Source organism: Bufo bufo, chromosome 1 (assembly GCF_905171765.1).
Source record: "Bufo bufo chromosome 1, aBufBuf1.1, whole genome shotgun sequence".
Lineage (NCBI taxonomy): Eukaryota > Metazoa > Chordata > Amphibia > Anura > Bufonidae > Bufo > Bufo bufo.
Genome location: NC_053389.1, coordinates 668,754,800 through 668,826,888, shown reverse-complemented (window position 1 = coordinate 668,826,888; position 72,089 = coordinate 668,754,800). Strand labels below are relative to the sequence as shown.

At 43.4% G+C, this 72,089-nt stretch overlaps 1 protein-coding gene across 1 annotated transcript; it reads left to right on the top strand.

The window, feature by feature from the left end:
• The first annotated feature begins 18,374 nt into the window (after positions 1–18,374).
• On the top strand, positions 18,375–70,649 carry LOC120986524. The gene is made up of 6 exons (XM_040415153.1): positions 18,375–18,783; positions 18,861–19,964; positions 20,591–20,844; positions 28,250–28,407; positions 69,606–69,725; positions 70,057–70,649. Exons 1-6 carry the CDS (start codon positions 18,727–18,729, stop codon positions 70,647–70,649), a joined length of 2,286 nt encoding a protein of 761 aa, XP_040271087.1. The 5' UTR covers positions 18,375–18,726.
• Positions 70,650–72,089: the final 1,440 nt, after the last annotated feature.

Here is a 72,089-nt window from a genome sequence, read left to right as displayed (position 1 = left end):
AAGACGGCTGGAGCATTCATCAAACCAAAAGGCATAACCAAATTCTCGAAGGCCGTCTTCCATTCGTCCCCTTCTCTGACCCTGACCAGGTTGTATGCCCCTCTTAAATCCAACTTGGAAAAAACTTTAGCCCCAACAATCTGGTTAAACAGGTCCGGGATCAGAGGAAGCGGATAAGGGTCACGAATTTTGATACTGTTCAACCCCCTGAAATCCAGACATGGTCTTAAAGAACCATCTTTTTTCTTAACAAAAAAGAAACCAGCGGCAACAGGTGACTTCGAGGGTTGTATGTGTCCCTTTCTCAGGCTCTCCGAGATATAAGAACGCATAGCGACCCTTTGAGGTTGGGAGAGATTGTATAAACGAGATTTAGGCAGCTTGGCACCTGGGATGAGATTAATAGGGCAATCGTACTCCCGGTGAGGGGGCAGCTCCTGAACACCACTCTCAGAAAACACATCCGAAAATTCAGAAAGAAAAGATGGTACAGTCTTAGTAGAAACCTCTGAAAGAGACGTCGAGAGGCAATTCTCTCTGCAAAAGTCACTCCAACCATTTATTTGCCTCGCTTGCCAAGTCTTTTTAATGATTTTTGAGAAAGTGGAGCGGAATCAATAGCAAAAATAGGTATGTCCTTTCCCAAAGTGCATACCTGAAAACCATGTGTTATAGCAAATTGATTATCAATGAGATTGACAGCTGCTCCACTATCTACAAAAATCTCACAATGTTCTTGCTCTCTAGCGCCACCCTGGCAGGTAGGACAAAACGGGAACTATAAGCAAACGGAAAACCTTCAATTTCCGCATCAACCTTGCAAATAGTAACGGAACATTTTTAGAGGACTTTTTTCTTTTTGTTTCTTTATTATTCTCTAAAAACTCCCTGAATCTCCTAGAGGGACAAACATTTGCCAAATGATTTATACCTCCAGAACAGAAACAAACCCTCCTCTGAGAGCTGAATCCTCTGTTGTTAGAGGCAAGCAAACCCAGCTGCATGGGCTCCTGCTCAAAGGGGATTGAGAGAGACTGAGACCCCTGCGCACTGAATGAGACCGCCCCACTGTCCTTGGACTGAGTATGACAGGAAGGAGTGATCTCTCCTCTCTCTCTAAGACGCCTGTCAATACGAACAGCCCGAGACATGGCAGACTCCAAGGAGGTAGGTCTCTCATGAAAGGCAAATGCATCCTTCAATCCCTCTGAAAGACCATGGCAAAATTGACTTCAGAGTGCAACATCATTCCAACCAGTATCAGCTGCCCATCTCCGAAATTCTGAACAGTATAACTCTGCGGATTGTTTACCCTGGCATAAAAGACGCATTTTAGATTCAGCCAGAGCAACACGATTCGGATCATCATATATCTGACCCAGGGCTACAAAAAATTCATCCACTGATAGGAGGGGCCGTGCCCCCACCGGCAGCGAAAAGGCCCAACAACTGAGCGTTATCCCTGAGCAGTGAGATGATAATCCCCACCCTCTGCTCCTTATCACCAGAGGAATGGGGAAGTAGGCGAAGCATCTCTAAAATGAACAAAATTCTCACTACCCCCAGAGAAGGTATCTGGAAGTGAGATCTTGGGTTCAGAACAATCTCCATGAACGCAAGCAGAACCGGTCACCTGAAACTGATACAGTTTTACGGAGCTCTGCGACCTCCAGTGAAAGACCCCGCAAGCGGTCTGTCAAGGCTAAAACCGGATCCATGCTTAAGACGGTTTTGGCGGTTTATAATGTCACGGATGGTGTTGCAGGAAACAATAAGTAACAAATAAAGATCCGACTGACTTGATCCAAAACTAAAAAACAAAAGGGTGAGCCCTATTAAAGCCCTAGAGCTCTCCCTCACTGCTCAGCCCATGCAAAGATCTCAATGATAGAAAGTTGCATGTTCACGTACCTTAGACTGAGTGACACCTGCAAACCCTATAATAGTGAGGGGACACGACCACCGGCTCCCTGCACTTAATACGGAGGGAGCCAGGGTCACCTAGAATCAAGTCAACAAGAAAACACAATACAGAAATACACTTATCTTGAGGAACCAGCAGTAGCAACTTCAAGCAGTGAAACCAATCCAGGAAGTAGTATAAACCGCAAAGTGAGGCATTATGGGAGGAGATATACATTCACCTAAAGAATTATTAGGAACACCATACTAATACGGTGTTGGACCCCCTTTTGCCTTCAGAACTACCTTAATTCTACGTGGCATTGATTCAACAAGGTGCTGATGGCATTCTTTAGAAATGTTGGCCCATATTGATAGGATAGCATCTTGCAGTTGATGGAGATTTGAGGGATGCACATCCAGGGCACGAAGCTCCCGTTCCACCACATCCCAAAGATGCACTATTCGGTTGAGATCTGGTGACTGTGGGAGCCATTTTAGTACAGTGAACTCATTGTCATGTTCAAGAAACCAATTTGAAATGTTTCGAGCTTTGTGACATGGTGCATTATCCTGCTGGAAGTAGCCATCAGAGGATGGGTACATGGTGGTCATGAAGGGATGGACATGGTCAGAAACAATGCTCAGGTAGCCCGTGGCATTTAAACGATGCCCAATTGGCACTAAGGGGGCTAAAGTGTGCCCAGAAAACATCCCCCACACCATTACACGACCACCACCAGCCTGCACAGTGGTAACAAGGCATGATGGATACATGTTCTCATTCAGTTTTACGCCAAATTCGGACTCTACCATTTGAATGTCTTAACAGAAATCGAGACTCATCAGACCAGGCAACATTTTTCCAGTCTTCAACAGTCCAATTTTGGTGAGCTTGTGCAAATTGTAGCCTCTTTTTCCTATTTGTAGTGGAGATGAGTGGTACCCAGTGGGGTCTTCTGCTGTTGTAGCCCATCCGCCTCAAGGTTGTGCGTGTTGTGGCTTCACAAATGCTTTGCTGCATACCTCGGTTGTAACGAGTGGTTATTTCAGTCAACGTTGCTCTTCTATCAGTTTGAATCAGTCGGACCATTCTCCTCTGACCTTTAGCATCCACAAGGCATTTTTGCCCACAGGACTGCCGCATACTGGATGTTTTTCCCTTTTCACACCATTCTTTGTAAACCCTAGAAATGGTTGTGCGTGAAAATCCCAGTAACTGAGCAGATTGTGAAATACTCAGACCGGCCCGTCTGGCACCAACAACCATGCCACGCTCAAAATAGCTTAAATCACCTTTCTTTCCCATTCTGACATTCAGTTTGGAGTTCAGGAGATTGTCTTGACCAGGACCACACCCCTAAATGCATTGAAGCAACTGCCATGTGATTGGTTGACTAGATAATTGCATTAATGAGAAATAGAACAGGTGTTCCTAATAATTCTTTAGGTGAGTGTATAGGGAGGCAATCACTGCTAATAGATGACAGCTGGGAGAGGGAGAAGAGATGTCAAAGCGAAAGCAAAACAAAAGAACATCATGCAGGAGGTACTGAAGAACGTCTGTCAGAACTTCTCAAAGATCTGGCGGTGACAATGTTATTATTTTCCCTTTAACATGGTTATAAGGCTGAGTTCACATCAGCGTTCAGCCTTTCCGTTCTCCTGCTCCGTTATAGGAGCAGGAGAACGGAAAGGACGGATTCGGCACATAACTGAGCCGAACGGAGCCTACAGACCCCATAGACTATAATGGGGTCCGTTAGGTTTCCGCTCAGAAGATGATTTTGGAGACAAAAGTCCTGCATGCACAACTTTTGTCTCTGCTCCAAAATCATCTTCTGAGCGGAAACCTAACGGACCCCATTATAGTCTATGGGGTCTGTAGGCTCCGTTCGGCTCAGTTATGTGCCGAATCCGTCCTTTCCATTCTCCTGCTCCAATAACTGAGCAGGAGAGCGGAAAGTCTGAACGCTGATGTGAACTAAGCCTTAGGGAAAATAATAGCATTCTTTAATACAGAATGCTTAGTAGATGGTCAATTGAGGGTTAAAAAATAATTAACTCCCCTTCTCCTCTTGATCGCGTAGCTGCCGGTCTCTTCTTACTACTTTAATCATGAGCTGCTAGCTAAAGAACCTGTGGTGACGTCAGATCACATGGTCCATCACCACGGTGATGGATCATGTGATTGGACCATGTGATATGACGTCACCACAGTTCCTTTAGCCGGCAGCTCATGATCATGATTAAAGTAGTAAGAAAAGACCGGCAGCTACGCGATCAAGAGGAGAAGGTGAGTTAATTATTTTTTATTTTTTTACCCTCAATTGACCACCTACTAAGCATTCTGTATTAAAGAATGCTATTATTTTCCCTTATAACCATGTTATAAGGGAAAATACAGTGAATAGACTGTCATCTTAGCAACCATGCGTCGAAAATCGCACCGCATCCGCACTTGATTGCAGATGCTTGCGATTTTCACTCAGCCCCATTCCCTTCTATGGGGCCTGTGTTGCGTGATAAATGCACAATATAGAGCATGCTGCGATTTTCACGCATAAGTGATGCGTGAAAATCACAGCTCATGTGCACAGCCCCATAGAAATGAATGGGTCCAGATTCAGTGCGGGTGCAATGCGTTCACCTCCCGCATTGCACCCGCGCGGAAATCTCGCCCATGTGAACTCAGCCTTAGGGGCTAGAACCTGGGATCTTTTAATCCCTTGTCCTATTCACCCTAATAGAGCTCTATTAGGGTGAATAGGACTTTACACTCTCCCTGCTGCCCTGGGTTTTGTGCACACAGCAGCAGGGAGCTTACCATGGCAGCAAGGGGTTACGTAGCGTCCTGACTGCCATGTTAACCGATCGGAGCCCCTCGATTACACTGCTGGAGCTCTGATCTGAACTGCCACTGCACCACCAATGAAGAGGCGGGGAGGGGACTCTGTGGCTACTGCCACTAATGAATATAACAATGAGGGGATGGGTGCGCCTGTGGCTACTGCACTACCAATGAATATAGAAACATAGAATGTGTCGGCAGATAAGAACCATTTGGTCCATCTAGTCTGCCCAATATACTGAATACTATGAATAGCCCCTGGCCCTATCTTATATGAAGGATGGCCTTATGCCTATCCCATGCATGCTTAAACTCCTTCACTGTATTTGCAGCTACCACTTCTGCAGGAAGGCTATTCCATGCATCCACTACTCTCTCAGTAAAGTAATACTTCCTGATATTACTTTTAAACCTTTGCCTCTAATTTAAAACTATGTCCTCTTGTAGCAGTTTTTCTTTTTTTAAATATTCTCTCCTCTTTTACCTAGTTGATTCCCTTTTATATATTTAAAAGTTTCTATCATATCCCCTCTGTCTCGTCTTTCTTCCAAGCTATACATGTTAAGGTCCTTTGATCTTTCCTGGTAAGTTTTGTCCTGCAATCCATGTACTAGTTTAGTAGCTCTTATAGAAACATATAATTAACACTTTAATTTAAGTGTAGGCAGCAGGTGCCCGCGGCAGTCACACATACCCAGGACCCGCCCTCTATGACAGGGCGCTGCGATCCTGGGCAATTAACCCCTTAGGTGCGGCACCTGAGGGGTTAAATGCCGGGGATCGCAGCACCCTGTCATAGAGGGCGGGTTCCGGGTATGTGATGCCGCTGCTGGCACCCGCTGCTTACACTTAATTTAAGGTGTTAATTATATTGATTGGTGGCACACTGGCCACAGTCCCTCCCCATCCTCCACAGTACTAAACTCCCATTGGTGGCAGCAGCAGCACAGGGGGGAGGGAGGGATTGCCTCCTTCTCCACTGTGCTGCTGAGTAGAACATGGCGTGCGCTGAGAGCGGCACATGCCATGTTCTCTAACAGATACTAGGCTGCACAGCCTAGTATCGTTAAATAGTAAGACCCGGTATCGTATTGATCCGGGTCTAAAAGTATTGATTGGGTATCGAAACTTCGATACCCGGTGCAACTCTAGACAGCACTTCAAACAAGGGTGACAGAGGTTAACTGTCAATGGCAGGACATGTAATTGGTGCTGTGTCACCAAACTTCCTTCTGCTAAGCGCCTGGATATGGGCTGGACAGAGACTGGGGTGTGTATTGAAGGTGCCACCTGTGTCTGGATGGTAAGCAATGAAACTGTGGGAGCTGCTCGTGCTTGTTGGTGTATCAAACAATCCTATCTACTGGTGGTCTGTCTAGTGCCTGTTCGCCATGTGTACGTTCCCTCATGTTACCACTGCTCTCAACACCTCCTAGTAGCTAGGTCAAAACAGCCTAGATCCTGCTTCTCTCAGTCAAATGATGCTTCCCTCTCAAAGGCTGTCAACTGGGCGAAATCTCTTCTAGTGCAGTGGTCCCCAACCTTTTTTGCACCAAGGACCAGAAATAGCCTGCTGGACTGAGTAAACACCAGTGTAAGGCCTATTGCAAACGAACGTGTGCGCTCCGTGGCCGTATTGCGGATCCGGAGATGTGGAACGGAATCGCGGAACGGAACCCTACGGAAGCACTACGGAGCGGCTGGATCGCGGACCCGTTAAAGTGAATGGTTCCGCAATCCGCTGCGGCTGCCCCACGGTAGGTCTTCGGCAATTTGTGGGCCGCAGCATGGCCAAGGGGCGCACGCGTTCATGTGCAAGAGGCCTAAAACAGGCCTTAGTCCATTGTGAATTATAAAGTGCATCACAAACAATGATTTTGTTTCTCGTGCTTTTGTGTCTTTTGGCTCAGTGGCACCAGATATAAATCTGTGTTTTCTTATAATCTACTTTATAGGACTTGAAAAAATGCATTATAAACCTAATGATTAGAAAAAAATGTCACCAAAAATGTTTGTTTAAAAAACTGCAATGAACTATACATATGATATAGAAGCTAAAATGGCAGAAAAAGTGTATGGAGGCATAATGGGGAAGATTCATCATGAGGGGAATTTTTTAAGTATATTTTGCATTCAGCCTGTGTTGGGTGTAGTTTGTGCTAAATGTATCAAATGTTGCAGTGTTTGAGAAGTTTGGTGCATCTTTAGAGGGAATCTGTCACCAGTTTTATGGTCTCCTAAGGCTACTTTCACACTAGCGTTCGGGTGTCCGCTCGTGCGCTCCGTTTGAAGGGGCTCACGAGCGGCCCCGAACGCATCCGTCTGGCCCCAATGCATTCTCAGTGGAGGCGGATCCACTGAGAATGCATCCGCCTGCCAGCGCTCAGCCTCCGCTCCGCTCAGTGAGCGGACACCTGAACGCTGCTTGCAGCGTTCGGGTGTCCGCCTGGCCGTGCGGAGGCGAGCGGATCCGTCCAGACTTACAATGTAAGTCAATGGGGACGGATCCGCTTGAAGATGACACCATATGGCTCAATCTTCAAGCGGATCCGTTCCCCATTGACTTACAATGTAAAGTCTGAACGGATCCGCTCAGGCTACTTTCATACTTAGAAAATTTTCTAAGTTTTAATGCAGACGGATCCGTTCTGAACGGATGCGAACGTCTGCATTATCGGAGCGGATCCGTCTGATGAAACATCAGACGGATCCGCTCCGAACGCTAGTGTGAAAGTAGCCTAACTTGCATAAACGAGTGACAGATCCCCTTAGCAAGATGGTAGGTCACTTTGTTTAATTGACTCCGCCATTTTGGTAAAATCTTGTGCTAAACATCTCCAGTGCATGCAGAACAAGTCGAATATTCATGAGCTCGCTGCTTTCCCCACTCACCTGCTGCTGATTTATATGGAAGAAAACTGGCATTTAGAGACAGGTGGGCGGGAAAAGCCGTGAGCTCATGAATATGGGGACTCATTGGCAGGCGCTGGAGCTGTTAGAACCTAGCAGGATAAAACTGCTGACAGATCCCCTTTAAAGAAAACACTCTTGTGTAGAGATGTTACCCTGGTTTTTGAATACCACCCCTTTATTGAAGATTGCCTCCTTTTTGCAAGTTTTTAAAAAGTCATTGTTGATTAAATCTGGACTGCATCTTATAAGTATAGCTAACCATGCCCCCATTCCCAACTACTTTTCAAAAGTGGCAGCATAAAATCACAAAAACTCGCAAAATTCTTGCACAAAACGGTAAGCTCCAAAATTTGTGATTTGATTTATGACAGAAAACCTGCCACAACTTTAAAGCATTATGCAGACGCGGTCCGTGAGATACCGGACTGGCATTGCAGGAGCACACGGCGTCATTGGTTGCAATGCCAGTCCGGTATCTCACGGACCGCGTTCCACGGATGTCTGCATGAGGCTTAATGGAGGTCGGGGGTAGCGGTTGTGATAGGACTTCAATATCTGATCATCGGGGGTCCGCATCTGTCTTTTTTGTGGAGAGGCGGTATAGTGTAATTACAAGTACTTGTATTACATTGCTCTTCTGAGATGATGTGCAGTGTAAGGGCTCATGCACACGACCGTGTGCTGGCCAGTTGCTGCGGGCACCGACCGTGGGGCCGCTGCATGCGGATCACTGACCCATTCACTTGAATGGGGTTCACAATTCGCATCCGACAGTCCGCACCGCAGAAAAGCAGTGCATGCACTACTTTTTTTTGCATTGGAGAGGCACGGACAGCACCCCGTAGTGGGCTTCTGATCCGTGCCTCTGTTCTGCACCGCATCTGGTGCATTGTGAACCCAAGTGAATGGGTCCGCATCCGTGTATTGCGGACCCGTTGTATATGGGCCGCAATACGGCCACAGCTCGGCTGTGAGCATGAGCCCTAATGAAGAGGAAGAGGTGCTCACATGGAGGATAGGTCATCAATATAAATCAACCCCTATAAGACTATTGTCCAGAACCTTAACCCTTTTGGTACTGCATGGCGTAGTATCTATTGAAATATTAATTTATTTTTTAATTGTTTTTTTTTTTCATTTAAAAAGAAATTGTACTTTTTTTTTTTTTTTTTTTTTTCCTGTCAGAAACAGAAATCTTGTTCTCATACTGTTGCAAGAATAGATGGCATCCAATAATTTATTTGGTCTCCTGTACTGTTTTGAATACCACAAGGCAGTGCTGCTACTATCAAATCTGCTTCTAGTTTCAGAATTATCTTAGACTAATCCTGACTACACTGGACCCCCCCCCCCCCTCCTATGGTGTCATGTAGCAGAGGGTTCCTCTGTTCCATTCTGGGGTTAAAGCAACCGACCTCATGAAGACATCTGGCAGAAGCTGTGGGTGTTGGCTGTGGCAGATCCTAGGTTCGTACCAGTCTCTACAAGGGAGCTGTCACGCCTGCTGATTTATCATTCCATAATGTCATGGGATATGGGATGTTGAAATTGTGGCTAGAATGTGAAATACCAAAAACATGAAGTTTATGATTTAGAGTCTGGGGAGGATCACTGCTGGCCCCTCTGTTCAGAAACCTCTACTACGTGTAGGTGTATCACTAAAAGAGCCTTATTAGTATTAAAATGTTCAATTGCACTTTGCATCTTCAATAAAATTTGTTATTTTGCTTTTACAATATCTAATATCTATTCTGTTGTTGTGTTGTACTGCTTACAAAATATTTCATTGTAATTTAAATAGGAAACACCTCAAGTGAATGGTGAGACTTGCAAGGTGTGATCCCGCATCAAAATCTGCATGTGGTATTTTACGGATTCTGGTGCAGATTTCCTCAGATCTGCACCAAAAATTGACATGCTGTGGACTTCAAAATCTGCACCGCACGTCAATTTTTGCACCATGTAGATGAAATTTTCATCTACTTAGCTGTTACTGTATTAGGCCGAATGCACACTACCGTGTTCCGCTGCCGAGAGCGGTCCGTGGTATGCCGGGCTGGATTCCTGTTCAGAGCAGGAGCGCGTATAGTGTATTACTGTAGTGCAGCAGCGACATGAAGCGCACAGCGTCATAGCAACCAATGACGCCGTGCGCTCCTGCTCTGAATAGGAATCCAGCCCGGCATACCACGGACCACTCTCTGCAGCGGAACACTACCGTGTGCATTCGGCCTTACACTGCAGATTTTCCTCATGAAAATCCACAAGGAAAATTTGTGAGTAATGCTAGGCTCACACTAACGTTAGGAGATCCAGTAGCCTGTTCTGACATAATGTCACGATCAGTGTTGGGGGGACGACGACTCCACACTGAACACAGGAGGGAAGGGGAACAGTAACTGGGCCTGGAAACTAGGGAAGAAACGGGTCACCTCCTAGACGACCCTAATCCGGGCCCTGACTACCTATCAATATGAATAGACCTTGAAGGAAGATATTCATAAGCAGGATACCTAGGCCCTGATTTCCCTAGAAGGCCCTGGAATAAGTGTAAGACCAGAAACAGCCCATTCCTCCAAAGATGGACGAATGGAAGTCTCTGTCTCAGGCCCAGATACAACAACAGGGAATATAACAAGTACAAACAAACGCAACACTTAACCTCTGTAGAGATGGAAGAACAGGAACACCAGAGAGGATCTCACACCAGCTCAGCCAAACCCAAATGAAGCTATCAACCGCATAGTCAGAAGGGTGGGGTGAGACTATAAAGGGTAGAAGTGATGACCACTGAGCAACAGCTGAGAAAAGGGAAGTGGTCATTAACCCTATCAACATTGAATCAAGAGAAATCAAGGAGGCTGTTAGATCCCTCCATGCTCAGCCAATCTCCTTGATTTCCTGACATCAGTCACCTGAGGGACTGTGACACATAAATGCAGACTGTCGACCAAACAAAAACTGCATGCAGCAGTATTTCTCTGGCTGGATCCCAAATATAGTCAATGGGGATCCGGCATCATCCGGCTATGCCGGATACGGTGAACTCAGTCAGGCTGTTCCTCTGGCGGAACAGCGGCCAAATTTTGAACACTGACATGAATTTGCCCTAATATGCACAGTGTGCATGATCTCTAATAGAGGTTAGTTTCTCATTCAGGAACCCAGCATTATAAGCTGCTATGTGTATGCATGAAGACTAACACTACTTGTGGCCATTATGTGATTGTATCCTGCATGGATCACCAGTTTTTCACCTCAACAGGCTCTATTTGTAGTAGTCAATTTTCCTTGAGCTCTGCAAGAAATGAGGACAAGAGTATATGGTTCTGGATGTGCCAGACAATCATTAGCAATATGATAAATGGTGATGTATAAGATTACTGCGAGAGACCTTAAAGAGGTTGTCCGGCTTTTTAATATTGATGACTTATCCTCAGGATAGGTCATCAATATCAGATCGGTGGGGGTCCGACACCCTCACTGATCAGCTGTATGGGGAGACGGCGCGCACTGTACACACGTTTCATCTCCTGTCTCTCTCTTGCTGTCCGCTGCTGCTGTATGTCTATGGGACAGCAGCAGCGGACAGGAAGAGAGACTGAAGAAGAGGAAGAACATCCCTTTATTGTCCCTGAGTGGGGAAATTTTGGTATAACAGCAGCAATCACATTCATAACCGGAGCAAAAATAAGAGTAATTAGAAATGAAAGAGTAAAATACAAGAAAAACATAACACAGAATTTACTTAAAAAATTCACTACTGGGTTTCTGGGAACAGTGGTGGTTATAAATCCTATCCGCTGCTGGGAGGAAGGACCTCTGATAACGTTCCTTCGTGCACCTAGGATGCAGCAGTCTGTCACTGAAGGTGCTCTCCAGCTCCACAACCGCTTCTTGCATGGGGTGGGAGACATTGTCTAACAGTGATGTTCATTTTGCTAGAGTTCTTCTGTCACCCACCTCCTGCACTGGATCAAGGGGACAACCTAGGACAGAGCTGGCCTTCTTAATGAGCTTATCTAATCTCTGTCTCTCAGCCACAGATAAGCTGCTCCCCCAACAAACCACACCATAGAATATGGCTGATGCCACCACTGAGTCAAAGAAGGTCTTTACTAGCGTCCCCTGCACTCCAAAGGACCTCAGTCTCCTCAGTCTGCTCTGACCCTTTTTGAAAAGCGCATCAGTGTTGTGGCTCCAGTCCAGTTTGTTGTTCTTACAAGAGTCCACCACCTCAATGTCCGTTCCCTGTATGTTCACCGGAACCAAAGCAGAGGGCCTGTGTCTGCGGAAATCCACCACCAGCTCCTTGGTTTTGCCCGCGTTGATCTGGAGCTGGTTCCGCTGACTCCAGTCCACAAAATCCTGCGTCCCCTGTCTGTACTCTGAGTCGTCCTCACCTGTGATAAGGCAGACTATGGCAGAGTCATCAGAGAACTTCTGTAGGTGGCAGCCTGGGGAGTTGATGGAGAAGTCTGCAGTGTAGAGGGTGAAGAAGAACGGTGCCAGCACAGTTCTCTGTGGTGCCCCCATACTGCAGATCAGCTTGTCAGAGACACAACCCTGAGATTTAACAAACTCTGGGCGTTCTGTGAGGTAGTCAAGTATCCAATGTGACATGTGGTGGTCAACTCCTGCCATCTCCATCTTGTCCCTCAGAAGTCCAGGTTGGATGGTGTTGAAAGCACTAGAGAAATCAAAAAACATGCTCCTCACAGTGCTTCCAGGCCTCTCCAGGTGAGTTAGAGCTCGGTGTAGGAGGTAGATGATAGCATCATCCACCCCCGATGCCAGGCTGGTAGGCAAACTGCAGTGGATCCAATGAAGACCTCACCAGGGGGGCGAAGATGGTTGCGAACCAGCTTCTCGAGGGTCTTCATCAAGTGTGAGGTCAATGATTCCGGCCTGTAGCTGCTGAGGTCTTTGGCACTGGTACCACACAGGAGGTCTTCCACAGCTGTGGAACCTTACCCAGGCTCAGGCTCATGTTGAACATATGACCCATGATGCCACATAGTTGGTCTGAGCAGCACTTCTTCAGTAGCCTGTAACTGATGCAGTCTAGTCCTGCAGCTTTACGCACCTTGATTTTCTGTAGTTCCTTCCTCACCTGGAGTGTGGTGAAGGACAAGGTGGGCATGTGGGAAGACATGGCACTAGGCACGCGTGCTCCATCTCCCTGTACAGCTGATCGGAGGGGGTGCTGGGTGTTGGACCCCCGATGATCTGATATTGATGACCTATCCTGAGGATAGGTAATCAATATTAAATGGCAGACAGCCTCTTTAATAAAATCAGATTCCAATTAAGGCTACTTTCACACTTGTGTTTTGTCTTTCCGTTTGTGAGATCCATTCAGGGCTCTCACAAGCGGTCCAAAACGGATCAGTCTTGCCCTAATACATTCTGAATGGATAAGGATCCGCTCAGAATGCATCAGTTTGCCTCCAATCATTCTCCATTCCGCTCTGGAGGTGGACCCCAAAATACTGCCTGCAGTGTTATGCTGTCCGCTTGACGAAACTGAGCCAAACGGATCCGTCCTGGCACACAATGTAAGTCAATGGGGACGGATCCGTTTTCTCTGGCACAATAGAAAACAGATCTGTCTCCCATTGACTTTTAATGGAGTTCATGAAAGATCCATCTTGGCTATGTTACAGATAATCCAAACGGATCTGTTCATAATGGATGCATGCGGTTGTATTATTGTAACGGATCAGTTTTTGCAGATCCATGACTGATCCGCCCAAAACGCGAGTGTGAAAGCAGCCTAATAGGGGGAAAGAAATCCAGTACATAGTCACAACGGAGCAGAATCGCACAGCTTTTTTTTTTTTTTTTTTTTTTTTTTTTTTTTTACAAACTGCCACTTGTGATCTTTCAGAGATTAAACATTCTGTAGAGTCCAAATCTGACATTATGCTTTAAGGTTTTCCAGGATTGAGTTTGAAATTGCTCTCTAAACCAAAGCTAATTGGATGTGGAGCATTGAATTTTGTTGTCTGGAAATTGTAGCATTAGTCAGAGTTCAACATTCTTCATTGTCGAGGTCAATGATACTAGATCGTCTGTAGTATATGAACTATTGCTGCTCGTTTCCACTACATTTTAATTATGGGTAGATTTGAGTCCAGATTTGACGTGGGGGAAGGATACTGTTGTATTTATTCCATGACTATTCTATGCGAATAAATTTGCTGACAAGTGGGATAAGGCCACATCATAAAGTACCTTTTGGACTGGAGTCAAGTGTGAAACAGTCGCAATCCACATGAGTTCTGGATTACACGATTTCATTATTGATGTTCTTTGTAAACGTTTTCTTACTGAGGAAGAGTCAAAAAGTTACATTGTTATTTTATCCTAACCAATACTATATGTCTATTGTACATTTCTTACAGATTTGCCCATTTTGTTTTTCACATTTCTCTTTTGATTTTTGGGAATTTCCTCTGTTTTACCACTCGCATCAATAACCGCCAGATATTATTTTTTTATTTTTTTTAGTACATCTGGCTCTTTAGTACATCTTAGTAAATCTGGCGATTAATCTGTTTTGTTTAGTAATTTTAGCTTTTTTTTTTTGATACATGGAACTTTATTTTTTGATGTTTTTTTAACATTTTATTAAAAAACACCATACCTGGGAAAATGTTAAAGGTACTTTTTTTTTTGTCTATTTTTTTTTATTTTTTTATGGCATGATGTCTGGTTGTATTTATATGGGGAATATAGTTTACAGTCACTGGAAGTGGGGCTATTTTTATTTTGTCTTTCTTTTTTCATATATTGTGCTTCCCATAAGGTCATACAAGACCTTTGGGATTGGGGGTGATTCTAACATTACACTACTTTATTAATAGATTTTTTTTCTGTAACTGGCCATGGAAGTATGGCACCGGAGTGGCACGGAAATGATGAGGTGACCATTACTCTTCACAAACTGCCATGCACATACAGTACTTTTTGCAGCACATTGTAAGTGACAGCTGCAGGACAAAACTACATACAAGTCAATTAACTACTTGTAGGAGTACAAAGTTCTTTTTATACTGTATCTACCTTTCATAATGCATTATACTTGAATAAATATATATATTTTTTTTTTAATCAAGATACTGGGCAACTCCCTGAAGGACAAGATGATCAAATACACTTCTTCAATAATGATGAATGAGGGAGAGTTTAAAGATATTCACACCAGATCCCTGTGCGCCTGATATGCAGCCATCGGCGTGCAGAATGTAGAGCAGGCTGCTGTTAACACGCTGTCCATCACGACTATTTACTCTTGTAATGACAGGTTAACACATCTGGACTACATAGAGCTTTTTGATCTGGACACGCAGATGCTGTCCACCAGTATTGATAACAAAATTGTGCTCAGGGTGAGGAGTTCAAATTGTAATATTGGAAGTTGTTTGTGTGCTGATGTCTCTGCATTGTAGTCACCACTTCTATAGGCGTGCATGGATGAATTTAAAATGATTGTGTGTGCATAGTAGTGAAGGTGTCTGTGGTTCCTGTACACTGGCCAATTATTAGATCCGGGGAAGGTTTTTAGCTCTCTGATCCATACTGGATGTTTTGAGGAACCAGAACAAAGTATTATAATTTGAAGCAAACCAGGCCCTAAGATACATTGGTTGCTGTCCAGTTTACTCCTGGAAATCTCCATGCACCAGATGAGTCCCAATCTGCTCTCGTAAATTGTCCTTGTAATCCTAGGCTGAGGGTTATCCGATTTCTTAACAATTTTCTTTAATTGCCTGTATATTTTGGAAATAAACTTAATTGCCATATTATGATGTCTAGGACAATTTACAGTGCTGTACTAATATATTCACATAGTCCCTCAGTCTAATTTCCCTACTTTTTTTAAAATTTCATAAATCCACTTTCATTGGAAGCCCAGTAATCATCATGGAATGTGGGAGGAAACTGTAGATTAGGGAAATCGCACATGTGCTACCGTCCTCAGATTTGTATATATGTTTCCAGGATACATACATATATCGCTATGGTCTTGGAAGACAAATCTAGGTCCCAGTCCTATCCTCACAGAACTTTACTTCTGTTACGGAATTTGTGTTCTTTCTTACTTTTGTCATTCATGATAGACTTTTTTATTTTCTGTCTTTTATTTGATGATCGTATATATATGTGCTAATTGATGTAGATTTGGCTGGAGTGGCCTTTTTGGCACAGGTGGAGCAGGTGTGTATGTGTCCTATACTGTAGCTGAGGCGCACTCTATCACTGCACAATGAGGTCATTGTTTAACGCCAGCATTCCTATAAAGACTAGATACTTTAAGCAGCGAGCATGACATCTGGGAAATGGATCACAGGTGAGAGATTGGAGCCATGTTGTTCAAAGACGAGGCTTTGCATCTGCTTGTCCTATTTATTTAGCGTGCATTGGCTCTTTTCGGTTCCTTCCTAAAAATGTGATGAAATGTATTGTCACTCAGTATTTTATGTACAAAGACTTAAAAAAAAAAAAACTTTTGGCAGTAAAGGGCAAGCATATTTAAAGGGGTTATCCAGGAAGAGATATTTATGACTTATCCTCAGAATAGTGTAACAATAGTAGTTAGGAGCAGCACTTGTGGGCCTTATAGACTTTTACCAGAATGCAATCGCCTGTCCACGACCGGATTAGGTCCAGATGTGTTCAGGGTGCGTTCAGTAAAACTTGCACAATTTTGCAAGCAAGTTCAGTCAGTTTTGTCTGCGATTGCGTTCAGTTCAGTTTTTTCCACGCGGGTGCAATGGGTTTTGAGGCTTTTTTCACGCACGTGATAAAAAACTGAAGGTTTTCAAACAACATCTCTTAGCAACCATCAGCGAAAAACGCTTCGCATCCGCACTTGCTTGCGGATGCAATGCATTTTTCACGCAGCGCCATTTATTTCTTTGGGGCCAGGGCTGCGTGAAAACGCAGACTATAGAACATTCTGCGATTTTCTCGCAACGTAGAACTGATGCGTGAAAAACAACGCTCATGTACACAGACCCATTGAAATTAATGGATAGGATTTAGTGCGGGTGCTATGCGTTCACATCACGCATTGCACCCGCGTGAAAAACTTGCTCGTGTGAAAGGGGCCATAATGGTGCATTCCGTCATAGATACGGTCCGTGATAACGGAACTGCCAGAAAACCCAAACTCGAACTAAGGGTCCATTCACACGTCCGTTTTTTCTTTCCTGATCTGTTCCGTTTTATGCGGAACAGATCTGGACCAGTTCTGTACCCATTCATTTTCAATTGGTCCTGGAAAAAATCGGACAGCACAATGTGTGCTGTTCGTTTCCGTTGTTCCGTTCCGCATGTCCGAAAAAATATAAAACTTGTCCTATTCTTTTCCGCAAAAATCGGATCCTGGAACAATACAAAGTCAATGGATTCGCAAAAAACGGAAGACATTCGGATCTCATTACGTATGTCATCCGTTTTATGCGGATTCCGTTCCTGGAAATTAAATGGCACCTGAGGTAACACATAACTAGACTTTTATTCACTTTTTTTTTTTTTTTCAATTTTTTTTCAAAGAAATCCAAACAACTTTATTTGCTTATTGAAATTTATACATGTTTCCGTTTTTTTGCGAAAGGGGAGGGGTTATGAAACCCCTCCCCTTTCACCCCTCTGGCCCACCCTAGGTTCTTCTGATTACGTCCCTTTAAAATAAATAGGACTCGGCCCTATTTCACCTTACGGACTTGGCCATTTTTTTGCAAATCTGACCAGTGTCACTTTAAGTGCTGATAACTTTAAAACGCTTTGACTTATCCAGGCCATTCTGAGATAGTTTTTTTTAGTCACATATTGTACTTCATGACACTGATAAAATGAAGTAAAAAAAAATCATTTTTATTTATAAAAATACCAAATTTACCAGAAATTTGTACAAAATAGCAGATTTCCAAGTTTCAATTTCTCTACTTCTATAATACATAGTAATACCTCCAAAAATAGTTATTAATTTACATTCCCCATATGTCTACTTCATGTTTGGATCATTTTGGGAATGATATTTTATTTTTTGGGGATGTTACAAGGCTTAGAAGTTTAGAAGCAAATCTTGAAATTTTTCAGAAATTTTTAAAAACCCAATTTTTAGGGACCAGTTCAGGTCTGAAGTCACTTTGCGAGGCTTACATAATAGAAACCACCCAAAAATTACCCCATTCTATAAACTACCCCCCTCAAGGTATTCAAAACTGATTTTACAAACTTTAACCCTTTTAGGTCTTCCACAAGAATTAATGGAAAATAGAGATACAATTTCAAAATTTCACTTTTTTGGCAGATTTTCCATTTTAATAATTTTTTTCCAGTTACAAAGCAAGGGTTAACAGCCAAACCAAACTCAATATTTATGGCCCTGATTCTGTAGTTTACAGAAACACCCCATATGTGGTCGTAAACTACTGTACGGGCACACGGCAGGTCGCAGAAGTAAAGGAATGTCATACGGTTTTTGGAAGGCAGATTTTGCTGGACTGTTTTTTTCCCCAGTCGTCTCCATGACACCAAGTCCTGAGATTGACTTCCTTCTGATTGGACAGGAAAAACACAGAGAGGTTAAAACCCCCACCCCCTCCTCACATCACCAGTGTTTTTCCTGTCCCATCAGGATAGGAAGCAGGAGAGGTGCACGGAGCTCGTTTGGGCTCACCTGGAGTTATTTTTTTCATCTGGGCCGAGGTCGGATCTGCAGTGCAGCTCTCCCTCCTCCGTTTGGTTAGGCCTGGGCTCGGGCACATAGGTAGTGCCCCTGCGAAGATTCCCTCTGCGGCGGTCCCGGAGGGCTTGATGCAGAGGGAAGGAGGAACACGGCGGATCGGCACTGTGTTGTGTCCCTTCCGGCCGGCAGGCGGATGACGTCAGACGCCGCGCTGACGTCATCAACATGCGCCACAGGTCCTGCAGCATGAGAAGCACATGGAGACACTATAAAAACGCTCAGGACCTGTGTAACGGCGCCCTGCATAGCGCGGCTCACATATTTTGGTGAAGCATCTCTGAAGCGGTCGGGAGTCAAGATGAGCACCCCCCTCACGCCGGGCTCTGGAACCGAGCCTGCATCAAACCCTGGGACAGTGAGTAACCTGTTCTCAGGTACATGCCTTGTATGGTGGGTTCAGTCTGCTCATCCTTTCCTCCCTTACCATTTCAGGGAGAAAAGGATTCGGCTTCTGCAGCCAAAAAAACTAGAAAATGTGGTATTTGCTGCAAAAGATTGTCTAACACTGGATCCAAGCCCCTGTGTAAAGAATGTACTGCCAGTGTCATCAAGTCTGAGTCTTCTAGTCTAATTGAAGACATTAGAAAAGTGGTAAAAGAAGAGGTTCAGCTAGCCTTAACTACCAGAGAACCTACTCCCCCCAAAGTTCCCCCCACTCAGGACGCCCGTAGTGTTAAATCACTTATCCTGGATTCCGACTCTGAGGGGCTGGCGGTCTCAGACTCCGAATCTGTCCAAAAACACCCGGCATCTTCAGATGAAGAGGGCGAATATAAGCGCTTCCTGTTCAATCCTGAAGATATTGATGAACTTATCAGGGCCATCAGGGCCACCATTCAGATGGAGATGCCTAAAACCCCTAGGTCTACCCAGCAAGAAATTTTTGGGGGTCTAGGTGAAAGTAAGAAGGCCGTTTTTCCAGTCCCTGATAGTGTCCAAAAATTAATTAGGTCTGAATGGGAAAAACCGGATAAAGGATCCTTTATCCCAAGAGGAATTAAGAGGCGCTACCCCTTTAGCCAAGAGGACTGTACGGATTGGGAGACCATTCCCAAAGTAGACGCGCCAGTGGCCAAGGTAGCAAAACATACGGCCCTACCGTTTGAAGACTCAGCACAATTGAAAGATCCTCTAGACAGGAAAGCGGAGAGTCTCTTGCGAAAGACCTGGGAGACTACGGCGGCCCTTCTCAAACCGGGCGTTGCCTCCACATGTGTGGCCAGAACACTGAACCTTTGGCTAGACCAGCTAGAGATACATCTGGTCAATAAGACACCACGGGATCAAATTCTAGAGAGCTTGCCTCTATTAAAGATGGCAACCTCCTTTCTAGCAGACGCAGCTGCTGAATCAGTTAAACTGTCCGCCCGTACAGCTGTTCTCTCAAATACAGCGAGAAGGGCACTATGGCTTAAAGCGTGGTCAGGAGATATCACATCTAAAAATAAATTAATCGCACTCCCCTTCCACGGTCAGTACGTTTTCGGAGAAGATCTAGATAAAATCCTAGACAACGCGACAAATAAAAAAAAGAGGGTTTCCAGAGGAAAGATATAAACAAAAAAGGCAGCCCTTTCGTGACCGATTTTTTTCAACCCGAAAATAAAAAAGATAAAGGGAAGACTGGGAGGTGGAGCTATGCGAAGGGAGGCAGGGGGAGAAGCTTCCTCTTCAACCCAAATCGGGCCGAAGCCTCCTCATCCAACAACAAACAATGACGCCATACCAGTGGGGGGAAGACTCAGCTCCTTTCTAAGATCTTGGGAGCATGTAACAAACAGCCGGTGGATCTTAAGTATTATACAAGAGGGTTATCTGATAGATCTTCTCTCTTCCCCTCCACAGAAATATGTGATCACTACCCTTCCCCCATCTCAAACTGCGACCTTAAAAAACTACATAAAAAACCTATTAACCTTGGACGCCATAGAGCCCGTCCCGAAAAATCAGACAGGACTGGGATTCTATTCCCGCCTCTTCATTATAAAGAAACCAAACGGGAAATCCAGGGTAATTATAAATCTGAAACATCTAAACAAATACGTAAGATATCAAAAATTCAAAATGGAGACCCTGAAGTCAGCAGTGAAACTCTTAAAAAAGGATGCAGTGATGGCCACAATAGATTTAAGCGACGCCTATTATCACGTCCCAATTCACAGGTCATCAAGGGAATTCCTAAGGTTCGCAATAGAATTGGAGGGAAACATTCAGCATTTCCAGTTCAGGTGTCTCCCCTTCGGGATCTCTTCTGCCCCAAGGGTTTTTACCAAAATAATGGCGGAAGCCTTGACAACCTTGAGAGAAAAGGCAATTTGTGTGATCCCCTATCTGGACGACCTACTGGTAGTGGCGGACAACATAGAGACCATGGGAATCCATCTTGCGTTAGTCCTGGATCATCTACAGAGCCTAGGTTGGCTCATCAATTGGAAAAAATCGGATTTAATCCCATCCAAACGGAAAGTTTTTCTGGGCATTACTCTAGACACAGTCTCCCAAAGATCCTTTCTACCACCTCAAAAGATAGTAAAACTTCAGACAGCTTTGAGGAAGTTCAAGAAGGAGAAATTCTGTTCAATAAGACAGGCCATGAAGGTACTAGGGAGTCTGTCCGCTTGCATTCCAGCAGTTGCCTGGGCACAGTTCCATCTAAGACCACTCCAGAAATTCATCTTAGACAAATGGAACAGATCGCAATTAACCCTAGAGAGGAAAATATTCTTAGATGCAGAGACCAAAAAATCACTAACTTGGTGGCTCAGCAATTCGAACCTAGAAAACGGGATTTTCTGGGCACAAGATCTCCCTCTAGTCATCACAACAGATGCCAGCCTCCACGGGTGGGGAGCGGTCGTCCAGGGGAACTCCTACCAGGGAACATGGGGGAATTACGTGAGCCAGCAATCCTCAAATTTCAAGGAGCTGAGGGCAGTGTGGGAAGCACTGAAACACACAAGTCAGCTGGCAAAGGGTCGTCACGTCCTAGTCTACTCGGACAACGCTACAGCCGTGGCCTTTATCCAACACCAGGGAGGCACAAGGCATCGCCTGCTACAGAACCTGGCAAACAAAATCTTTTCCTGGGCAGAAGGCAACATTCAATCTCTTTCAGCGGTTCATTTGAAGGGAGTTTTAAACATTCAGGCCGATTACCTAAGCCGGCACAGACTAGACCCAGGGGAATGGATGTTAGCTCCAGAAGCCTTCCATTTAATCACAAAGAAATGGGGCAGGCCGACGATAGACCTGTTTGCATCCAGGAGAAATTATCAGCTAAACCAGTTCTTCTCCCTCAACCCCAGGGATCATCCTCGGGCAGTAGACGCCCTCAACCAGAGTTGGACAACAAACTTAGTCTACGCCTTCCCCCCATTTCCGCTTATCCCCAGAGTGTTACAGAAGTTCCTAAAAGAAAAGTGTACACTAATCCTGATAACCCCCTTCTGGCCCAAGAGAAGTTGGTTCTCCCTCTTGAAAGCCCTCAGCGTGGAAGCTCCTCTCCTTCTACCTCAGAGGCCGGACCTTCTAAGTCAGGGGCCCATTTCTCACCCAGACCTGAAAATACTAAAGTTAACAGCCTGGATTCTGAAGAATCCAACTTATTAAACTTTGGTCTATCAAAAAAAGTAGTGAACACCTTACTCCTTAGCAGGAAACAGAGTACCAACGACAAGTACCAAAAAATATGGAAGAAATTTGCCGATTGGTCTGGGACCTCCTTCAACCAGTTTAGAGCCAACATCTCACTAATCCTGGATTTTCTTCAAGAAGGGCTAGATTTAGGTCTATCCCCCAATACCCTTAGGGTCCAGGTATCGGCTTTAGGAGCACTATATAATACCAAGCTAACGGAACATCCCTGGATATCCAGATTCCTTAAGGCGGCAGATAGGATCAGACCTACAATTAGAAACATGGTGCCACCATGGAACCTTAATACGGTACTAGGGGGTCTAACCTCCGATCCATTCGAACCTCTGGACTCTATCCACATCAGATGGCTTACCATTAAAACTATTTTTCTGGTGGCAATAACCTCAGCCAGAAGGGTCTGTGAGCTGCAGGCCTTGTCCATCCAAGAACCATTCCTTGCAATATTTGAGGACAAATTAATTTTCAAATTAGATCCGACTTTCCTCCCCAAGGTAGTCTCGACCTTCCATAGGTCTCAGGACATTGTTCTCCCCTCGTTCTGTGACGATCCGAAAAACGATCAAGAAATCACTTACCACACATTAGATGTCCGGAGAGCGGTCTTAAAGTACCTGGAAGCTACCAGCCTTTGGAGAAAAGACAAAAATCTGTTTGTCCAATTTTCAGGTCCTAACAAAGGGAAGAGAGCGGCAAAAAGTTCCATCTCCAGATGGATTAAGATGGCAATCTCCGAAGCATATAACGCTCAGGGAAAAGACGTCCCTGCTTCCCTAAAAGCACATTCTACGAGAGGCATGGCTGCCTCCTGGGCGGAAAAAGCCTCAGCCTCCTTACAACAGATTTGCAGGGCAGCAACATGGAAAAGAGTTCATACTTTCACTAAGCACTACAGACTAGATGTAGCTGCTAATGACGACCTAAGATTTGGACGTAAGGTCCTGTCGGCAGTTGTCCCCCCCTAATTGTATCTTTGATATTGTCTCAGGACTTGGTGTCATGGAGACGACTGGGGAAAAGAGTATTACACTCACCGGTAATCCGGTTTCCTGGAAGTCTCCATGACACCACATATATCCCACCCTTTTTTTCTGCTATTAGCTATTATCCTTTCATCCTGGGGTTCTTCGTTAAAATACACTGGTGATGTGAGGAGGGGGTGGGGGTTTTAACCTCTCTGTGTTTTTCCTGTCCAATCAGAAGGAAGTCAATCTCAGGACTTGGTGTCATGGAGACTTCCAGGAAACCGGATTACCGGTGAGTGTAATACTCTTTTTTGACACCATGTCCCATTTGAAGCCCCCCTGATGCACCCCTAGAATAGAAACTCCAAAAAAGTGGCCCCATTTTAGAAACTACTGGATAGGGTGGCAGTATTGTTGGTACTAGTTTAGGGTACATATGATTTCTGGTTGCTCTATATAACACTTTTTGTGAGGCAAGATGACAAGAAATAGCTGTTTTGGCACAGTTTTTATTTTTTGTAATTTACAACAGTCATCTGACAGGTTAGATCATGTGATATTTTTATAGACCAGGTTGTCACGGATGCGGCGATACATAATATGTATACATTTTTATTTTATTTATGTAAGTTTTACACAATAACAGCTTTTTTAAAACAAAAAAAATCTTTTAGTGTCTCCATATTCTGAGCTATAGTTTTTTTTTATTTTTTGGGCGATTGTCTTAAGTGGGGCTCATTTTTTGAGGGATGAAGTGATGGTTAGATTGGTACTATTTTGGTGGTCAAACGCCTTTTTGATCGCTTGCTGTTGTACTTTTTGTGATGTTAGGTGACAAAAATAGGGTTTATTTAGCACAGTTTTTTTTACAGTGTTTATCTGAGGGGTTAGGTCATGTGATATGTTTATAGAGCCGGTCGATACGGACGCGGCGATGCCTAATATGTATACTTTTTTAATATGTATACCAATTTTTTTTAACATTATTTGGGGAAAATGATGTTTTTGTTTATTTTTACTTGAAACTTTTAATTTTTGGGGGGAAAACTTTTAATTTTTAAACTTTTTTTTTTCACTTTATTTTTTGTCCCACTTTGGGACTTGAACTTTGGGACTTCTAATCCTTTACAATGCATTCCAATACTTCTGTATTGGAATGCATTGGCTGTATGAGTAATACTGTGTGTATTACTCATACAGCTTCCGGCCTGTGAGATCCAGGGGGCTGGATCTCACAGGCTCGTCTGAATTGACCTGCGGTTTGCGGTGATCGCCGATACGGGGAAGGGGGGGGGGAGGGATGCGTTGTGATTTCAGCAGGCATCCTGTCACAATTAACCCCCCCCCCCCCGCGCCGCAATCTACTTTTAAACTTAGGACGTACCGGTACGTCCTGAGTCCTTAGGGGGTTAAAAACATGGTTTGCTCATCAGTATCAGATCTGCAAGGGTGCGACACCCGGGACCCCCGCCTATCAGCTGTTAGATAAAGCCTTGAGCGCTGCAGTTTCTTCCTAGGCTAGTGACATCACTGTATATCGGTCACATGGCCTAATTGCAGCTCAGCCCCATTCAAGTCAGCGAGGCTGAGCTGCAATACCAAGCACTGCCACTATATGATGTACGACGCTGTCCTTGAAAAGCTGCTGGGAGCTTGCATTGTTGACTAGAGCTTCGGTGAGCGCACCAGCTCCCTGAAACAGCTGATCGGGGATGCAGGACTTGGACCCCCTGCGATGTCATAATGATGACCTATCCTAAGAATAAGCCGTAATTTTTTCCATGATAACCCCTTTGAGAACAATATGATTTTTTTTTCAGGTTACAATTCGTACACCAATAAGCCATAGCATTAAACCCAAATTTTGTTCAGGTGCTTCCAAAACACTTCTGACCCATCAAGGAATGGTTCCACAAGACCTGTGAAGTCTGGCTCCAATACATTCATAGCAGTTTTTATTCTGTAGGTCCTATAAGTTGCAAAGTGGTGCTTCCATGGATCGAATGTGGTTCACTGGCATATCAATTTGGCCCTTGTCAAAGTCGCTCAGATCAAGGGGTTGTTCATGTTAAAATATGCAAATGCCATTGAATTATTATTATTTATTATTAAAGCGCCATTCATTCCACAGCGCTGTACATATGAGAAGAGGTATACATACATAATACAGACAATTGCACTAATCATAAACAGGACAAGTTACAAACTGGTACAGAAGGAGATAGGGCCCTGCCCGTGAGGGCTTACAATCTATATGGTATGGAAGAAGGACATAGTAGGTGCGGGTGAAGTTGGTCATGGCAGTATAGAGGCAGCAGGGTCACTGGTTGTAGGCTTGTCTGAAGAGGTGGGTTTTCAGGTTTCTTTTGAAGGATTCCACTGTGGGTGAGAGTCTGATGTTGGGGTAGCGAGTTCCAGAGTATGGGGGATGCACGGGAGAAATCTTGGAGTCGATTGTGGGAAGAGGCGAGAAGGAGGTCTTGTGAGGATCGGAGAGTGCGTGTGGGGGTGTATCGGGAAAGTAGCTCAGAGATGTAGGGAGGGGAAAGGTTATGGACGGCCTTGTATGTATTTGTTAGTACTTTGAAGTGAATTCTCTGGGCAATGGGGAGAGGCAGAAGAGTAATAGGGTGAGAGGTGGATTAGTCGGGCAGCAGAGTTGAGGATAGATTGGAGGGGTGCGAGAGTGCTAAATGGAAGGCCACAGAGGAGAGTGTTACAGTAGTCTGCCTTAAATGCCTTAAAATAAAAATGTCATATACTCAACTGTTTCTACCGTGCCATTCTCGGTACTGCAGATCTGATCCTGATCAAGGTGTTTGTGAACAAGGCTGCAGCAGTGACGTAGAGGTATACGGTGCTGTGATGACCATGTGCATCATAGTAATCTATAATGCTGTTAATTTCAGCCTGACTAGGGGTCTACTCTCCCATGCTCGCAACATGATTTGAGTACAGTAGAGCAGACCCATGGTTGGGCTGGAACTTACAGCATCATAGATCACTATAATGCAGTGAGTTTGGGTCACCTGAGTCAATAAATTACCGTAAAAGTTGTTAAATTCGGTTCTTTCTGGAAAAAATCTGTGACAACAATTACAGCATTGGTAGGGGAGTATACAAAAATGTTTATAGTATGATGGCCTCAGTTTTGGCTTCTGTTTTAGAAATATTTTCTGCATGTAGAACTCTGTTCTTAATTCTGCATGTAAATTGGTTTGTACTTGGTTAGTACAGAGTTAGGTCTCCATGACCTGACACTGCAATGTGGAGTGAGCAGGGAGATGCCAGTGAATGACATCACCAGCCTCTGCCATCTGCTTCATAGACAAGCTGTGCTGGCATCTATGGGTATATCTATATGCAAGGGTTTACCTGGTTGGTTAAAACAGCGGCAATACTGCACGCGGATTTACCCTGAAATGTTTGGCGCGTGGCTTGTACATGTGAAGCACATGCTTTTAATGTGCTTTACTAGTAAAAGCTGTGCAGCCAAGAACTGGAGGGCTTTGACCATGCAGTCAGAAATGCCCTATAATGTAAATATACCCTAGCATTGGATGTTGGCACATACCCTGGAGGTGGTTTCAGACTACTTCTTCACCCTATTTCCTATTATGAAAAGCAGTAGTTTTAGGGTTCAGTGACATCACTCTCCATGACTACTGCCGTAATCCTGGATCAGCCATTTAGCCTAAAGCTTTCCATAAACATAAGATAATTAGGCCAACAACTGTCTCTCCCCTGACCTCTCCATATGCAGCCAGATACCTATGGCATGGCTTTTCTCCCAGTCCCAGGTAACACCATACACTAAAAAAATTGTCAGACGAAATTGGGGTTTTGTAGTCTTTTCTCTCATGTATGACCAGCTAATAATTTGTATTCAAACATAGTAGTCATCTAGATTCTTAGAGAACCCTTCTGTCTAAAATAAAATCCCTAAAAGGTGTACAGTATTACCTTTGATTTTTATGTTGTTAACAATTCAGTCCTTTCTTAGTTATATCTGTATCTTGGAAAGCTGGATGATGTCCATTGCAGCTTATATGTCCACCTAGCTTTCCTGGAATCCCGAAATGACGTCCCCTGTCATTTGACTTTGTTGGATAGGGTCATAAAGTACTGTGCAAAACTTTGACAAGTGTGGAAAGAATGCTGCAAAATAAGTGCTTTCAAACATGGACCTATTCATTTATTCTTATCAATTAACAAAATGCAAAGTGAACAAAAGAGAAATCTAAATCAAATTAATATTTGGTGTGAGCCCCTTAACCGTCAAAACAGCATACATTTTTCTAGGTACACTTGCACACAGATTGTGAAGGAACTCTGCAGGGAGGATGTTCCAACATCTTGGAGAACTAACCACAGATCTTCTGTGGATGTAGGCTTGCTCAAATCCTTCTGTCTCTTCATGAAATCCTAAACAGACTCTATGGCGATCATATCCTCACTTTCAGGACTCCTTGTTCTTTACGCTGAAGATACTGTAGCTTAACAAACGCAAGGTAGTTAGCCAGGTCTCTCACAAAGATTCCAAATCAGACTGGGGTTCAAGCTCTTTTGAAGAAGCACAAAGAAACTGGCAATGTTGAGGACCAAGATACCAACGTTGGATGGCCAAGAAATCAGTATAACAGATAAGACACAATGGCACAATATATTTGATTTAGATTTCGCTCTTCTTCATTCACTCTGCATTTTGTTAATTGATAAAAATAAACTATAAACACTTCAAATTATTTTTTTTTTATGTATTCTTACTTTTCATTATTTTTCCCTAAAACTTTTGCACAGTACTGTAGGTTGGTGAATGTTCATCTAAATGTTGGATTCCACCTAAAACAATAACTGGCTTTGGGGTTTAAACCCTGGATGGTCTGCTGTATAGCATAACATTAGGAAGTTCTAGCCCTATGATGACAACGCTAGTTACCTTTTTATTACAATCTCATGAGAACTTTGCAGCCCTCATTTCTGCAGTGATAATGGAGCAGCTAAACACTGAATTCCATCAAAATAAGTTAAGCAAGCAAAAGAAAAAAAAAAAACCTGAAGGAGTTGGAAAACTCGGCCAAGTCATGGTACTGACACTGTCAGCCCTCTGTGGGGAGTGAAGGAATGAATACCTTATGTAACCCAGCGATTATACCAAGTACATGGTGGTACTCCTTAAATAAACTTTTTTTCCTGTCTTAGGTATGTTTGGAGCTCTGCCTTCTGTTTAAGTGGACCAGAGACATTTATGGATGGTACAAGCAATGCAGTGCTCATTAACTCCTTGAAGGGAGGCTTACTCAAAACAGGCCAGTTTAAAGTGTACAGCACTGCATGTAATGAAGAAGCTACCTATGCTGGTAAATGCCATCACAGCACCTTCTGTGGGTTTACTTGCATACATATTTTCTTCCCCAGCTCAACAGAGACTTCTTGTCATCTGAATAATGTAAACCTATCACACCACTTCAATCTGGTAAGATGAGTGAATCACAAACGAGTAGATGCTTTATTCCTCAATGTTGTTAGTCTGGAATCCATGCACAAAATTCTCGAGGTTTATAATTTAACCCACAAACCAGGGGTGGACTGGGAACTTAAAGTGGCCCTGGAAAAAGTACTAAAAGTGCCCGTTTTGTGGTTGGGTCCAAATTGATAGATGGCAGGGCCAGCAATACCATATTGTGGCACAATTATACCACCCCAACAGAGCTAAAAACCACAGTCCATCACAAAATACTGCCAGCAGCACAAAATACATCCTCGAAAACTTCCACTGGGAGGAGGGCGCAGGTGGCCCCCTGGGCATCGGCCCACCGGCAAATTTCCCTGTAAGGTGTATGGCCAATCCGCCCCTGCCACAAACCATGAAGTGTAGGATGAACATGTGCAAACAAGTATTAACTGGCTGGTAGATACCAGCTGTTGGCAATGAATATAAGTATAAAAGTTGATTGGATCATGTAATTGAACTTAGGTATAAAATATCGTACTCCTAGAAGTATAAAATGGAGACAGTATAATAACAATGCATAAATAGTGGATAATAACAACAATGCATAAAAAGTAAATTGCCGGTATGAGCCAATAATGACTGGTCTATGTCAGCTGGACATAATGTAGATAATGGTATTAGGCCAGTTGGCGTAGACTTTGGAGGTAAATATTTAGACAATGCACAAATTATAGACAATGGGATACCAATGCATAGGAGGTAGATTTGCAATAAATAGAAGTCAGATAAAAATATATATATATATATATATATATATAAAGGTCAAGTAAACCTATTGGAGATAGGTGCAGGTATAATGTCCAATGAGGTAAGAAAGGGAACAGCTGTGGGTGAGAACTGGGGACATCCCTTTTGTGGGAAATGGTAGTTCAATCCGATCTAAGTTTGCCCCCTTTGTTCTGGATCAATAGGGTGTTTCACCTCCGATCGGTAGTTTTGTTTCCACAATTTGTCCAGCAGTAGTGTTATAATAAGGTGCTGCTGATTTAGCAGATACGTTACCCTCCTGTAGGTCAGAGGCAGGTTGGTGAGCGGCTCCTGGCGGGCGGGTGGCGTCCACGTGTGTTCTTCCCGCTCGAAATCTTTGTTTCTGCTTACGGAGTTGTGTGCTCAGCCTGTCTACTGCTGTGGCTGATCGTCACTTCCGGTGACGTCACTTGCGCTTGCTGACTCTCCCGCTCGATTCTCATCGGCGTTACACGTGGTGTCCGATGGCGGGAATGAGAGGCTGCGGCTTTTTCAAAAGTTTAAGGGAGCTCCGGAGCTTTTGAGGTTCTAGGATCCTTTTAGCTAGCTTGGTATGAGTATGGCTACCTCAAATTACCCCATACGCGTTTCGGAGCTTGCTGCTCCTTCATCAGTGGGAATGGGTAGCCTTTTTACTTTGTCCTATATATATGGTCCTGATTGGATCCAATTGAGGTTCTGGAGGCGTGGTTAAGGACTTTGATAATCAGTGTTTAGTAACAATTGTCCTGGACTTGCAGGTAGAATGGATGGGATTCAGACAGAACAATGTGATGAATATGAAAAAACAGACAAGATACGGCAATATTGTATCTCAATGTATAATATTTGTAATAATAATAAAGATAAAAATAAAAATAAAGATGAAAATAAGATAAGATAAAAACAGAATAAAATTCATAAAGTCAATATAGCTATGTGTGTATCAATACACATTCTTGTATATGTGGATATATATATACGTATCATCAGCTTATTAGAGGAGTCCTTACATTCTATTACGAAGGTAAATGTAGGAATGAGTATAGATCTGGGACCTCTAGATTGGGGATATTATCAACAATGTTGGATATGTTATATTGGAGGTGGATTCCTGAGTATTATGGTTCCCTAATTGTATAAATATATATGTATGTATATAGAGAGGGGGATTGGGGATCCAGGTGTTCTTTTAGTTGGATAATTATTGTTTTTATTGGGAAGACTTCTGCCTGTATTGTGGTGTATACATATATCTGAGTTGTTACTTCAGATTAGAAGAGGGTGTTGATAGAGGATGTGGAGAGTGGAATAGGGGGGAAGGGGCCCGCCCGGGAGGAGGGGTCGGAATGCTGGTAGACAGCCTGACTACGACTCCTGATCCCAAGGGGGGGCACCCCACCCATATATTCAATCTGTGATGTAGGTTCGTGTTCATAGAAATCCAAATATTTCCATCTCCGCGTTGAGTCCTTTTGGAATCATTGTGTTAAATTCGAATATTTTTCTAGACTCTGATCTGGACATTGCCGCTATGTGGTTACCACCCCTCCATTGGCGTGTAATTTTTATTAAAGCTGTATAGGTGAGTGATGATGGGTCACAATTATGTTTTTCTTTATAATGTCTAGAGACAGAGTGCAACTCGTAACCTTTTTTGATATTTGATACATGCTCTGCTATTCTTGTTTTGAGAAGTCTTTTTGTGCGTCCAATGTATTGTTTGGAGCAGGGACATTGCAGGAGATAGATCACATTACTGGAGTGGCATGAAAGATGTTCCCGTATCTGGTGTATATACGTGCTATTGGTTGCCTTTACTGTAGTCGTCTTTTTTGGAAAGTTTGTGATCTTACAGCTATAGCATTTTCCGCATCTGAAAAAACCTTGCAATGTTAACCAGCTTGGGTTAGGTTTAGTTGTAGTCTTTTTTATTGTTGGTGCTACTTTAAGACCGAGATTTGGGGCCCTAGTATATGTGATTTGTGGTTTGTCTGATAATAGTTGACCAATGACTTTATCTCTCAGAATATGGTGCCAATGTTTTTGGATGCTTGTTTCTAGTTTTTTGTAATGGGCATTATATGGTAGGATAATTCGCGGAGTTTCTTCTTTTACAGTCGTGTTTCTTGTGATTTGGTCAAAGAATGTTGTTCTATCCATTGCCCTTACTCTGTCTAGTGATCTATCTATTATTGTCTTTGGATAATTTTTGACTAGGAATTGCGTCTTCAAACTTTTTGCTTCCATTTCGAACTGGCTATCTAGTGTACAATTCCTCTTAAGTCTTCTAAATTGACTTGTCGGAATATTAAGTAGCCAGCTAGGAAGGTGACAACTTGAGTGTAATATGAAGTTGTTCTTCATCACTGGCTTTTGATAGGTACTGCAGTGGAGTTTGTTGTCTCTTGTTTGGATCAATAGATCGAGGAATTCTATTTGTGTCTCACTTATGTTCGTGGTCAGTGTTATATTCCTGTCGTTTGTGTTGATGTCCTCCAAAAATTCATTTAGTTTGTCCCTGGTGTCGCTCCAGATGAATATGATGTCATCTATATATCTCCGCCATAGTACCAGGCTCGACCCCAACAGTGGTGTGATGAAATCATGTTCCCACTGGGCCATAAAGATGTTAGCATAGCTGGGGGCGAACCTGGTACCCATGGCGGTGCCGCGTTGTTGTAAGTAGAACACTGAGTCAAACATAAAATGGTTATGAGTGAGAATAAAAAGTACACTCTCTACTAAGAAGTTTATCTGATCTATGTGTAGAGTTTGGTAGTGATTTAATTGTTCTCTCAGGGCAGAGTGCCATCCCTTTACTTTTTCCTATAACTACGCTCTGTTCGGATAGAGCACCTTTTCCATCTTTTGGGCTTTAGTGAGCCGCCCTCTATATATACTTCTATGTGCAAACAAGTGCTTAATTATGATATAGACCTGTGATGGGAAACCTCCAGCACTTCAGCTGTGGTAAAACTACAACTCCCAAGATGTACACTTGATAATGGAGCATGCTGGGAGTTGTAGTTTCAGCACAGTTGGAGTGCCGGAGATTAGCCATCACTGATATATATTATTAATAATAAATAATAATTTTATTTTTTGCATCCTTTCTTGTGGAAAACCAAAAAAAATATATGTGAAGGACTTCTTGCTTCACTTTCACTGATGGTTTTATAGCGATTTTTAGGTTAACCATATATTTATAACTAGGGATGAGCGACGCGAGCTTCGGATGCAAGATCTGAAGTCACTTCACTCCAGAATTTATTTTAATGCTGTACGGAGATCCATCTCCGTGCAGCATTAAAATGTATGCGCTCCGGCGAGGCAAAGTGAGTCATCAAGTTCAAAAATCAAATGCCAAAGTGATAACTCACTTCGCCTCGCCGGAGCGCATACTGTACATGTTATTGCCGTATGGAGACGGATCTCCGTACAGCATTAAAACGAATTTTGTAGCGAAGCGTCTTCGGATCTTGCATCCGACTCTTGCTTAGCTCATCCCTATTTATAATACATAAAATGTTGCCAGGGTTCAAAAATCCACAGCACCCATAAATTTTAATTCTAGGATATGAAGACCTATAGGCCCTGATTTATCATACCTTCACTTCAGAATTCTGGCTTTAAAAAGTTACTAAATGGGGCTTTTCCAACTTTTTAGACATATTTGCACAAAAAATGTGACTTTTTGTTTTTTGCATCTTTACACCACTCATTATAGTTTTTAAATATGAGTGGGGAAGTGAACGCAGTTGTTAATGAGTTTCCCTCCATGTGGCATAAAGTACACCAATGTAGACTCCAAATATTCCCCTTGTGATATATTTCCCCATTAGTGTTAGACTTTGTTCTTGCTTCCTTTATTTATTTGTTTGGTTATATTTTGTCAACATATTCACCTGGCAGAACTCGGGGCACACTCTTTTTGCAGTTTACTTTCTGTACTCACTCTGTAATGTGGGAACAAATTTGCTTTTACAGTGCAGTAGAGCCTAACTAATGGTTGGAGACCTTGACTACCACGGGAGGTCCTCCAGAGTTTATTCATGCCTAGGAATATGTCTATCCTTTCTAGTTTCTCGGTAGATCACAGAGGAGCCACTCGCTACTCATGCAGAATATGCAGAGCAATGACAATTGCCACATTGGTCACCAATGACTATGACAGATGGTTCACCATGTGCTTAGATGTCTAATCCCATCACAGGTTCTAGTGATGGCTATCCACTTTGTCTTGATTAACCCCTTCCCGACTGCGATCCGTTTCTATACGTGATATTTGCACATGCCCCGTGCAGCTACCACGTGTATAAACGTCAAGCCAGCTCTTTAATCCAAGCGCTGCAAAGCGCTTGGATTAAAGCTTCTGCCCCTGTCCTGCTGCTGTCACGGACAGCATACAGTTCAGTAATGCCGGCAAGGGACCAATCAGAGTGGCCCCTTGCCGGCAATCGATCCGATTGGTTAGTCTATGCAGACTAACCAATCGGATCACGACAGTGAAAAAATGCCGGTTTCAGGCTCTGATCTGCGCTCTGCAGATCAGAGCCTGAAATCAGGTAGTGTCCTTGTGCCCCCTTCCTGTGCGCCTCCAAGCCCCCCCTTGTCTCCGCCTGCCCCTGATGCAGTTTCCCCCGCTCAACTCCATATTCATGCAGCCTGCCCTGATGCGGTCCGCCCCTCCCCGCCCCATACATTCCTCCTGCCCCCATTTATGCTGCCTCCCTCAATGCTAGTCGTACCCCCCCTTTCCAGCGCTGCCTCCGATGCGGGCCCCCTGCTTTGTTTGATGGCGGCGGCTCCATTCCTGAGCCGCCGCCATCAGCAGCGATTGTCAGCTCTATGCTGACACTCTGCTGTAACCCCATAGATGCCGCGGCATCCATGGGGTTAATAGAGGGAGGGGGCTCCCTGTCTCCACCATCAGGGCTACTGCGCTGCGACGGCAGCGCCAGATGGTTGCCATGGCAACCGGACGCTTTGCAAAAGTGTCCAGTGTTGCCACCTACAGGGCATCTGATAATATTATACTTTGCAATGCAAGAGCATTGCAAAATATAGTACAGCCATCAGCCCCACTGGATCTTCAAGATCCAAGAGGGACTTGATAAAAAAAAAAAGTGAAAATAATAAATAAATAAATAAAAATTAAAATTAATTGCCTTTTCCTAATAATACACATATTAGGTATCACCGTGTCCGTAACGACCGTCTCTATAAATATATAAATATATCACATGATAGACCCCGTCCGATAAACACCATAAAAAAAATAAAAATAAAAACTGTGTAAAAAAAGCCATTTTTGTCACCTTACATCACAAAAAGTGCAACACCAAGCGATCAAAAAGGTGTATATCAAACAAAATGGTAACAATAAAACAGTCACCTCATCCCGCAAAAAATGAGACCATACATAAGAAAATCGCTCAAAAATAAAAAAAAACTATAGTTCTTAGAACATTGAGACACTAAAACATAATTTTTTTATTTCAAATATGCTATTATTGTGTTAAAGTAAAATAAATAAAAAAAAGTGTACATATTAGGTATCGCCGCATCCGTAATAACCTGCTGGATAAAAATATCACATGACCTAACCCCTCAGGTGAACACCGTAAAAAAAAAAATATGAAGAAAAAGTGTGCCAAAAATGCATTTTTGTCACCTTACATCACAAAAAGTGCAACAGCAAGCGATCAAAAAGGCTTATGACCCCCAAAATAGTACCAAACAAACAGTCACCTCATCCTGCAAAAAATGATACCCTATTTAAGATAATCACCCAAAAAATAAAAAAGCTATGGCTCTCAGACTATGGAGACCCTAAAACATAATTTTTTTGGTTTCAGAAATGCTATTATTGTGTAAAACTTAACCCCTTAAGGACCTAGGACGTACCGGTACGCCCTATTTCCCGAGTCCTTAAGGACCTAGGACGTACCGGTACGCCCTATTTCCCGAGTCCTTAAGGACCGAGGACGTACCGGTACGTCCTGACTTAAAATCGGAACTCCGGCGCCGCAGGGGTTAATCGGAACGGGATTTCGGCTGAAATCATTCAGCCGGCATCCCGTAACAATGCAGGGGGGGGTCATTTGACCCCCCCGTATCGGCGATCGCAGAAAACCGCAGGTCAATTCAGACCTGCGGTTTTCTGCGTTTCCGGTCCATTCGGGTGTCCTGTGACCCGATGAACCGGAAAAAGACTGCGATCGGTGGCGTAATTATACACCACCTATCGCAGTCCGAGGATTTGGAGAGGCGGTGCTGGCCCTGGTGCTGAACGCCGCTGTCCAAGGTGCTGATTGGTGCAGGGGAGAGAGGCGCGAGATTCAAACTTCCTGCGCTCCTCTCTCCCCTCCTCTTCCTGTCCAGCACCCTGACCGTGCAGCATCGTCCAGCACCAGCTCCTGTGTCCCCCTAATCGGAATCCATCACCCTCCTGCACCCATCGCCACCCAGGTAGGTTAGGGTCAGTGAGGGAGAGGCACCGTTAGGCAGGGAAAGAAGGGAAAAGTAAGTTAGAAAAAAAAAAAAAAAAGTACTTTTATTCCAAACTTCCATCTAACCCTAACCCAGACCCCTCCTGCCACTTGCCCCCCCCACCCACCCCCCACCAGCCACTTCCCCCCCCCCCCACCTGCCTCCCCCCCCACCCACCCCCCACCAGCACCCCCCACCCCCCACTCACCACCACTTTTTTTTTTCTGCGTGCGCTGACTGGCCGGCACTTTTTAGCGTCCGTCCACTGTTAGCGCATCGCCCGCCCCACCACCCCACCGACCGCTGATCAGCGTTGTACCGCTGATCAGCAAGTTTTAACTTTTTTTTTTTCTAACACTTGCCCATTTTTTTGCCTGGACTTTTTAGTACGCGAACACCCGTTGCCCCCACACACACGCACATATAATAAAGTTTGCCACACACGCACACCTACACGCACACACACCCATGGCCCACCGGATGTTCTCGGCCGAGGAGGCATACGCCCAGATTGCCTCCGACTCTGAGAGCCCCAGTGAGGATGAGGATGACCCCACATTCCTTTTGTCATCCGCATCCTCCTCATCATCATCTGATGACGATGAGCCACCAAGGCGGCGGAGACGCCGCCAGGCGGAGCCAGGGGCCCCACATGCTAGGGATCCTGTGGCCCACCCTAGTACGAGCCGCCCTGGGGTTCGTACTGGTTTCCCGGCCCACCAAATAAGTCCACCGGAGCCCCCTGCCGATGAACTTAGCTGGTGTCCCCCAGTGGACTTTGAGCCTGAGATTCCGGATTTTGCTGGCAATCCTGGAATCCAGATTCCCACAGTGGGGTTTACTGAAATAGACTATTTTAGTTTTTTTTTCAGTAACTCACTGGTGAATTTGATGGTGGAGCAGACGAATCTGTACGCCCAACAGTTCGTCGCTCAAAACCCAGGCTCAGTTTTGGCTAGACCCGGTGGCTGGACGCCGGTCAGTGCAGCCGAAATGAGGACATTTTGGGGCCTCGTGCTGCATATGGGTCTAGTCCAAAAACCCAGTGTCAGGCAATACTGGAGTGGGGACGTCCTATACCAGACCCCACTGTACAGTATGGTCATGATACGTCACCGGTTTGAGGCCATCCGGAAATGTCTGCATTATTCCGATAATGCAGCATGTCCCCCCCGAAGTGATCCTGCCTATGACCGGCTGTATAAGATACGGCCGGTCATCGATCACTTTGGGGCCACATTTCAGCAGGCCTACGTACCTGGAAGGGAGGTCGCGGTTGATGAGTCTCTCGTTGCGTTCAAGGGGAGACTCAGTTTCCGCCAATACATTCCCACAAAGCGGGCGAGGTATGGCGTGAAGCTATACAAAATTTGTGAGAGTGCCTCAGGGTACACTTACAAATTTCGTGTGTACGAGGGGCGAGATTCCCGTATTGAACCCCCAGAATGTCCCCCCACTCTGGGTGTTAGCGGGAAACTCGTGTGGGACCTTATGTACCCACTGCTGGATAATGGTTACCACTTGTACGTGGATAACTTTTATACCAGCATTCCCTTGTTCAGGTCCCTTGCCGCCAGATCCACGTTCGCTTGTGGGACCGTGCGGAAAAATCAACGCGGCCTCCCTGCCTACCCCCTCCAGGTACCTATCCCCAGGGGTGAGACCCGTGCCCTTACCAGTGGAAACCTGTTGCTGGTCAGGTATAAGGACAAGAGGGATGTCCTTATGCTGTCCACAATCCACGGTAACGGCACCACCCCTGTCCCTGTGCGAGGTACCGCGGCAACGGTCCTCAAGCCCGATTGTATCGTCGACTACAATCGGTATATGGGAGGAGTTGATCTCTCTGATCAAGTCCTCACGCCATATAACGCCATGCGCAAAACCCGGGCATGGTACAAAAAAGTTGCGGTCTACTTGGTACAGGTTGCCATGTACAACTCTTTTGTACTATCCCGAAGCGCTGGCAGCACAGGGACATTCCTCCAGTTCTATGAGGCAGTCCTCAAAGACCTGATCTTTTCGGACCGGGAAAGAGCAGGCCGGAGTACCTCGGGAATTGGAGGCGCCCGGATCGTCCCTGGCCAACACTTTCCAGGTGTGGTCCCCCATACTGGAAAGAAGGGACGAACCCAAAAAAAGTGCAGAGTGTGTCACAAGAGGGGGATACGGAAGGACACCACTACTCAATGTGACACTTGCCCCGATCATCCGGGCCTCTGCATTATCAATTGCTTCAGGGAGTATCACACTTCCATGGAGTACTAAATTTTTATAATCCTCAACAGTCCACTAGAGAACATAAAACACTATGGCTCTCAGACTTTGGAGACACGGAAACAATTTTTCTTTCCCCAAAAAATATTAGTTTTAGAGCAGGCATCCTCAAACTGCGGCCCTCCAGATGTTGTAAAACTATAACTCCCAGCATGCCCAGACAACCTACAGCCATCAGCAGGGCATGGTGGGAATTGTAGTTTTACAATATCTGGAGGGCCGCAGTTTTAGGATGCCTGCTTAGTGTCTCCAAAGTCTGAGAGCCATACATATTGGGCATCGTCGCGTGCGTAAAAGTCGTCGCTATAAAAATAACTTTTGACCAAACGCCTCGGATGAACGGTGTTAAAAATATAAAATAAAAACTGTGCCAAAACACCAATTTTTGGGCAAAATTTCAATTTGAATCCATTTTGCCGGTAATAAAGCAAGGGTTAACAGCCAAACAAAACTAAATATTTATTGCCCCGATTCTGTAGTTTGCAGAAACACCCCATATGTGGTCGTAAATGGTTATATAGCCGCACGGCAGGGCATAGAACGAAGGGAACTCCATATGGTTTCTGGAAGGCAGATTTTGATGGACAGTTTTTTTTTTGACACCATGTCCCATTAGAAGCCCCCCCTGATGTAGCCTAGACTAGAAACTCCAAAAAAGTGACCCCATCTAAGAAACTACACCCCTCAAGGTATTCAAAAGTTACTTTACAAACTATGTTAACCCTTTAGGTGTTCCACAAAACCAAATAGTGAATGTAGAAACAATTTTAGAATTACATTTTTTTGTTACATTGCCTCAAAAAAGACTAATATAGAGCAACCAAAAATCAAATTTACCCCAAAAATAGTCCCAAAACAACAACCACCTTATCCCGTAGTTTCCTAGATGGGGTCACTTTTATGGAGTTTCTACTCTAGGGGTGCATCAGGGGGCTTGAAAGGGTACATGGTGTCAATAAACCAGTCCAGCAAAATCTGCCTTCCAAAAATGACGTTCCCCTTCTTCTATGTCCTGCCGTTTAGCCAAATAGTAGTTTACGACCACATATGGGGTGTTTTTGCAAACTACAGAATCAGGGCAACCCATTTTGAGTGTTGTTTGGCAGTTAACCCTTGTTTTACTCCTGGAAAAAATTGATTATATTGGAAAATTTTCCAAAAAATAGAAATTTCAAAATTGTTTCTCCATCTGCCATTAACTCTTGTGGAACACCTAAAGGGTTAACAAAGTTTGTAAACCCAGTTTTGAATACCTTGAGGGGTGTACTTTCTTAGATGGAGTCACTTTTTTGAAATTTCTATTCTAGGGGTGCAACAGGGGGCTTCAAATGGGACATGGTATAAACAAAACCAGTCCTGCCAAATCTGCCTTCCAAAACCCATATAATGTTCCCCTCCTTCTATGTGCTACCGTTCGGCCAAACAGTAGTTTACAACCACATATGGGGTGTTTATGAAAACTACAGAATCAGGGCAACCCATTTTGAGTGTTGTTTGGCAGTTAACCCTTGTTTTACTCCTGGAAAAAATTGATTATATTGGAAAATTTTCCAAAAAATATAAATTTCAAAATTGTTTCTCCATCTGCCATTAACTCTTGTGGAACACCTAAAGGGTTAACAAAGTTTGTAAACCCAGTTTTGAATACCTTGAGGGGTGTACTTTCTTAGATGGAGTCACTTTTTTGAAATTTCTATTCTAGGGGTGCAACAGGGGGCTTCAAATGGGACATGGTATAAACAAAACCAGTCCTGCCAAATCTGCCTTCCAAAACCCATATGGTGTTCCCCTCCTTCTATGTGCTACCGTTCGGCCAAACAGTAGTTTACGACCACATATGGGGTGTTTTTGCAAACTACAGAATCAGGGCAACCCATTTTGAGTGTTGTTTGGCAGTTAACCCTTGTTTTACTCCTGGAAAAAATTGATTATATTGGAAAATTTTCCAAAAAATAGAAATTTCAAAATTGTTTCTCCATCTGCCATTAACTCTTGTGGAACACCTAAAGGGTTAACAAAGTTTGTAAACCCAGTTTTGAATACCTTGAGGGGTGTACTTTCTTAGATGGAGTCACTTTTTTGAAATTTCTATTCTAGGGGTGCAACAGGGGGCTTCAAATGGGACATGGTATAAACAAAACCAGTCCTGCCAAATCTGCCTTCCAAAACCCATATGGTGTTCCCCTCCTTCTATGTGCTACCGTTCGGCCAAACAGTAGTTTACGACCACATATGGGGTGTTTTTGCAAACTACAGAATCAGGGCAACCCATTTTGAGTGTTGTTTGGCAGTTAACCCTTGTTTTACTCCTGGAAAAAATTGATTATATTGGAAAATTTTCCAAAAAATTGAAATTTCAAAATTGTTTCTCCATCTGCCATTAACTCTTGTGGAACACCTAAAGGGTTAACAAAGTTTGTAAACCCAGTTTTGAATACCTTGAGGGGTGTACTTTCTTAGATGGAGTCACTTTTTTGAAATTTCTATTCTAGGGGTGCAACAGGGGGCTTCAAATGGGACATGGTATAAACAAAACCAGTCCTACCAAATCTGCCTTCCAAAACCCATATGGTGTTCCCCTCCTTCTATGTGCTACCGTTCGGCCAAACAGTAGTTTACGACCACATATGGGGTGTTTTTGCAAACTACAGAATCAGGGCAACCCATTTTGAGTGTTGTTTGGCAGTTAACCCTTGTTTTACTCCTGGAAAAAATTGATTATATTGGAAAATTTTCCAAAAAATAGAAATTTCAAAATTGTTTCTCCATCTGCCATTAACTCTTGTGGAACACCTAAAGGGTTAACAAAGTTTGTAAACCCAGTTTTGAATACCTTGAGGGGTGTACTTTCTTAGATGGAGTCACTTTTTTGAAATTTCTATTCTAGGGGTGCAACAGGGGGCTTCAAATGGGACATGGTATAAACAAAACCAGTCCTGCCAAATCTGCCTTCCAAAACCCATATGGTGTTCCCCTCCTTCTATGTGCTACCGTTCGGCCAAACAGTAGTTTACGACCACATATGGCGTGTTTTTGCAAACTACAGAATCAGGGCAACCCATTTTGAGTGTTGTTTGGCAGTTAACCCTTGTTTTACTCCTGGAAAAAATTGATTATATTGGAAAATTTTCCAAAAAATATAAATTTCAAAATTGTTTCTCCATCTGCCATTAACTCTTGTGGAACACCTAAAGGGTTAACAAAGTTTGTAAACCCAGTTTTGAATACCTTGAGGGGTGTACTTTCTTAGATGGAGTCACTTTTTTGAAATTTCTATTCTAGGGGTGCAACAGGGGGCTTCAAATGGGACATGGTATAAACAAAACCAGTCCTACCAAATCTGCCTTCCAAAACCCATATGGTGTTCCCCTCCTTCTATGTGCTACCGTTCGGCCAAACAGTAGTTTACGACCACATATGGGGTGTTTTTGCAAACTACAGAATCAGGGCAACCCATTTTGAGTGTTGTTTGGCAGTTAACCCTTGTTTTACTCCTGGAAAAAATTGATTATATTGGAAAATTTTCCAAAAAATAGAAATTTCAAAATTGTTTCTCCATCTGCCATTAACTCTTGTGGAACACCTAAAGGGTTAACAAAGTTTGTAAACCCAGTTTTGAATACCTTGAGGGGTGTACTTTCTTAGATGGAGTCACTTTTTTGAAATTTCTATTCTAGGGGTGCAACAGGGGGCTTCAAATGGGACATGGTATAAACAAAACCAGTCCTGCCAAATCTGCCTTCCAAAACCCATATGGTGTTCCCCTCCTTCTATGTGCTACCGTTCGGCCAAACAGTAGTTTACGACCACATATGGCGTGTTTTTGCAAACTACAGAATCAGGGCAACCCATTTTGAGTGTTGTTTGGCAGTTAACCCTTGTTTTACTCCTGGAAAAAATTGATTATATTGGAAAATTTTCCAAAAAATATAAATTTCAAAATTGTTTCTCCATCTGCCATTAACTCTTGTGGAACACCTAAAGGGTTAACAAAGTTTGAAAAAACAGTTTTGAATACCTTGAGGGGTGTAGTTTCTAGAATGGGGTCATTTTTGGGAGGTTTCTATTATCTAAGCCTCACAATATGACTTCAAACCTGAACTGGTCCATAAAAAGTGGGATTTTGAAGATTTCTGAAAATTTCAAAATTTGCTTCTAAACTTCTAAGCCTTGTAACATCCCCAAAAAATAAAATATCATTCCCAAAACAATTCAAGCATGAAGTAGACATATGGGGAATGTAAAGTCATCACAATTTTTGGGGGTATTACTATGTATTACAGAGGTAGAGAAACTGAAAATTTGAAATTTGCTAATTTTTCAAAATTTACGGTAAAAATTGTATTTTTTTATGCAAAAAAATTAACTTTTTTGACCCAATTTTAGCAGTGTCATGAAGTACAATATGTGACGAAAAAACAATCTCAGAACGGCCTGGGTAAGTCAAAGCGTTTTAAAGTTATGAGCACTTAAAGTGACACTGGTCAGATTTGCAAAAAATGGCCTGGTCCTTAAGGTGAAAATGAGCCTGGTCCTTAAGGTGAAAATGAGCCTGGTCCTTAAGGTGAAAATGAGCCCGGTCCTTAAGGGGTTAAATAAGAAAAAGTATACATATTAGGTATTGCCACGTCCATAACGATCTGCTCTATAAAACTGTCACATGACCTAACCCCTCAGATAAACGCTGTAAAAATAAATAAATAAAAACTGTTCCAAAACAGCCAATTTTTTGGTCACCTTGCCCCATAAAGTGTAATAATGAATGATCAAAAAATCCTATGTACCCAAAAATGGTACCAATAAAAAACAACTCTTTCTGCAAAAAACGAGCCCCTGCACAAGACGATCGGCAGAAAAATAAAAAACATATGGCGTTCAGAAAATGGACACACAAAAACATAATTTCTTTTTCAAAAATGCTTTATTATGTAAAACTGAAACAAACAAAGAAAGTAGACATATTTGATATCATTGCGTCCGTAACAACCTGCTCTATAAAAATAGCACTTGATCTACCCTGTCAGATGAATCTTGTAAAAAAAAAAAAAAAAAAAACTGTGCCAAAACATTTTTCAGTTACCTTGCCTCACAAAAAACTTAATATAGAGCAATTAAAAATCATATGTACCCCAAAATAGTACCAATAAAACTGGCACCCTATCCCCTAGTTTCCAAAATATGGTCACTTTTTTGGAGTTTCTACTGTATGGGTGCATCAGGGGTGCTTTAACCGCCTCAGCTCCCCTAGCTTAAACACCCCTAATGACCAGACCACTTTTTACAATTCTGCACTACACTAATTTCACGGTTTATTGCTTGGTCATGCAACTTACCACCCAAATGAATTTTACCTCCTTTTCTTCTCACTAATAGAGCTTTCATTTGGTGGTATTTCATTGCTGCTGACATTTTTACTTTTTTTGTTATTAATCGAAATTTACCGAAATTTTTGCAAAAAATTCCATTTTTCACTTTCAGTTGTAAAATTTTTCTAATAAAACTACATTTCTATATAAAAAAAATTCAAAATTTATTGTTCTACATGTCTTTTGATAAAAAAAAAAAGTGTATATTTATTGGTTTGGGTAAAAGTTATAGCGTTTACAAACTATGGTACAAAAATGTGAATTTCCGCTTTTTGAAGCAGCTCTGACTTTCTGAGCACCTGTCATGTTTCCTGAGGTTCTACAATGCCCAGACAGTAGAAAAACCCCACAAATGACCCCATTTCGGAAAGTAGACACCCTAAGGTATTCGCTGATGGGCATAGTGAGTTCATAGAACTTTTTATTTTTTGTCACAAGTTAGCGGAAAATTATGATTTTTTATTTTTATTTTTTTTCCTTACAAAGTCTCAGATTCCACTAACTTGTGACAAAAAATAAAAAATTCTATGAACTCGCCATGCCCCTCACGGAATACCTTGGGGTGTCTTCTTTCCAAAATGGGGTCACTTGTGGGGTATTTATACTGCCCTGGCATTTTAGGGGCCCTAATGCGTGAGAAGTAGTTTGAAATCAAAATGTGTAAAAAATGCCCTGTGAAATCCTAAAGGTGCTCTTTGGAATATGGGCCCCTTTGCCCACCTAGGCTGCAAAAAAGTGTCACACATGTGGTATCGCCATACTCAGGAGAAGTTGGGCAATGTGTTTTGGGGTGTCTTTTTACACATGCCCATGCTGGGTGAGATAAATATCTCTGTCAACTGACAACTTTGTATAAAAAAATGGGAAAAGTTGTCTTTTAGAGAGATATTTCTCTCACCCAGCATGGGTATATGTAAAAAGACACCCGAAAACACATTGCCCTACTTCTCCTGAGTATGGCGATACCACATGTGTGACACTTTTTTGCAGCCTAGGTGGGCAAAGGGGCCCACATTCCAAAGAGCACCTTTAGGATTTCACAGGGCATTTTTTACACATTTTGATTTCAAACTACTTCTGACGCATTAGGGCCCCTAAATTGCCAGGGCAGTATAACTACCCTACAAGTGACCCCATTTTGGAAAGAAGACACCGCCGGGTATTTCGTGATGGGCATAGTGAGTTCATGGAAGTTTTTATTTTATGTCACAAGTTAGTGGAATATGAGACTTTGTAAGAAAAAAAAATATATAAATCATAATTTTTTGCTAACTTGTGACAAAAAAAAAAAAATTCTATGAACTCACCATGCCCCTCACGGAATACCTTGGGGTGTCTTCTTTCCAAAATGGGGTCACTTGTGGGGTATTTATACTGCCCTGGCATTTTAGGGGCCCTAATGCGTGAGAAGTAGTTTGAAATCAAAATGTGTAAAAAATGGCCTGTGAAATCCTAAAGGTGCTCTTTGGAATGTGGGCCCCTTTGCCCACCTAGGCTGCAAAAAAGTGTCACACATGTGGTATCGTCGTACTCAGGAGAAGTTGGGGAATGTGTTTTGGGGTGTCTTTTTACATATACCCATGCTGGGTGAGAGAAATATCTCTCTAAAAGACAACTTTTTTCCCATTTTTTTTTTTTTATACAAAGTTGGCATTTGACCGAGATATTTATCTCACCCAGCATGGGTATATGTAAAATGACACCCCAAAACACATTGCCCAACTTCTCCTGAGTACGGCGATACCACATGTGTGACACTTTTTTGCAGCCTAGATGCGCAAAGGGGCCCAAATTCCTTTTAGGAGGGCATTTTTAGACATTTGGATCCCAGACTTCTTCTCACGCTTTAGGGCCCCTAAAATGCCAGGGCAGTATAAATACCCCACATGTGACCCATTTTGGAAAGAAGACACCCCAAGGTATTCCGTGAGGGGCATGACGAGTTCATAGAAGTTTTTTTTTTTTTGGCACAAGTTAGCGGAAATTGATTATTTATTTATTTTTCTCACAAAGTCTCCATTTCCGTTAACTTGGGACAAAAAGTTCAATCTTTCATGGACTCAATATGCCCCTCAGCGACTACCTTGGGGTGTCTTCTTTCCGAAATGTGGTCACATGTGGGGTATTTATACTGCCCTGGCATTTTAGGGGCCCTAAAGCGTGAGAAGAATATAAATGTCTAAAATTTTTTACGCTTTTGGATTCCGTGAGGGGTATGGTGAGTTCATGTGAGATTTTATTTTTTGTCACAAGTTAGTGGAATATGAGACTTTGTAAGAAAAAACTAAAAATCTATTTCCGCTAACTTGTGCCAAAAAAATGTCTGAATGAAGCCTTACAGGGGGGTGATCAATGACAGGGGGGTGATCAGGGAGTCTATATGGGGTGATTACCACCCCGTCATTGATCACCCCCCTGTAAGGCTCCATTCAGACGTCCGTATGTGTTTTGCGGATCCGCGGTGTCCGTGTTTTGCGGATCCGCAAAACACATACGGACGTCTGAATGGAGCCTTACAGGGGGGTGATCAATGACAGGGGGGTGATCACCCCATATAGACTCCCTGATCACCCCCCTGTCATTGATCACCCCCCTGTAAGGCTCCATTCAGAGGTCTGTATGTGTTTTGCGGATCCACGGATCCATGGATCGGATCCGCAAAACACATACGGACGTCTGAATGGAGCCTTACAGGGGGGTGATCAGGGAGTCTATATGGGGTGATCACCCCCCCCCCCCCTGTAAGGCTCCATTCAGACGTCTGTATGTGTTTTGCGGATCCGATCCATGGATCCGTAAAACACATACGGAGGTCTGAATGGAGCCTGACAGGGGGGTGATCAGGGAGTCTATATGGGGTGATCACCCCCCTGTCATTGATCACTCCCCTGTAAGGCTCCATTCAGACGTCCGTATGTGTTTTGCGTATCCGATCCATGGATCCGTAAAACACATACGGACGTCTGAATGGAGCCTTACAGAGGGGTGATCAATGACAGGGTGGTGATCAATGACAGGGGGGTGATCAGGGAGTCTATATGGGGTGATCAGGGGTTAATAAGGGGTTAATAAATGAGAGGGGGGGTGTAGTGTAGTGTGGTGCTTGGTGCTTCTTATTACAGAGCTGCCTGTGTCCTCTGGTGGTCGATCCAAGCAAAAGGGACCACCAGAGGACCAGGTAGCAGGTATATTAGATGCTGTTATCAAAACAGCATCTAATATACCTGTTAGGGGTTAAAAAAAATCGCATCTACAGCCTGCCAGCGAACGATCGCCGCTGGCAGGCTGTAGATCCACTTGCTTACCTGCAGTTCCTGTGAACGCGCGCGCCTGTGTGCGCGCGTTCCCAGGAAATCTCGCGTCTCGCGAGATGACGCGTAGATGCGTGACTCTGCCTGAGTGAGCCGCCTCCGGAACGCGATACTGCGTTAGGCGGTCTGGAGGCGGTTAAATGGGACATGGCATCTAAAACCAGTCCAGCAAAATCTGCCTTTCAAAAACCATACGGCGTTCCTTTCCTTCTGCGCCCTGCCATGCGCCCTTACATCAGTTTACGACCACATGTGGGGTGTTTCTGTAAACCGCAGAATCAGGGTAATAAATATTGAGATTTGTTTGGTTGTTAACCCTCAATGTGTTAAAGAAAAAAAATTAATAAAATGGAAAATCTGCCAAAAAAGTGAAATTTAGAAATTTCATCTCCATTTTCCTTTAATTCTTGTGGAACACCTAGGTTAAGGGTTAGCAAAGTTTGTAAAATCAGTTTTGAGTAACTTGAGGGGTGTAGTTTCTACAATGGGGTCATTTATGGGGGTTTTCCACTTTGTAAGCCCCACAAAGTGACTTCAGACCTGAACTGGTCCTTAAAGGGAATCTGTCACTAGCATATTAACAAAATATTTTTTTAATGAATCCATGTGTAATAAAGTACCTTATATCCATATGTCTTGTTCTTTTTATTTTGAGTCTTGTCATTTCTTCAAAAAAATGCTTCTTATGATATGCAAATGAAGCTGTAAGGAGCCCAGAGGGGCGTTATTCTTTCTCCACGGTGCCCAGGAACGTCCCTCTGAAGTGCCGTGCCCGCCGAAATTTGAAAACTAATAACTCCTCCAAGTTCAGCTAAATCGCCTCCCAGAGGCGAGGCTAAGTGCTCCCCCCCCCAGCGCTGCGCTCTGCGGCAAACACCCCCGATCCTCCTCTCGCCTGCAACCGAAATCCCGCGCAGGCGCAGTGTCGTCGATTTAGCTGGCTGAGGAAACAGCGAACACGTCACTGGGATCGGCGCATGCCCAGTGATACTGTTGCCCTCAGTAGTCTTATCATAGCGCAGGCCCAGGAAATCGCCGGCACTGCGCCTGCGTGGGATTTCGGTTGCAGGCGAGAGGAGGATCGGGGGTGTTTGCCGCAGAGCGCGGCGCTGGGGGGGGAGCACTTAGCCTCGCCTCTAGGAGGCGATTTAGCTGAACTTGGAGGAGTTATTAGTTTTCAAATTTCGGCGGGCACGGCACTTCAGAGGGGCGTTCCTGGGCACCGTGGAGAAAGAATAACGCCCCAACAAGACATATGGATATAAGGTACTTTATTACACATGGATTCATGAAAAATTTTTTTGCTAATATGCTAGTGACAGATTCCCTTTAAAAAGTGGGTTTTGGAAATTTTATAAAAAATTTGAAGAATTGCTTCTAAACTTCTAAGCCTTCTAACGTCCTAAAAAAATAAAATCACATTTCCAAAATGATGCCAACATAAAGTAGACATATGGGAAATGTTACGTAATTAATAAATATTTTATTAGGTATGACTTTCTGTTTTAGAAGCAGAGAAATTGAAATTTTGAAAATTGTACATTTTTAAAATTTTTTGGTAAATTTTGGATTTTTTCATATATAAAGGTGAAATATATTGACTCGAATTTATGACTATCATCAAGTACAATATGTCACGAGAAAACAATCTCAGAATGGCTTGGATAAATAGGTGTTCCAAAGCAATTACCACATAAAGTGACGCATGTCAGATTTGTAAATTTTGACCTGGATACTGGGGCATCAATGACCCTTGGTCATGAAAGGGTTAAAAAGCTCATACTGAACATATTTAGTCCTTTTTAAATTTAGATTCTACAACAGAGTAAATCCAACAGTTTGGTAATCTGAGCTCTTTTCAGACTGGCACTTGCAACTTAAGTGTTTTTAGGAACTCTCAAAGAGGGAGACTGGCGCTTTCTGCCACATCCTTTGCCGGAGGAAGTGGCACACACCTCGTCATAAATGACATACATCCTCCTGCAGGCTGTGCGCCTATCCAGAAATCTAAGACAGCTCTGAGCTGCCTTAGATATCTGGCTTCATTTATGCCAGAAAACTGGAGTAAATGAAAATACATTTGTTGGAGTGGCTGGCGTGGCTCCTTTTCAGACTTTTTAACGCCACTTTTCCGGCGCAAAGGAGATGATAACTCTCCCCCAAAACCACTATGGATAATGCTAACATTCTATCTTAACTGCCATCCTTTCTCTTCTGGAGTTATCTGTCTTGCATAAAAAAATTTCAATCCAGAGCTCAACTGTTGTAGATCTCACCTCCTTTATGTCTGATCTTTAGTCATACTCTTGGACCCACTTCAGCAGCCCTCTCTCTCATAGCCACCAGCATGCTCCTTAGTGGTGGTTATACAGGCCCAGACCTTCCCCTGGTCTCACATGAGGTTGCACAGCATACCATGCACTCACACTTGCCAGGCTCTGACTGACTTTATTTGAGTCTGCTCCCTGGGGCCTATAGTCTGTTGCCTTAGCTGAGCAGACTTCTAAGGCACTCCATGTGGTCTCAGGCACACACTGACTCACTTTCTGTCCTACAGCTGTTTTTTATAGTCTCTGATACTACAGTGACCGCAATTAATTTTGCAAACATACATTCAATTATTAGAATTTCATAAAGGTAGTCTATAGCACATATACACCTTTTTTATGTAAAGGGGGTGAAAATGTGGGTAACTTTAGTTCCATCCTCTTGCTCACAGATTATCACCATTTAAATCAATCACTGTCCTCACTGGGGCTTATAATCTAATTTTCCAAACATAGACCTGTACCTAGCGGGAGGTAGAGTGCCACACATTTAGCTGAAAAAAAAATACAATTCTTTTGCAATGCTAGAACTGTGCGCGTGTTTTTTTCAGGTGAAAGATGTTAGAAAAAAGGTATTTCACATGTAAAAATTTTGCAGTCAAAATAACTGTACCACAAAAACACAGAAATTTGTAATAAAATGTATGCTGTTTTGCCATGTGGTTCTTGCCCATGCGCCACTCTACCTCCCTGTGTGAAGATGCCGTAAAGCTAATTCAAAGGAAGTCAGTTAACCTATCCATATTTTTTATTTGAAGAATCCCTAGCAACAGCTGGGAGAATGTAATGGCTTCCATTTTTAAGGCTACTTTCACACTAGCGTTTTTAGTTTTCCGGTATTGAGATCCGTCATAGGGGCTCATTACCGGAAAAAAAGCACTTCAGTTTTGTCCCCATTCATTGTCAATGGGGACAAAACTGAACGGAATGCTCCAAAATACATTTTGTTCCGTTTAGTTGTGTTCCTATACCGGAGACCAAACCGCAACATGTTGTAGTTTGCTTTCCGTCCTGGCATGCGGGGCAAGACTGATCCGGCATGACCCCCAATGCAAGTCAGTGGGGACGGATCCGTTTTCTCGGCCACAATAGAAAATGGATCCGTACTCCATTGACTTTCAATGGAGTTCATGACGGATCCGTCTTGGCAATGTTAAAGATAATACAACTGGATCCGGAAGCAGATGGTTATATTATCAGCAAAAACGCTGGATCCGGCATCTTTCACACGGGCGTCATGGATTTGGGCCGGATAAGATGCGGGTGCGTCGCGGGAAAATGCGCGATTTTTCTGCGCAAGTAACATAATAACATAACATAATACATAAGGCCGAAAAAAGACATTTGTCCATCCAGTTCGGCCTGTCATCCTACAAGTTGATCCAGAGGAAGGCAAAAAAAAAACCCTGTGAGGTAGAAGCCAATTTTCCTCACTTTAGGGGAATAAAAAATTCCTTCCCGACTCCAATCAGGCAATCAGAATAACTCCCTGGATCAACGACCCCTCTCTAGTAGCTATAGCCTGTAATATTATTACACTCCAGAAATACATCCAGGCCCCTCTTGAATTCCTTTATTGTACTCACCATCACCACCTCCTCAGGCAGAGAGTTCCATAGTCTCACTGCTCTTACCGTAAAGAACCCTTTTCTATGTTTGTGTACAAACCTTCTTTCCTCCAAACGCAGAGGATGTCCCCTCGTCACAGTCACAGTCCTGGGGATAAATAGATGATGGGATAGATCTCTGTACTGCCCCCTGATATATTTATACATAGTAATTAGATCTCCCCTCAGTCGTCTTTTTTCTAACGTGAATAACCCTAATTTTGATAATCTTTCAGGGTACTGTAGTTGCCCCATTCCAGTTATCACTTTAGTTGCCCTCCTCTGGACCCTCTCCAGCTCTGCTATGTCTGCCTTGTTTACAGGAGCCCAGAACTGTACACAGTACTCCATGTGTGGTCTGACCAGTGATTTGTAAAGTAGTAGGAATATGTTCTCATCACGGGCATCTATGCCCCTTTTGATGCAACCCATTATCTTATTGGCCTTGGCAGCCGCTGCCTGACACAAACATTTTGTGGCAGCCGCTGCCTGCAAAACATTTTAGAAAAATCGGCATGTTTGGTACCCAAACCTGAACTTCTTCACAGAAGTTTGTGTTTGGGTTGAGTGTTTTGTAGATTTTATTTTCACTTATAACATGGTTATAAGGGAAAATAATAGCATTCTTAATACAAAATGCTTAGTAAAATAGGGCTGAAGGGGTTAAAAAAAAAACAAAAAAAACATTTTTTACTCTCCTTAATCCACTTGTTCGCGCAGCCTGGCTTCTCTTCTGTCTTATTTTTTGCAGTCCAGGAGGAAAAGGACCTGTGGTGGTTATAAGGGAAAATGATAATGATCGGGTCCCCATCCTGATCATCTTCTAGCAACCATGCGATTTTCACGCAGCCCCATTCACTTCTATGGGGCCTGCGTTGCGTGAAAAACGCACAAAATAGAGCATGCTGCGATTTTCACGCAAGGCACAAGTGATGTGTGAAAATCACCGCTCATGGGTACAGCACCATAGAAATGAATGGGTCCGGATTCAGTGTGGGTGCAATGCGTTCACCTCACGCATTGCACCCGCGTGGAAATATCACCCGTGTGAAAGAGGCCTAATAGTCTAGACAGATTTCATGACATATCTAGAAGATGCAAAATAGTTAATCCAAGAGTAACTTCTGGTCTCCTTTAAGGGCAGATTCACATAGCACAATTATTTTTAAATTTTTGATACTTCTCCCTTTAGCACCCACATTTGCCTATGGCTAAAAGAAATGCATCAAACTACCTTTTGTTAACCTAGCTTTAAACAATCTCTTTGTTGAAATGGTCTGCAAATAAGATCTGATCACAGGGGACCGCTGCTGGAACCTTCCACGAATTTCAACAGTCCTGAATTTGCGGAACCTGTCCCTAATTTTCTGTCCTGGTTTGAAAATGGTTGGGGCTTATGTAAGACGCGGGTAGTGGGTGGTCTGGTTGTTTTGGGGTGTTCCCAGGGCAGGGCTTACATGTTTGTAAATATGTGATTTAACCCTACCACAGGAGAACACCCTTTGGGGTGTCAAATCCAGATTTTTAGGCAGTTTTTCAGTCAAAACCAGAAGTGGGTTGGAAGACAATGAGCAATATAAAGGGAGGACTTATACTTCTTGGTGCTAAATCCACTTCTGGCTTTGGCTCAAAAAAAACTGCCACAAAAAGCTGTGTGCGACACCAGCTTTAGGCCAAATGCACACGGCCGTGTTCCGCGGCCGAGAGCGGTCCGTGGTATGCCGGGCTGGATTCCTGTTGAGAGCAGGAGCGCACGGCGTCATTGGTTGCTATGACGCTGTGCGCTTCATGCCGCCGCTGCTGTACAGTAATACACTATACGAGTGTATTACTGTACAGCAGCGGCGGCATGCAGCGCACGGCATCATTGGTTGCCATGATGCCGTGCGCTTCATGCCGCCGCTGCTGTACAGTAATACAGCTGCTGCTCTGAACAGGAATCCAGCCCGGCATACCACGGACCGCTCTCAGCCGCGGAACACGGCCGTGTGCATTCGGCCTTAGGCTGGTTTACACCTGCTGTTAGGCTGGCACAGTCGTCCATAATACAAGCACATAAACACACACATCTGAAACCACCCTAACCATTGCCCACTGTCCATTTAGTGTGCAGACTACCCAGTACAATTCAAGGTCCGTTTTAGTGTGTGGCGCTTGAGACAGAGCGGAGTTACAAACGGTAACACAGCTTGATGGTAAGTCACAATTGGGCACACAGCTTGGCGATTACACAAGTGCAGCAAGGAACTTTTTAATTGCCTTTCTCAAAATAACTGGCACCACTGTTGCCAATTCGTGTACATTACTTTTTTGGCATAATAATTTTTGTTTGCAAACACATTTCTGCTAGTTTCCTAACTCCTCCCCACATCAGGACATAATAGTTCCTTATAGTAAGTGGATCAGTCACAGTAATTGCTGTACAGTTACAGTGGGGCAAAAAAGTATTTAGTCAGCCACTAATTGTGCAAGTTCTCCCACCTAAAAAGATGAGACCTTTAGTTTTCATCATAGGTATACTTCAACTATGAGAGACAGAATGGGGAGGGGGGGGAAATAAGGGAAATCCCATTGTAGGATTTCTTATGAATTAATTGGTAAATTCCTCTGTAAAATAAGTATTTGGTCACCTACAAACAAGCAAGATTTCTGGCTCTCACAGACCTGTAACTTCTTCTTTAAGAGGCTCCTCTGTCCTCCACTCGTTACCTGTATTAATGGCACCTGTTTGAACTTATCAGTATAAAAGATACCTGTCCACAACCTCAAACAGTCACACTCCAAACTCCACTATGGCCAAGACCAAAGAGCTTTCAAAGGACACCAGAAACAAAATTGTAGACCCGCACCAGGCTGGGAAGACTGAATCTGCAATAGGCAAGCAGCTTGATGTGAAGAAATCAAATGTGGGAGCAATTATTAGAAAATGGAAGACATACAAGATCACTGATAATCTCCCTCGATCTGGGGCTCCACGCAAGATCTCACCCCGTGGGGTCAAATTGATCACACGGGGGGACCTAGTGAAAGACCTGCAGAGAGCTGGGACCAAAGTAACAAAGGCTACCATCAGTAACACACTACACCGCCAGGGACTCCAATCCTGCAGTGCTAGATGTGTACCCCTGCTTAAGCCAGTACATGTCCAGGCCCGTCTGAAGTTTGCTAGAGAGAATTTGGATGATCAAGAAGAGGATTGGGAGAATGTCATATGGTCAGATGAAACCAAAGTAGAACTTTTTGATAAAAACTCAACTCTTGTTTGGAGGAGACGGAATGCAGAGTTGCATCCAAAGAACACCATACCTACTGTGAAGCATGGGGGTAGAAACATCATGCTTTGGGACTGTTTTTCTGCAAAGGGACCAGGACGACTGATGCGTGTAAGGGAAAGAATGAATGGGGCTATGTATCGTGAGATTTTGAGTGAAAAACTCCTTCCATCAGCAAGGGCATTGAAGAGGAAACGTGGCTGGGTCTTTCAGCATGACAATGATCCCAAACACACTGCCCGGGCAACGAAGGAGTGGCTTCGTAAGAAGCATTTCAAGGTCCTGGAGTGGCCTAGCCAGTCTCCAGATCTCAACCCAATAGAAAACCTTTGGAAAGAGTTGAAAGTCCATGTTGCCCAGCGACAGCCCCAAAACATCACTGCTCTAGAGAAGATCTGCATGGAGGAATGGGCCAAAATACCAGCAACAGTGTGTGAAAACCCTGTGAAGACTTACAGAAAACGTTTGACCTCTGTCATTGCCAACAAAGGGTATATAACAAAGTATAGAGATGAACTTTTGTAATTGACCAAATACTTATTTTCCACCATAATTTGCAAATAAATTCTTTAAAAATCAGACAATGTGATTTTTCTGGATTTTTTTATTTTATTTCTCATTATGTCTCTCATAGTTAAGGTATACCTATGATGAAAATTACAGGCCTCTCATCTTTTTAAGTGGGAGAACTTGCACAATTGGTGGCTGACTAAATAATTTTTTGCCCCACTGTATGTCTTTCTGATGGTACAGGCACAGAAGCTGGTGCTTGCTGTAACTAACAGCCAATCATTATCCTGGCCAACCCCATTGGTAATAACTGTGATTGTGACTAAGTGGTTCTTAAATGTTTAAAGGGGTTGTTGGCTGTAGACCACCTCATTCCACATGCCTTTTAGGAGGTACTAAACGATTTGTGGTCTGTTCAGGATTTTTTTTATAAACTAGAGCAAAGATTCCTTACAAAGGGTTGTTCTTGAAGGCATTAATTTAAAGGGAACTTCTTAGGGTACTTTCACACTAGGGTTAAAGTTTTCCAGTATTGAGTTCCGTCCTAGGGACTCAATACCGGAAAAAAACGCTTCGGTTTTATCCTAATGCATTCTGAATGGAGAGCAATCTGTTCAGTATGCATCAGGAGGTCTTCAGTTCAGTCACTCTTACTGGCCGGAGAAAATACCGCAGCATGCGTTAAAATTCATTAATTGATCCGGCACCAAGTGTTCCGAAAAAAAATAAAAATATACCTGATCCGTTTTTCCGGATGACACCAGAGAGACGAATCCGGTATTGCAATGCATTTGTGAGACGGATCCGTCTACAAATGCTATCCGTTTGCGGCAATGGAACTGCCTCCCGGATCCTCACAATGCAAATGTGAAAGTACCCTTACTGCTCAACCACAGGCAGCATGAAATACTGACAGGCTGCCCGGCTACAAATGGCTATGCTGTGGTGTTTCAGAATATACATAGTTTGAAAATGAGACGGGACCCAGGAGAAAAGTTATAGGGTGGCTTCTCACCTGCTTCTTCCCGCCTGGTTTAGCTTGAATGACAAGTCTCTTCCTAGAAGCAAATAGCTAAGTCGTCATGAAGAGATGATCTGCGCCTGTGACTCTTCTCTCCATTCCTGGGTTTGTAAGCAGGGACCTTGTGGTATTTCTGCTGCCCGAAGCACAATCTTGACGTGTTCCCTTTTAAATGAAAGGCCATGCAATGTTTCTTGCAGGTGCCCTCCATAATAGTAAATGATCATGGATATCCTAAGGCTAGATGGGGGAGGGCCTTACGGAAAGAGGCCACCTGAAGCAGTCACCCCCCCCCCCCCCCCTATTATTATTATTTTTTTTCTCTACTGCCCAGAATTACCTTATTTCACTATTATAATGTAATTTTTAAACTTAATGCATTTTAAGCTCTCGTAAAAGATACCAAAAGCTGTTTCTGATTCTATTTTGGGCCTCTTGCACATGAACGTATTTTCTTTCCGTGTCGTACTCCGTATGCATTCCATTTCCGTATTTCCGTTCCGCAAAAAAATAGAACATGGCCTATTATTGTCCTCATTACGGACAAGGATAGTACTGTTCTATTAGGGACCAGCTGTTCCGTTCCGCAAAATATGGAATGCACACGGATGTCATCCGTATTTTTTGCGGATCCGTTTTTTGCGGACCGCAAATTACATATGGTTGTGTGCAAGAGGCCTTATAATGAGAGCGATCTGCAGAGCTGTAATTGTCAGCCAGTGAAACTGACTGTACTAGAGGAATGTCTGTTACTATCAGCTTGCAGAGTGACAGTACTGGGGTTTTAGATGTGAAGTTTGAATGTCTGGATTAGGTCACTTAGCTCCTTTTATAGTTAGAACCAGCCACAACTTGTACTGCAGTGACACACATCTGCTGACTCGATGGATCAGCGCTTTAAGCTTGAGGCTGACTGGTGGGCCATGCTTGAAAGCGTTTTGGCATGTGCTGGTGCCTGCATTTTTCACCCTTGACTTAAAGCATATGCTTCATACAATTGAGACAGTGTTAGCGTGTGGGTCCCAGGCAGCTTCCTACACATCTGGCAGAGCCTGGCCCTCCTTCCAGGTGAATCATCTCTCCTGGGAGGGTGGCTTCCAGCACTGTGGCATCTGCAGAGTGGCAGGAAGTGTCTGAATTCATCTGAAAGTGATTTCTATCTACACATGCTTTTCCAATTTCATCAGGCCCCGTTCTGCTCCATTCCAAGTGACATGATCAAATACGGCAAACAAAAGAAAGATTGATTTATAAAAAGTTTCCCTTTGACCTCACAGACTTTTGAAGGAACTGTGAGGGCAAACTATTAACGTGTAAAAGTTTTGCTTCCTAATGAAAACCTTGAAAAAAATGCAAAGCAAACATTTGTGCTTTGAGACCTCAGCAGATTGTTTTTTTTTTTGTTTTTGTTTTTTTTCTCTCTTCTTCTCCCTATGACGTTTCTCTTCCATCCCTTCCCCTTCGGGTTAGTCCTCAGGATGATGCAGATCTGTCATAAATGGAATTTTCTTATCTAGATCAGATAGTTCTCAAAGTTACAGCAATCTGTATATAGAAACTATTTGGATACTCAATGAAATATAACAGGAGGTATGCCAGTAATTTTGAGTTATCCTGTAATGTCCTCGCTCCTACGACCAGCAGTCTCTGTGCAGTGGTGCCCTGCCATCGTCAGGATAAAGTATTTATGCTGCAGGGCGGTCCGGCCTAGCAGAACACAGGAACGTTGGGCCAATCGGGCTCTGCATCACCGTTCCATGCCAATTCTCCATGGCTTGTTTAAACAGCTAACCTGCTGGGCACAGTCACACAGGATTGGTTATCCTACCGCGCATGCCGCTTTGGATACACATTGAATTGCTGACCTCTTGCTTGTACATGACCACGCTTTTCAACATCTGACTTGGTCTGACCTGTACTCCTGGTTTTTGACTTCTACTGTACCTTGTATTGACTTTGTGTTGTTTCTTGTCTAGTCTTGACGTTGCCCTCTGGTTTGACTGGATTGTTCCTGGTTTTTGTATTTATCTTCTGTATAGTGTGTTTTATTCTCCTGTTTCTGACCTGGTCCTGTCCGACTACCCTCTTGAGTCCCGTGCATTTAGTCAGGATTTATGTATTGCATCAGTGACATGACCACTCTCCACATATAATGATATATTACATCAGTGACATCACTGTTCTCCACATATAATGTTATATTACATCAGTGACATCACCGCTCTCCACATATAAGTAATATATTACATCAGTGACATCCCCACTCTCCACATATAAGTAATATATTACAGCACTGTAAAATGATCGGACAGCGGGGTTGGTCTCCATACAGTATATATATCTATATGTACAAGGGATGAGGCACCTGCTCCGCCGCTATCTGCTTGGCAGCCGCTGACGCCATCTTCCTTCTCTTCTAGCTGAGAGCCGTTGCTCTGCACACCGGAAGCTCTGACAGTCACGTGACTTTCGGTCACGCTCCTGGCCCCCTGCAGTCATATTGAGGGAAAGCACCGGGTGTGGGGGGGGGGGGGGAAGGGGGCGCAGCGCACAGCTCCCATGCCCCGCCGCAATATTCGGCTACAGTGCGGTAGCTAAGGCTAAAAAGTCTTGTTGGTCACTGAGTGCTGCTTGGGCCCCCCAGGAGCAACTGGGTCCGGGGCAGCTGCCCCTTTTACCCTGCTTTAAAGACGGCCCTGAGGTAGGGACAGTGGTCTAGGTGGAGTTCAGGGCTGCACTGTTTCCTACCTAACGTGACATATCACCAGTCTACATGATGAGGCATATATATTAGATCAGTGGAGGTCCTACTGCTGGAACCCCCACCAATGATAAAGGGGGCCCCATACCTCGCAGCACCCCCAAAATAAATGAAGTGGCAGGGCCCTGCAGGGTACAGACCCTGTGAATAGGGGATAATGTGAAATTACCAGAATACCCCTTTAAGTGCAGGAGCTTAGAGGTGTATGTACTCCCTTGTATACAGTGGGATGCGAAAGTTTGGGCAACCTTGTTAATCATCATGATTTTCCTGTATAAATCGTTGGTTGTTACGATAAAAAATGTCAGTTAAATATATCATATAGGAGACACACACAGTGATATTTGAGAAGGGAAATTAAGTTTATTGGATTTACAGAAAGTGTGCTATAATTGTTTAAACAAAATTAGGCAGGTGCATAAATTTGGGCACCACAAAAAAGAAATAAATATTTAGTAGATCTTCTTTTGCAGAAATTACAGCCTCTAAACGCTTCCTGTAGGTTCCAATGAGAGTCTGGATTCTGGTTGAAGGTATTTTGGACCATTCCTCTTTACAAAACATCTTTTAGTTCATTCAGGTTTGATGGCTTCCGAGCATGGACAGCTCTCTTTAAGTCACACCACAGATTTTCAATTATATTCAGGTCTGGGGACTGAGATGGCCATTCCAGAACGTTGTACTTGTTCCTCTGCATAAATGCCTTAGTGGATTTTGAGCAGTGTTTAGGGTCGTTGTCTTGTTGAAAGATCCAGCCCCGGCGCAGCTTCAGCTTTGTCACTGATTCCTGGACATTGGTCTCCAGAATCTGCTGATACTGAGTGAAATCCATGTGTCCCTCAACTTTGACAAGATTCCCAGTCCCTGCACTGGCCACACAGCCCCACAGCATGATGGAACCACCACCATATTTTACTGTAGGTAGCAGGTGTTTTTCTTGGAATGCTGTGTTCTTTTTCCTCCATGCATAATGCCCCTTGTTATGGCCAAATAACTCAATTTTAGTTTCATCAGTCCACAGCACCTTATTCCAAAATGAAGCTGGCTTGTCCAAATGTGCTTTAGCCCACCTCAAGCGGCACTTTTTGTGCTGTGGGCGGAGAAAAGGCTTCCTCTGCATCACTCTCGCATACAGCATCTCCTTGCGTAAAGTGCGCCGAATGGTTGAATGATGCACAGTGACTCCATCTGCAGCAAGATGATGTTGTAGGTCTTTGGTGCTGGTCTGTGGGTTGACTCTGACTGTTCTCACCATTTGTTGCTTCTGTCTATCCGAGATTTTTCTTGGTCTGCCACTTCGAGCCTTAACTTGAACTGAGTCTGTGGTCTTCCATTTCCTCAATATGTTCCTAACTGTGGAAACAGACAGCTGAAATCTCTGAGACAGCTTTCTGTATCCTTCCCCTAAACCATGATGGTGAACAATTTTTGTCTTCAAGTCATTTGAGAGTTGTTTTGAGACCCCCATGTTGCTACTCTTCAGAGAAAATTAAAAGAGGAGGGAAACTTACAATTGCCCCCCTTAAATACTGTTTCTCATAATTGGGTTCACCTGTGTATGTAGGTCAGGGGTCACTGAGCTTACCAAGCCAATTTGAGTTCCAATAATTAGTTCTAAAGGTTTTGGAGTCAATAAAATGACAACAGTGCCCAAATTTATGCACCTGCCTAATTTTGTTTAAACAATTATAGCACTCTTTCTGTAAATCCACTAAACTTCATTTCACTTCTCAAATATCACTGTGTGTGTCTCCTATATGATTGTAACGGATCACCTGGCACCCCGACTGAGTACCTCCGTTGACTGATGCTCCTAGCTTTTTCCTGAGGTTTCCAAGCACTCTGGCAGACACTACAATCACCGAACCGAAGAAGCAGATAAATCCTCTTCAAGCATCTGAATGCTGTAGACAGTTGAATAGGAAACCATACAAATAGGTTTTCACTCCTAGCAGTCAAACTGGGACAGCATGCAATAAATCCTCCCCCAAGAATGAGACGACACTTCACCTTGAGGGTTAAAACAGGAACTCACTTTATTTAGACACAGCACGCTACTTTAAACTCCCCAACAGCCTCATTTACATACAATAGGGTACCTAGAGGACTCTGGTACAAGGAAGGGTGGGGGCCAGACAATAGCAAGGGCTGATGGGAGATTGAGGAGGGACAGAACAGCTGGTTTAAACTGGTGTCCCTGCGACAACACATTGCTGGAGAAACAATGGGACAGGAAAAAGGGGGAGGAGAAGAGGCACAGAACAGCCATGCCTGTAACCTAGCAACCATTACAGTAAGAGCAAGATATATACAAGATATATACAATTTAACCGAACCCATAATAACACACATAATATTTAAGACAGCCTGAATGCAATCTGCTACACAGTCTTAAAGGGGCATTGTTCCTAAAAGTCATAATATGTCCACGGATGGCCATTAAAGGGCCAGTAGCAGCAATATAAAAGACCACATGCCCAAATATTGCATTCAAACGTACCAATTTACCAGGGGCCATAGTCAGCAGGTAGGAGGCGGGCAGCCAGCCCTCTCCAATGCCCAGTGGCGAGGCGGGTTCCGCCACAATGATATATTTAACTGACATTTTTTATCGTAACAACCAACGATTTATACAGGAAAATCATGACGATTAACAAGGTTGCCCAAACTTTCACATCCCACTGTATATAAAGCTCTGTTTGTATTACATTCTTGACATACAGCAAACATTTGTACTTACTATGAAGTCAATGACAGATTCTTGAAAAGTCTACATTTAGAGGGGGATGTTTATCAAGACTTGTATTTTTATACACCTTCTAACATATTGTCTGTGCTGCAGGCATCATGTTATAGAGCAGGAGGAGCTGAGCGGATTGATATATAGATTTGTGGGAAAAGATTCAATAAAACATGTATTTTATTCATTTATATTCCTGCTAATTCTGTGCTTTGAAGTCAAGGAGGCGGTTCCATCAGTGATTGACAGCCTGCCCTGCATAACAATGTATAGAGATATAACTGTCAATTACTGATAGGACTGCCTCCTGGACTTCAAAGCCCAGAATAAACAGGAATTTAAGGCTATATTCACACAACAGTTAAAAAAAAAATCTGATGATGGTAAAACTGTATGTTTTTAAAGGACATTAATTTTTATTTTTTTTATCATTGATGGCTTTCTGAGAAACGTACTTTAAAAACCCTTTAGTTTTATGGGGCTGTTGGTTCGTGAAAATGGACAGAATGTTAAAATAACATCAGTCACACATCCGGTTTTCACTATCATGTGAATGTAGCCTTAATGTGTAAATGACAAAATTACTAAATCTTTTCCTATAAAATAATATACAGTGGCTTGCAAAAGTTTTGGCACCCCTGGTCAAAATTACTGTTACTGTTAAGCAAGTTGATGAAATGATCCCCAAAAGGTATAAAGGTAAAGATGACCCATTCTCTCTTTGTATTTTAACCCCTTCATGCATTCTCACGTACATGTACGTGGGGGAATGTGGTCTTTTGCTGCATCCCCACGTTTCCTACAGTATCACCGTATATAATGTCATTGTATAATACTGTTGAGGGGAATGGGGTGGGTTCAGGAGTTGCGCCTGCTCGATCAGCTGCACAAGCCCGACTGTTACTGACAGCCGGGTCCCTGCTGTATCCGCTGGTATCTCTGAAAAAGCTGATGCGGGTGAATTAACCCTTCAGATGCCGCGGTCAGCACTGACATTGGCACGTGCAGGGTTTGCAGAATGAGGGGGCTCCCTCTGACCCAATCGGCAACAGTGACAGTGGGCCGATGTTTGCTATGGCAGCGCCGATGCCTTACACTGGCATCAGAAACTGCCAGCTAAGAAAGCCTAGGAAACCCACTGTATTACATTGGCAGTCAATGCAGTACAATACAGCATGTATTGTACTGCATTGAAACACATTATCTACCCCGTCCGGTGGACGCCGTTAAAATAAATAATTAACCACCTCCCGACCGCCTAACGCAGGAATGCGTCCTGCGGGCGGCTGAGTTATTCCTCCTAGACGCATCGGCGCGTCCTCTCGCGAGACGCGAGATTTCCTGTGAACGCACGCACACAGGATCGGAAGGTAAACGAGTTCATCTACAGCCTGCAAGCGGCGATCATTCGCTAGCAGGCTGTAGATCCGATTTTTTTTTTTTTAACCCCTGAAAGGTATATCAGACGCTGTTTTGTTAACAGCGTCTGATATACCTGGTCCTCTGGTGGTCCCTTTTGCTTGGATCGACCACCAGAGGACACAGGCAGCTCTATAAAGTAGCACCAATCACCACACTACACTACACCCCCCTGTCACTTATTAACCCCTGATCACCCCATATAGACTCCCTGATCACCCCCCTGTCATTGATCACCTCCTGTAAGGCTCCATTTAGACGTCCGTATGTGTTTTGCGGATCCACGGAGCCGCGGATCCGCAAAACACAGACACCGGCAATGTGCTTTCCGCATTTTGCGGATCTGCACATTGCCAGAACTATATAGAAAATGCCTTTTCTTGTCCGCAATTGCGGACAAGAATAGGACATGTTCTATAGGCCCTACAAAAAACGCAGTTATTATACATTTATATTCCAGACTTCTTCTCACGCTTTAGGTCCCCTAAAATGCCAGGGCAGTATAAATACCCCATTTTGGAAAGAAGACACCCCAAGGTATTTCGTGAGGGGCATGGCGAGTTCATGTAAAATTTTATTTTTTGTCACAAGTTAGTGGAATATGAGACTTTATAACAGAAAAAAAATATTAATAAAATCATTTTCCACTAACTTGTGCCAAAAAAAAAATATTCGAGAAACTCTCCATGCCCCTCACGGAATACCTTGGGGTGTCTTATTTCCAAAATGGGGTCACTTGTGGGGTATTTATACTGTCCTGGCATTTTAGGGGACCTAAAGCGTGAGAAGTAGTTTGGAATCCAAATGCGTAAAAAATGCCCTGTGAAAACGTAAAGATTCTCATTGGAATTTGGGCCCCTTTGCGCACCTAGGCTGCATAAAAGTGTCACACATGTGGTATCGCCGTACTCAGGAGAAGTAGGGCAATGTGTTTTGGGGTGTCTTTTTACATATGCCCATGTTGGGTGAGAGAAATATCTCTGTAAAATGACAACTTTGTATAAAAAAAATGGGAAAAGTTGTCTTTTACAGAGATATTTCTCTCACACAGTATGGGTATATGTAAAAATACACCCCAAAACACATTGCCCTACTTCTCCTGAGTACGGCGATACCACATGTGTGACACTTTTTTGCAGCCTAGGTGCGCAAAGGGGCCCAAATTCCAATGAGAATCTTTGCGATTTCACAGGGCATTGTTTACGCATTTGGATTCCAAACTACTTCTCATGCTTTAGGGCCCCTAAAATGCCAGGGCAGTATAAATACCCCACAAGTGACCCCATTTTGGAAAGAAGACACCCCAAGGTATTCCGTGAGGGGTATGGTGAGTTCATGTAAAATTTTATTTTTTGTCACAAGTTAGTGGAATATAAGACTTTGTAAGAAAAAAAATAATCATTTTCCGCTAACTTGTGACAAAAAAATAAAAACTTCCATGAACTCACTATGCCCATCAGCAAATACCTTAGGGTGTCTACTTTCCGAAATGGGGTCATTTGTGGGGTGTTTCTACTGTCTGGGTATTGTAGAACCTCAGTAAACATGACAGGTGCTCAGAAAGTCAAAGTGCGTAAATTCACATTTTTACGCCATAGTTTGTAAACGCTATAACTTTTACCCAAACCAATAAATATACACTTATTGCATTTTTCTTTTTATCAAAGACATGTTGAACAATACATTTTGAGAATATTTTATATAGAAATGTAGTTATATTTGAAAAATTTTACAACAGAAAGTGAAAAATGTCATTTTTTTGCTAAAATTTCGGTCAACTTCGATTTAATATAAAAAAAAAAAGTAAAAATGTCAGCAGCAATGAAATACCACCAAATGAAAGCTCTATTAGTGAGAAGTAAAGGAGGTAAAATTTATTTGGGTGGTAAGTTGTATGACCGAGCAATAAACCGTGAAAGTAGTGTAGTGCAGAATTGTAAAAAGTGGTCTGGTCATTAAGGGGGTTTAAGCTAGGGGAGCTGAGGTGGTTAAAAGCTGTGCTAAAATAGTCAGTTTGTCACGTTGCCTCACAAAAAGCATAATAGCGAGCGTTCAATAAGTAATATGTACCCCAAAGTGGTACCTACAAAAACATCACCCCATCCCACAAGAGACAATCACAAAACAAATTTAAAAAAATGGCTTTCAGAAAATGGCAATACAAAAACAAGATTTTTTCTTTCCAAAACAAAACGAAAAAAATATATACATATTGGGTGAACACTGTAAAAAAAATATTTAAAAAATGGTGCTGGAACAATCATTATAATTTTTTATTTTATTTTTTTGTCATCTTGCATCACAAAATTGGTAATATTGAGCAATCAAAAAAATGTATGTGCCCCAAAATGCTACTAAACCATCATCTCATCCCGCAAAAGACAAGCCCTCAAACAATATGCTAGAAAAATGTAAAAAAATGATATGGCTTTCAGAATATGATTATGCAAAAACATGATTTTTCTTTACAAAAATGCTTTGTGAAAAATTGGTAAAATGTAAAAAAATATATAAAATTGGTATCCTTCATAGTGTACACTGCAATAATTAAACCTAAAAAGCAATAGCAGAGTTGCTGTCATTTCTTTATGCTGCTTCACAAAAAGCAAAAAAAAAAGTGCTCAAAAAGTTGTATCTATCCCAAAATAGAACCATTGATGATGACAACTCAAAAAACCAGTCCTGACACAGTTCTGTTCAGAGAAAAATAAACATATGGTTGTCAGAAAATGCCTGTACTGGTCCCCAGAGGCTGTTCAATGGCAACATGGTGGCCATAAGCTAATCATCAAAATCTGTGTGGCAAAAGCCAAATGGTGGTCTTTCCTGAGCTCTGTAGTTTACCTCCACATTTATGGTATTTTCGTTCCTAGTAGAACTCGCTTAATTTAAAGGGCATGGTGTGTCTCAGATGGCACACTGTGGGCATGACATATTGGGCACTGAAATACCATATCTGTCAAAAAGTTGCAATTTTAATATTGCACAGTCCCCTGCTCACTAATTTTTGTAAAATACCTGTGGGGTCAAAATGTTCACTCCACCCCCCTTATAAATTCATTGGGGGGTGTAGTTTCTGATATATGGTCACTTATAGGGGGTTCCATTTTTTTTATTTTATTGGCGATCATTTTATCTTCAACTTGCTTAAAAGGGTTGTCTGCTTTTTACTATTTATGACTTATCCTCAGGATAGGTCCTCAATATCAGATAGGCGGGGGTCCAACTCCCAGCACCCCCTCGATCAGCTGTTTGAAGAGAATGGCATATAGAAGTGAATTGGGCTGCCATACTTGTAATTACACCTGCTCACCACTGCAGTTGCTGCAGCGAGCAGGTAAACAGAGCAGAGAAGGCAGTGCTCGTATGAGCTCTGCCTTCTTTTCAAACAGCTGATCGGCGGGGGTGTCGGGGGTCTGACCCCTGTCTATCTGATATTGATGACCTATCCGGAGGATAGGTCATAAATGATAAAAAGCGAACTTTTGCATGTCACTGTAGCAGTCTCCTCCTGCTGTATAACATGGTGCCTGCAGCTTGCATTGCATTTTCTTTGTGACCGGTTCACATTAATACATTTGGTGCATCTTTTGGCTGTCTGTGCACCATCTACAACTTCTATGAGCAGGCATAGCTTTGCTCCAACATTGATGCCAATTTCTGATGTAATTTATGGTATATCTTTTGGGCTTTTGGTTGATTCGCACTAAACTAAAAAGTGAAAAGTGCAAAACTGCAAAAGGTCACAATTTTATTGTGCAACAGCTAATCTGTCTAAAGTTAGTGAGAAGTGAGAAAAATATGTAATACACACAGAAGTTGTCTGTATTTTGCGGATCCCTAGTTTCCGGACTGACTGTGTGCATTAAGACTAAAGCCTCATTCACACGTCTGTGAAAGGTGGTCACTGTGCAGCTGAAAAATTATTTTCAAAGCATCTCTTCCTAATGATCCGTGACACACAGATGGCATCCGTGTTGCCTCCATGGTTTTCATGGACCCCTAGACTGATGGGTCTGATGGACTCGTGAACACAGACTAAATAAAACAGGGGTGCACAAACCGTGGGCCGCATGCTGCCCCCAGAACCAAGTTTTGTGGCCCCCGTCTTGCTGGGCAAGAAGCACAGCTGATCAAGCGATCAGCTGTGTTTCTGCCTTAAGTGCCGAACGACGAGGAGTAGGTCGGGCCCTTTGGATGCCCCAGTTACAGTGGAAATGGTAAAAAAAAAATGGCGGAGTAAGACGTGCAGCGGAATAGCTCTCACACCATCCCTGCTCTCTACCACTATCCTTCGTGCAATTTACCTTACCGATCGTCTAGATGGGTCGGAAAGCAGTGAAGGGTCCGGTGGAGACCGAACACCAATCAGATAATACCGGTATTCAGAAGTTCTTCGGCTCCCAGACGGGTGCTGCGGGGCATCAAGCTACGCGTAAGATGGCTGCCCCTTCCTAACGCTAAATGCAGCGCGCGCTCACCGCCTTCTGAAAGTGACTCTCGGAGTCCCTCCTCATGCGCTTCTGACAGCGGCTGGGATCTCCGAGCCGTTGCAGGCGTTACCCACCAAAGAGGACCTATAGAATTCGGTCTTCAGGTTGGAGAGAACATACAAGGCGGAGATACTGAAGGGGGAAATCAAACAGGAGGCCATACTTGGGCATTTAGAAGATCACCATAAGGTGTTAGAAGCCCATTCCCAACATACACTCACCTAAAGAATTATTAGGAACACCATACTAATACGTTGTTAGACCCCCTTTTGCCTTCAGAACTGCCTTAATTCTACGTGGCATTGATTCAACAAGGTGCTGATAGCATTCTTTAGAAATGTTGGCCCATATTGATAGGATAGCATCTTGCAGTTGATGGAGATTTGAGGGATGCACATCCAGGGCACAAAGCTCCCGTTCCACCACATCCCAAAGATGCTCTATTGGGTTGAGATCTGGTGACTGTGGGGGCCATTTTAGTACAGTGAACTCATTGTCATGTTCAAGAAACCAATTTGAAATGATTCGAGCTTTGTGACATGGTGCATTATCCTGCTGGAAGTAGCCATCAGAGGATGGATACATGTTCTCATTCTGTTTACGCCAAATTCGGACTCTACCATTTGAATGTCTCAACAGAAATCGAGACTCATCAGACCAGGCAACATTTTTCCAGTCTTCAACAGTCCAATTTTGGTGAGCTCGTGCAAATTGTAGCCTCTTTTTCCTATTTGTAGTGGAGATGAGTGGTACCCGGTGGGGTCTTCTGCTGTTGTAGCCCATCCGCCTCAAGGTTGTGCGTGTTGTGGCTTCACAAATGCTTTGCTGCATACCTCGGTTGTAACGAGTGGTTATTTCAGTCAACGTTGCTCTTCTATCAGCTTAAATCAGTCGGCCCATTCTCCTCTGACCTCTAGCATTCACAAGGCATTTTTGCCCACAGGACTGCCGCATACTGGATGTTTTTCCCTTTTCACACCATTCTTTGTAAACCCTAGAAATGGTTGTGCGTGAAAATCCTAGTAACTGAGCAGATTGTAAAAATACTCAGACCGGCCCGTCTGGCACCAACAACCATGCCACGCTCAAAATTGCTTAAATCACCTTTCTTTCCCATTCGGACATTCAGTTTGGAGTTCAGGAGATTGTCTTGACCAGGACCACACCCCTAAATGCATTGAAGAAACTGCCATGTGATTGGTTGACTAGATAATTGCATTAATGAGAAATAGAACAGGTGTTCCTAATAATACTTTAGGTGAGTGTATATCTCAGCTGTTATCCCATTTAGACGACATCGACAACCGTCATCGTCGAAACAATCTTCGGATCATAGGTGTCGCGGAATCGGTCCAACCCGGTGACCTAGAGCATATTATACAATCACTTTTTGGCTTTTACTGAATGGTTCGGTCACACACCCTATCGAGCTTGATCGCATACATAGAGCTCTGGGGCCTAAATCAGTCGATCCGGTCAGGCCACGCGACACTGTGTGCCGTGTCCACTTCTACAAAATCAAAGAAGCCATCTTGAATGCTGCCCACCAGGCAGAGAAAGTGAAAATTAAAGGGTCTCAGATCCAAATAATGCCTGACCTCTCCAGAAGAACACTTCAACTTCGCAGAGCGGTATGACCTATCCTTACCCTGCTAAAGGACAAGGCAATTACCTATAGAAAGGTATTCCCATTTCAGCTCCATGCAAAGAAGGATGGAAGATCGGCGACATTCGAGATCCGGCGGACCTTCTAGAAGTTTCTAGAAACTATCACGTTACCTCAGGTCTCCCTTCCGGACTGGCCGACAGTCCCATCTTCGATGCACATGCCAGATAGGGAGCAATGGTCCAAGGTGTCCCCAAGATCTTCGAAGCAGAGGAAGACGTCTTAATAGACTTCTCTGTTAACCTACATTCGTAGTTTAATTCGTATGTACGAGGAGCCTGTCATTGGGCCCTCCTGCGGAGTACTTTTCGTGCTCCCTACTGTTTTAAAATGTTGGTAGGAAGATGGAAATCCCATATGTTATAATTACTCCATATGAGGTTTATACCTGTTAGGTTGGTTAGATAATACTATTGATGGATAGTTCTGTTTATTCAGAATAATTTTTGGTTCAGGCCTGGTGGGTGGGCGACATGCTTCGTCTGGTCCTCCACTTCTCCCTCCCTTTTTATATAGGGTTGCAGGGTTACCCTTAATAATTTCCGAGTTATCGGATTAGTGCATTTCAGCAGATGGCTCACAGGAGCTGTTTGGCCTATTTGTCTTGTCCCCCTGTTCTGTTTTGTCTACCCTCTCGATTTCCCCTTCCCAATCCTTTTCCCTGCATTGTGAGGTATAAAGATGTTCATCTATTTACTAATCTATGGCTTCTATTAAGATCTGTTCTTATAATGTTAATGGTCTAAACGACCCTGCTAAGAGAAATCTAATTTTGCATAGCCTTCACAAGCAGAAGGTCTCTATAGCTCTTCTGCAAGAAACCCACTTTAAGTCTGGGCACGTCCCTTCTTGCAAAAATAGATATTTCTCGGAATGGGTTCATAGCACATTCCCGGAGTCCAAATCCAGAGGAGTGTCTATAGCTATACATAAGTCGACCCCCTGTAATATTTTAAGTTCAGAAGTAGATACTTTGGGTCATTATCTCTTCCTTAAGTTGTCTGTACACACTAAGATGTTGGTAATAGCGAATGTCTATTTCCCTAACGCAGGTCAATCCCGGTTCTCCCCTGCGATATTTGCTGCTCTAGAGGAATTTGCTGGAGGCCTGCCGATTATTTTTGGTGGTGACATAAATTTCCCCCTGGACACCTCTGTTGATGTTTCTTCAGGTAGGTCTTCTGCCCCTGCTGGGGTGGCCCGTAGATTTAAGAGACTCCTACAACACCTTAAACTTGTGGACATATGGCGTATTCTCTACCCTACTGTCAGAGATTACACTTTCTTCTCTGCCTCTCATAACAACTATTACCGTCTTGACTACCTTCTTCTTTCTCACTCCGTCCTAGATGCCCGCCCTTCTGCCGGTATTGAGCCCATCTTATTCTCTGATCACTCCCTTATCTGGGTGACCTTGGAAATTGGGGACCATACCCGCTCTGAGTTCTTGGAAACTCAACGATAACATACTTAGAGACCCGGTTTGTGTGGCTGATATTAAAGCTGCTATCTCAGACTTTGTGGAGGATCATAAATCAGATCCTTCAAGCCCAACCATTCAATGGGAGGCTTTGAAATGTGTGGTACGGGGTAGACTCCTCTTACATGCCTCTAGATTAAAGAAGATGAGAGTTGAGCAGATAAGGTCTCTGCTGCAGAAACTGGCTTCTCTGGAACAGAGACATAAGGGTCCTCTCTGTTCAGTGGTGTATCAAGAGTTATGTGATACACGTATGGCTCTTAAGAAGATAATTGACCAGAAATACTTGGGAGCCAGAGATAGACTCCAAAAACATTTTTATGGACAAGGAGATAAGTGCGGTAGATTGCTACCAAGAGCACTGAGGCCAAGACCAAACTCATCCTATATATCCTCCCTTAATCAGCGGGAAGGGGGTCGTGTCCACGCAACAGGGGACATTCTGCGAGAATTCCAAACATATTATGAGGAGCTTTACAACCTGAGAGGTAAGTATGCAGAACTTCAATTAGACTCTAAAACCCAGAAAATTAGAAGCTACATCTCGGGCCTGTTGAACCCTAAATTATCAGGAGAACACAGGGACATCCTTGAAACGGGAAATAACAGTACATGAGGTACAGGGCAATATTAAAAGATTGGTTGTTGGGAAATGCCCAGACGGCTTCAAGACCCGTTTTTATAAGAAATTCCCCGAGGACATCTCCAGCCCCTTTACCAAAATGTGTAATTCCTTAGCGGAAGGATCTTCCTTCACTCCTCAGGCCCTAAGTGCTTATATTTGTGTTATTCCTAAGCAGTGGAAGGACCCTTTGGTCTGTGGCAATTACCGCCCAATTTCCTTAACCACCTCCCGTCCGCACGTTGACTATAAACGTCCGGGAGGTGGTTCTCTATTTCTGAATGGACTTTCCAGAACGTCCATTCAGAAACTGCAGCTGCACGCTAATCATGCAGCTGCTGATCGGGTTGCCCGCTGTCAGTGACAGCAGGGCAACCCAGAGAGAAGGCAGGGACAGTGCCCAGGTTTCCCTGCCTTCTGGATCACTGCATACACAGCGCTCACCGAGCGCTGTTTATGCAGAGCAGGAAGCGCTATGTGATCGCCGGGACCAGAGAGTGCAGGAGCTGTGTGAGGTCTTTCACGCTGCGCTGTACAGCCTCTCTGGGGGGTGCATTTCTCTTGTAACTGGGGCTACTACTATGTCAGCCCCAGTTACAGGAGAAATCAACAGTGAAAAAAAAAAGTGAAGTAAATGCCCCCCAGAGGTCTTGTATGTCCTTTATGGGGGACGAAAAGTGTAAAAAAAAAAAAATTGAAAAAAAATTAAGTGTTAAATAAAAATAAAAAAATTAAAAAAGGTTTCACATGTAAAAAAAAAAAATTCCCCAAGTAAGAAATAATTATTATTTTTTAAATAGATAAATTAAATAAAATAGACATATTTGGTATTGCCGCATCCGTGACGGTCTGCTCTATAAATATATCACATAATCGTCCCAGTCCAATAAACGCCATAAAAATAAAAAATAAATAACTGTCTAAACAAGCCATTTTTGTCACCTTACATCACAAAAAGTGCAACACCAAGTGATCAAAAAGGCGTATGTCCCACAAAATGGTACCAATAAAACCGTCACCTCATCCTGCTAAAAATGAGCCCCTACATAAGAAAATCTCTCAAAAAATAAAAAAACTATAGCTCTCAGAACATGGACACATTAAAACATAATTTTTTTGGTTTCAAAAATGCTATTATTTTGTTAAACTTAAATAAATAAGAAAAAGTGTACATATTAGGTATCGCCACGTCCGTAACAATCTGCTCTATAAAAATGTCACTTGACCGAACCCCTCAGGTGAACGCTGTAAAAATAAATAAATAAAAACTGTGCTAAACAACCAATTTTTTGGTCACCTTGCCCCATAAAGTGTTATAATGAATGATCAAAAAATCATATGTACCCAAAAATAGTACCAATAAAACTGGCACCTTATCCCCTAGTTTCCAAAATGGGGTCACTTCTTGGGTGTTTCTACTGTAAGGGTGCATCA

What these genes read in the sequence shown, in the direction of transcription:
- LOC120986524 (XM_040415153.1), top strand. Translation starts at nt 18,727, where the DNA reads ATGAGCACCCCCCTCACGCCGGGCTCTGGAACCGAGCCTGCATCAAAC. An exon ending in CTGCATCAAACCCTGGGACA is followed by an intron (nt 18,784 to 18,860) that starts GTGAGTAACCTG and finishes TTACCATTTCAG; the next exon opens with GGAGAAAAGGATTCGGCTTC. An exon ending in CGACAAATAAAAAAAAGAGG is followed by an intron (nt 19,965 to 20,590) that starts GTTTCCAGAGGA and finishes CCCAATTCACAG; the next exon opens with GTCATCAAGGGAATTCCTAA.